The sequence below is a fragment of the Arachis hypogaea genome, chromosome 3 (assembly GCF_003086295.3).
Source record: "Arachis hypogaea cultivar Tifrunner chromosome 3, arahy.Tifrunner.gnm2.J5K5, whole genome shotgun sequence".
Lineage (NCBI taxonomy): Eukaryota > Viridiplantae > Streptophyta > Magnoliopsida > Fabales > Fabaceae > Arachis > Arachis hypogaea.
This window is the reverse complement of record NC_092038.1, coordinates 129,323,280-129,384,715: the sequence shown is the minus strand read 5'-3', so window position 1 is coordinate 129,384,715 and position 61,436 is coordinate 129,323,280. Positions and strand designations below refer to the sequence as shown.

The 61,436-nt window shown below is 28.4% G+C and overlaps 2 protein-coding genes and 1 pseudogene across 5 annotated transcripts; 2 read left to right on the top strand and 1 right to left on the bottom strand.

The window, feature by feature from the left end:
* Positions 1 to 9,879: 9,879 nt before the first annotated feature.
* Positions 9,880 to 10,089, bottom strand: LOC112793605 (small nucleolar RNA U3; annotated as a pseudogene).
* Positions 10,090 to 13,491: 3,402 nt separating this feature from the next.
* LOC112791565 (guanylyl cyclase 1) lies at positions 13,492 to 19,476 on the top strand. 4 transcript variants are annotated; one of them, XM_025834445.3, is made up of 10 exons: positions 13,492 to 13,746; positions 14,085 to 14,408; positions 14,493 to 14,617; positions 15,141 to 15,252; positions 15,751 to 15,825; positions 16,185 to 16,273; positions 16,553 to 16,614; positions 17,698 to 17,770; positions 18,261 to 18,336; positions 19,088 to 19,476. In XM_025834445.3, the coding sequence occupies exons 2-10, from the start codon at positions 14,241 to 14,243 to the stop codon at positions 19,181 to 19,183; spliced, it is 876 nt and encodes a 291-aa protein (XP_025690230.1). In that variant the 5' UTR covers positions 13,492 to 13,746; positions 14,085 to 14,240; the 3' UTR covers positions 19,184 to 19,476. The 4 variants fall into 4 exon arrangements, with proteins under 4 accessions (XP_025690230.1, XP_025690231.1, XP_025690232.1 ...); XM_025834446.3 differs by having other exon boundaries at positions 13,597 to 13,746; positions 14,094 to 14,408; XM_025834447.3 differs by lacking the exon at positions 15,751 to 15,825 and having other exon boundaries at positions 13,601 to 13,746.
* Positions 19,477 to 51,787: 32,311 nt separating this feature from the next.
* On the top strand, positions 51,788 to 54,080 carry LOC112791564 (uncharacterized). Its single transcript, XM_025834444.3, has 5 exons — positions 51,788 to 52,342; positions 52,430 to 52,753; positions 52,831 to 53,152; positions 53,242 to 53,358; positions 53,439 to 54,080. Exons 1-5 carry the CDS (start codon positions 51,980 to 51,982, stop codon positions 53,546 to 53,548), a joined length of 1,236 nt encoding a protein of 411 aa, XP_025690229.1. The 5' UTR covers positions 51,788 to 51,979; the 3' UTR covers positions 53,549 to 54,080.
* The last annotated feature ends 7,356 nt before the right edge of the window (positions 54,081 to 61,436 follow it).

Genomic DNA, 61,436 nt, shown 5'->3' with positions numbered 1-61,436 from the left:
ATGATTATACAAATATTATTAAAATTAAAGTGATATATTTTTATATTTTAAATTAAAAATATAATTAAATAATAAAAAATATTATTTTTGTTATGACGAAGATTGATAAGAATAGATGTTCATTGACTCATTTTTTTATATTGAAAAAAACAAGTTTTTAGAATGAAGCAAATTTAATGACGTTTGAAAAGCACATTTTATACGTCTATAACAACATGAACTAAGACAAAAGGACTGCACACAATCAATAATAATTCTCTCCCTCTTTTTTATACTGTCAAACACTCTTCCATTTTTTTATATATACATTACTACATATATTAATAATGTATATATGACTTATTTTTATTATATTGAGATATTAATTGTGGTGAATATTAATATTAGAGTTATTTATTTATACCTCTTTATTTTATATTTATTTTCTCTTCCTTATTTATTTATTTACAATACGTTATCAACACGAGACTCTGATAAAAAATTAGGAGGACTCGGGTAATAAATTGTTAATATGTCAAAGTTATCTTATCTTAAATTTAATGCTCTTGATATATCTGGAAACAACTACTTATCATGGATAATAGATGCTGAAATTCATCGTGATTCAATGGATCTTGAAAATACCATTAAAGCTGAAAATAATACATTCCAAAAGGATAAAGCCAAAGTCATGATCTTCTTTCGTCGTCATCTTGACAAAGGATTGAAAGATGAATATCTCACACTAAAAGATCCTACATATCTGTGGAAAAATTAACCTTATAGAAATGTATAATCATCAAAAGACAGTGATACTTCTTCAGGCCCGATATGAGTGGATGCACTTGCGTCTACAACATTTTAAATCCATAAATGAATACAATTCAGCAATGTTCTGAATTACCTCATGAATAAAATTATGTGAGAAAAAGATAACTGATAATGACATGTTAGAGAAAATTTTTCGACCTTCCATGCCTCAAATGTGCTCCTGCAGCAGCGGTATCGAGAAGAAGAATTTAAAAAATATTATTATGAGCTAACTTCTTGCCTTCTTTTTGCTGAACGCAACAATGAGTTGCTTTTAAAAAAATCATAAAGCACGCCCAACCGGTGCCGCCCCATTTTCTGAAACAAATGTGACAAATCATTACGTCAAAAGAGATAAATGACAAGATTTTGGTAACAAGAAAATTTATAGAAAGAAGAAAAATTATGTTCACAAGAAAGGATCTCATCAGAAGTGGGATAAAGAAAAAAATAATGGACAAAATAAATCAACATAGGATAAATATTTTTGTTGTGGTGGAAAGGGTCATTGGTTGCGTACCTATCGTTCTCCAAGGCACCTAGTCGATTTTTATCAAGCATCCTTAAAAAAGAATGATTAAAGAAAGGAGACGAATTTTGTTTCGAAGGATGTTGCTGAAAATTACACTACTCATTATGAAGTATCTGATTTCTTTGAAGATCCTGAAGGAAATGTTGGTAATTTGATCAATGATGAAAAATTTTGATATTTGAGTTCAGTATTTATTTAAGAGAAAAACTTTTAAGTTTTATTCTTTATGTATTTAAATTTCAAGTGTGATGTATATAAATAATATTTATAAAATATTTATGTTTATCAATTTTAAAATTACTAAATATGTCAAGTTCTAAAATAATAATAATAAAATTTGTACTATATTATACTATGTATATTTTTTAGAAAAATATTTTCAATCAAGAAAATAATTTTACTGGGCAAATACTTTTACTCATTCTATTATTATTTGTCTTTGAAAAAAATGGTAAGAACATATAGTAAAGATGTTTGCCTTGCGAATAGTGCAAGTTCACATACCATTCTCAAAAGTAAAATATATTTTACACATCTTGTACCAAAAGAAGAATATGTTAATACTATTATTGGTTCAAGCAATGTGATAGAAGACTCCGGAAGAGCTATAATTTTATTTTTCGGAGGAACAACATTCATAATAAATAATGTACTATTGTTTACCAAGTCTCTAAGAAACTTATTGAATTTTAAAGATATTCGGCGAAATAGATATCATATTGAAACAATGAATGAGGAAAATCATGAGTACTTATGTATCACAACTCATGATTCGAATAAAAGGGTTATATCAGAAAAGTTACCCTCACTTTCATCTGGGTTATATTATACTAAAATTAGTACAATTGAATCACATGCCATTGTAAACTTAAAGTTTACCAGCCCAAATGAATTTATAATTTGCCATGGCGAAAATTATTGAAAACTCCCATGGATATTTACTAAAGAACCAGAAAATTTTTAAATCTAGTGAATTATGTTGTATTGCATGTTCTCAAGGAAATCTAATTTTAACGCCGTCACCAGTAAAGATTGGATTTGAGTCTCCTGAATTTCTAAAAAGGATTCAAGGCGATATATCTAGACCTGTTCATCCACCATGTGGATCTTTTAGATATTTTATGGTTCTAATAGACGCATCTTCGATATGGTCACATGTGTGATTGTTGTCTTCTCGCAACCTGACGTTTGTGAGATTACTTGCTCAAATTATTCGATTAAAAGCACAGTTTTCAAAAAATCCAATCAAAGTAATTCGTCTTAATAATGCTGGTGAATTCACTTCCCAAGCCTTTTATGCTTATTGTATGGCTAATGGAATAAACGTTGAACATCCAGTAGCTCATGTTCACACACAAAATGGATTAGCAGAATCACTTATTGAACGCCTCCAATTAATTGCTAGACCTTTAGTTATGAGAACAAATCTCTCAACCTTAACTTAGGAGCATGCTATTTTACATGTCGTAGCACTTATTCATTTGAGACCAACAAGTTACCATCAGTTCTCTCCTATGCAATTAGCTTTTGGCCAGCAGCCAAATATTTTCCATTTAAGAATATTCAGTTGTGCGATATATATATTCCCATTGCACCACCTTTTCGCACCAAAATGAGACCCCAAAGAAAATTGGGAATATATGTTGGATATGATTAACCATATATAGTGAGGTATCTTGAGATACAAACTAGAGATGTATTTAAAGCCTGATTTGCAGATTGCTGTTTTGATGAATCAAAATTTCTAATATTATGGGAAGAGAATAAGTTTCCTGAAAAGGAACTTAATTGAAATGCATCATCCTTAATGCATTTAGATTCTCGATCAGGGCAATATGAACTAGAAGTTTAAAAGATTACACATTTGTAAAGAATAACAAATGAATTGCCTGATGCATTTTCTGATATGAAAAGGATTACTAAATCCCATATACTAGCTGAAAATGCTCCAATCCGAATTGATGTCTCAGTCGGACAAATTGCCACCGAAATAAATTCACGTTAGAAGCGTGATAGACCTGTTGGTTCCAAAGACAAAAATCCTCGAAAAAAAAAGGTAAATACAATTCCCATTGAAAAAGATAAAGACATAGTAAAGACACCTGCAATTATTCAAAATTCTAATATAGTTTTGACGCCAGAAGACGTTCAAGTACCTGAAAATTTTGAAAATGACGAGATATCAATAAATTATGTCTTTACAGGAGAAAAATGAGACTAAAATAAGACAATTGTAAATAAAATATTTGCATATAATGTGGCACTAAATATTATAGACTTCGAGTAATTAGTAAATAATTAACTAATAAATTAATTATTATTTAAAAAAATTATAAATTCAAATTCTATAGTTTTATGAAGTAGAAATAACTAAAATATGAATTTTAACGCTAATTTTAAAGATTTTGGCCCAAAAATAGACCAACGGATCGAATCGGTTGAACTGGGCCCAAACCGGACCGAGGCCCATAGTATAAATGAGGCATTCAGCCTCCGTCCTTTCGCAAACGGGTTTCACGGCGAGGAAGAAGGAGAAAAGAAACGAAACCCTCCTCAAAAAATTCAATTCCACGTAACTTTTAATTTGGAGCTCCAATTGACAAGCCGTCAGCGGCTACGCGTTCGTCTTGAAATTCTCTACAAAACCTATCGAGCAATTCGGTTAAAAAATCACGTTTTCTCACCCAATTCTCTCCTTTTAAATTCGTGATTTTTGGTTTTGGTAACTAAGAAATTTTGTGATTTTGATGGTTTAAGGGTACTCTAGCAGTGGATAATCTCTGGATTTTGTCTATTTGACTTGTGGATAACGTTAAGAAAGCTCTAACTCTTGTGAATTGGTGATTTGGTGAGCTCAATATTGATTATTGTGATATTGTATGAATTAGATCATGTATTTTGTTGAATTAGAGTTAAATTGATGGATATTAAGAGCTTTAAATTGAATCCTAGGAGCTGAAATTCAATTGGTGAGGAGTTGAAGTTTTGGAGCTTGAGGAGCGGTGGATAATTGAGGTGTTCCAGGCTTAGGGAGGAATTGGCCAAGGTATGATTTTGGTTTCTCATAGTTAATGTTTAATGTCACGTGAAAACCTAGGATAGGAGACCTTCAAATAGGAATGAACTGAATGAATTATTGATGGATTATGTATATGGTATACAATGTGTGTATTAAGGATGAATGAATTTGTATGATTTGGATTATGATTCTGATGAGTATAAATTAATGATGATTGTTGATGTGTTGAGGGTTGATGGTAGGTTTGTGAAATTGAATTGAACTGTTTGGTTGAGAAATATGTAGTTTAATTTTATAAAAGAATTAATATTGGAACTCGTTTGATTTTGAAATTATTTGATATTAGGAATGATTTGAATGATCGAGAGGTATTTGGTTTGGTGATCAGGACCCTTGAAGGGTGGTAGAAGTCCAAGTTTTAGAGGAGATGCAGCCAAAAGTTTTATGAAAATAAGAGGCTTTGTTTGAAGTGATTATTTAGAAAGATTTAGATTTTTAAGAATTTTATAATTTGATTTAAGTTATTTAAAAAAAGGAATTAAGTTTTGAATTTGATTTATTTAAAAAAGAATGAATTATATTTTAAGTTTGAATTATTGATGAACAGAATGGGAGGAATGATGATGATTGAAAAAGAATGACGAACGATGAGATTATGATTTAAAGTATAATTTCTGAATGAAACTGAATGATAAATGAGTGAGAGATTGAGTTTGAATGAAGGGTGAGGATGATTGATATTGAAGTATGATATTTTAATGAATTGAATGATTATGAAATGTATGTGACCGGGCAAGAAGCGGTGGCGTTGTCCATTCGCTTTGGATCAGTGATAAAGTTGTATGAGATATGATTGAGGACGAGGTTGGCTTTGAGGAAGAGGAGGGTTGAGGACTGAGTTTGATTATGAATTTGAATGAATATGAATAAATTGTAATGATAATGAGAATGAATTTCTGAATGTGACTCTAGATAAGATGCAGTGGTGTTATCCAGTTGCTTCGGAAAAGTTCGAGGCTTCGAGTAAGAAGCAAGGGTTGAGTTCTGTTGCTACTTGCTTCGAGTTGAGAACTATAACGCGACCTAGGTAAGAGGCAGGGTGAAGTTATCCCTTGTTCTGGGTACGCGAATAAGATGCAAGGGTTGCAGCGTTGCCCCACTTGCTCTGTATTTAGTGTTCTGTCTAGGGTTAGCTACCAGACATGTCGGGTTTGACTTTATAATCGACAGATGAGACTCATCGGTCATAGGGCAGGCATACATCATATGCATATGTGTGTTTTGTTTGATCGTTTATTAATTGGGTTTGCCTATGTGATTATTATGCTTACCTGATATAATTGCTACCTGCTGTATCTGTATCCTACTTGTGTTTGCTTTATTTGTATTGTTTGTCTATGCACCAAAGTTTTTGAGGAATGGGGGAAACAAAAAATAAAGGATTGGATAACAATTAGATTGGAGGAGACAGAGAGTGAATTGTAGGGTTAGCGTTTAATGAGACAAAAAGTGAATTGTAGAATTAGAGTTAGATTGAGACTTGGATATTTTAGAGAGTTTTACCAAATTTATGATTTAGTTTATTCCTTTAAGTTTATATCTGAGTGACGAAGTTTTAGGATTGCCTTTGACTTTTTTGGGACCTTCTATATTAATTATGTGGGCACATTTATCATGTTGAGAACTTCTGGTTCTAATTCCATACATGTTGTTGTTTTTCAGATACAGGTCAGGAGGTACCTCACTGAACATTCTGGAGACTATGTGGAAGTGAAGAACTATGGAAACTTAGGGTTGTATTTTATTTATGTTTGTCTCTCTTAAAAGTTGACTTGGAGAAATAGGTTGTCAGTTTTATGAGTCTAGGATATTTTGGGTTATATGTATGTATATATGTATACTCTGGCCGGTCTTTGCTTCGGAGGTCAAGTTCGGAGCTTGATATTTTTATTTTGGAATTCTAATATATGTTCATGGTATTTTAGCTTTCCTTTTGATTTTGCTTATCCGTCTACGCTTATCTTTCGTGAGCGACGTAATTTCTGTTTCGATTTTGCTTAACTTCTTTTTCAAGACTCCTAGTTATAATTTCTTTCAACTATATATATGTATTTATCTTATTTTTAGAGGTTGTAGCATCTTACCACCCTAATTTATGTCCTCGGCGTAAAGCTCTGTGTGGTAGGGTGTTACAAATATCATGCATAAAAGTAAGGATCTTGAGCTAAGAACAGTCGAAGAATATCGACAAAGGAATAATTGGCCAAAATGAGAAGAAGCTATGAAGGCTGAGTTAGGCTCACTTACAAACCGTGAAATCTTTGGATCTGCAGTTCGTACACCAAGAGATATAAAACCTGTTGGATACAAACGTGTATTTATGAGAAAACGTAATGAGAAAAATAAAGTTGTATGTTACAAAACTCAACTTATGGCACAAAGTTTTTCACAAAGGCCCATAATAGATTATGAAAAAATATATTTTCCTGTAGTTGATGCAATAATATTGTATTATTTGGTCAGTTTATCCACATATCATAAACTACATATGCATCTAACAGATGTGGTCAATTTATACGGATCATTAGATCGTGATATCTATATGAAAGTCTCTGAATGACTAAACATATCTAAACCATCCAATGAATATTCGCAGGAGTTATACTCAGTCAAATTGCAAAGATCTTTATGGTCTAAAGCAATCTGGACGAATGTGGTATAATCGTTTTACTGAGTATCTGGCCAAAAACGGATTCAAGAATGATGATATCTACCCATGTGTTTTCATAAAGAAATCTGTATCTGGATAATTATAATTGTTGTGTACGTTGATGATTTAAATATCATTGGAATCCCTGAAGAGATTCCAACAATTATAAAAGCTCTAAAAGAATAGTTTGTTATGAAAGATCTTTGAAAGATTAAATTTTGTCTCGACTTACAGATCGAACATACAAAAAATGGGATCTTTATTCATCAAACAACATATATAGAAAAAATCTTTTCAAGATTTTATATGGATAAGTCACATCCATTAAGTACCCCAATGATCGTAAGGTCTTTACATATGAAAAAGGATCAATTTCGTCCTAAAAAAGAAAATGAAGATATCATTGGTCTTGAAGTACCACATCTTAGTGTCATTAGATCGCTAATGTAACTTGCTAATAATACATGATCTGACATATCATTTGCGGTGAATTTACTAGTAAGGTATATTACCTCTCCAACCAGAAGACATTGGAATGGAATCAAACAAATCTTTCGATATTTTTATGGAACGGTTGATATGGGATTGTTTTATCCATATGGATCTAAGTCACAATTAGCTGGCTATGCAGATGCAGGATACCTGTCTAATTCACACAATGAAATATCTTAAACAGGATACCTATTCATCAGGGATGATTCCAAGTATATTGGTGTGGGGGCAAGCGCCCCCACTACAATTTGGAATTTTTTGAGTAGTATATGATAATAATATTTATTTGTCCCCATTAGATTATTAAATTTGACTCCACAATAATTTTTTACTCAACGTTTGGTACTTAATCGTCAATTTAAAAATTTTATATTAGATATTCGTTAGAATAATCAATTCTCAGATTTAAACGAAATTAGTGTTCTTTTTTAAAAATTAACTCAAAATAATATTATTTATCTTCTTTTCAAATTAGGTTTAATTTTTGCGTAACAACTATATTAATTGAAAGAACTTTTTTAACTATAAATATCAATAAGAGTCGGCTTTTAATTGTGTTGGGAAGTGAATTTTTAAATAATTGTTTAGTAATATATATGAAAAGAAAGAAAGTTTGATGGTAGTGTTAAGAGAAAAAATACTTAATTTTTAAAAATATAAAACCTAAAAGAATAGAATTTTAAATTATATATTATTATTATTTAAATTACTATTTTAGTGTTTTAATTTGTATATTAGATATTTTGAAGGCTAATCATATTTTACAATAACAAAATATAATCATAACAATAATCATGCTATATGTACATAAAAAATAATTATCTGTATAAAATATATATTAAACTATAAAATACACATTAAAAATAAGTTAAACAATATATGTATTTATACACAGATATATAGTGGTTAATAGATAATTTAATATTTAATTTTTTATATACATATATTATTTTTATTATAAAAATTATTATCATGTTATATCAATTTTACCCCCACTATCAAAATTTTCTGGATCCGTCACTGCTATTCATATATGGTGGTATAGCTATATCATGGAGGTCCACGAAACAGACGATTGCACCAACATCCTCTAATCATGCTGAAATACTAGCGATACATGAAACAAGTCGCGAGTGTTTTTGGCTCAAGAGTTTGATTCAATATATTCTGTCATCATGTGGACTGATTGATCATAAGATAGCTCCAACTGTTCTGTTTGAAAATAATACAACATGCATTATCAACTTAAAGGTGGATATACCAAAGGTGGTAGAACAAAACATATTTCTCCCAAATTCTTCTTCACCCATGATCTTTAAAATCAAAGGTCAATTGATGTCCAACAGATCCATTCAAGTGATAATCTGACAGATTTATTTATAAAGTCACTCTCAAAATTCTCATTTGAAAGATTGGTACATCAGATTGGGATGTGCCGATTTTGAGATACTAAATAATGTTGACAAGAGGAAGAGATTGTATTTTTTTTTTCTTGGTCAGACTTTTTTTCCATTGGATTTTTCTTGATAAGATTTTTAATGAAACAGTTCTCATTACAAAGGATTTTGTACTATTTTTCTTTACCAAAATTTTTTTTATTGAATTTTTCTTTAGTAAGATTTTAATAAACCTAATCCTAAATGGACATTTAAGAAGAGTGTTGTGACAAGAATAAATAAGAATAAATACTCATTTATGAATGGCTCATTCTTCTATGTTAAAAGAAACAAATTCTTAGAATGAAGCAAGTTTAATGAAGTTTGAAAAGCATATTTTATACACCTATACAAGTATGAAGTAAGGCAAAACAAAAAATTACACACAATCGATAACAATTCTCTCCCTGTCTGTCTTTTATACTCTCAAACACTATCTTTTCTCTCTTTTATATACATTACTACATATATTAAGAATATATATATATATATATATATATATATATATATATATATATATATATATATATATATGTGTGGTGAGTTTTACCCAATTTCCTCTATTTCAACATGTAAATTACCCCTCGTAACGTGATATGGTTTAATTGGATGCTTAGTTTTAGTTTGAGTTAATTTAACTCAATAAGAGTTAATATGTTAACTAAAGTAGGGTAATTTTGTAATTAAATATTTTTATAAGAGGGATAAATATATAATTTCTATAAACATTAAAAAATAAAGTTATATTTTTATTATTGTGTAGAAATTCAATTTACCCGGTTCCATTTCTCTCTGAAATTGAAAGAAAAAATCAACTCATTGGGTGTTACATATTTTGATGAACCAGGAAATAAGTATTTAGAGAAAATAGCTAATTAAATGGCTAGGGAAAAAAGATTTGAGTCTGTCAGAACACCGTGAGACCATCTCGACCACAAGGTTGTAGCGCGAACGATCCTCCACCGTTCAGATGGCATGCGCTTTGGAACAATTAATCACACTTTGACCTCACGGTCATAGTTGATCCGCCAGACTTTTGTTCCTGTCTTCTTATAACTCAAGGATACAGATGTACGAGCCTATAGAACAGATCCTGTTCAAGTAAGGTCGTGTTCTGTGTTTTGTGTTTTTTGTGTTTAGTTATAAAAACTGCTTTTGTTTTGTGAACCTAGCCCAGGTGAGACTAAGTTTAGCGTTTGCGAAATTTAGAAAATCTTAAAATTTAAGAACGTGAAATCGATTATGATGGCTTTTTATGATGATAGTGTAGAAGGGGAAGACGAAAAAGAAGATGAAAATAATGATGATGATGATGATAATGATAGTGATGGTGATGATGAGATGGGATTTCTAGATGGCATTGAAATTAAATTTGGAGGTATTTAATTACATAATCACCCACTTTGGGCTATAATTTAATTACTAATAATTTAACCATAGTTAACATAGCAATCAATTAAAAGATGACATGTCACAGAGAGTAAATTACATGTTATTATAGGAAGGGTAGACTAGAATTTACCTATATATATATATATATATATATATATATATATATATATATATATATATGAATTATTTCTATTATATTGAGATATTAATTATAGTGAATATTAATATTAGTATTATTTATTTATACTTTTTTATTTTATATTTATTTTTTTATTTATTTTATAACAATTTTAATTTTAACAATAATTGTTAAAATTTTGTATATATTATAATAATATAAACACCATATCATGCATCATAATAAAAATCCTTATCCATACCTAGTCAGACTGTCAGAAGGTGGTAGAAACTTGCAGCAACAACAAGAAGTCGTACCAAATTATCTTCCACAGCCTGTCAGGACGATTTTAGAAAATAAATAAAAAAGTTAAATATTGACTTACTTTCAATCCGAAACAAAACAATCAATTGCATTCAAATATTCACAGTTTTTCTAAAATAATTAATTGGTATAAAAATAGAATTATATTGACGTAATATTTTATAACTGAATATATGAAACGATTTTCTGAGGGGCTTTTACACTATTAAGCTCTGATTTTGAAAAGCTTTTGTTTTCTAAAATTAGTTTATTAAAGTTAATCTTTTAAAAAGATATAGTGATAATATTTGATAAATTAATATATAAGTAACATTTAGTAAGTATAAGATAAGATACAAAAATAATTATATTTAGTAAATTTGTTTTCAAAACATTTAAAATAATTTTGACAAATATAAATATAATAAAAAGTAAAAATAAATATAGATATCTATTAATATATTAGATTATATTTTACCTTAAAAAAATATATATTCATAAAATATTTTTATTTTTAATTTAACAAATATGGAGTAAAATATTTATATTTTAAAAAGTGTAAATATTTCTCAAAAAAAAAAATTATATTGACCTAAATCGATTCATACAAAATTTGATAAATTTTATCTTGCTTCATATCAGATAAATAGAAATTCCATAATTTATGAAGTACTGATATTTTGTATAGATATGTTTTGAATACGATATTTATTGATATTTGTTTGATATATATTATGTCTAATCGTATTTTAATAAAAAATAAAAGATTTTTTAAATATAATTAGACACACTTAAATATTATTACGTTTTAGCGTTTCCAATCTTATTCTTAATATATATTTTTAAATAAATTTAAAAATAATATTATAGTATATATTATTATTTATTAAAATAAAAAAATATTTTAAATATTTTATAAAAATAAAATAAGATATTAAAAATAATTAAAAAATTAATTTATATTTTAATATCAATAAAATATCAAAATATCATTATAACTTATTTAAAAAATACTTTACATTTTATATGTATACATATTTTCGTATCTTATAAGATTTTAAAATTCGCATGTCAACGTATTTTGTATGGCATCATATTCCAAATCTGCATCAGGATTCGTAAATCATAGACCAAAATAAAATATTAAAAAAGAACCATTATTATTGAATTGAATATTTTTATTTTGAATCTGAATACATGTAAATGGACTTATGCATTACGTGGTTAAACTAATATTTTTTTTAAAGTTAAGAGTGAAATTTAAATTTAAAATCTCTTAACAAAAATAAAAGAACTATATTATTTACATTATAATTTATTGGATGATTAAACCAACATCTTATTTTAGGTACACATAATAATGTTACTAATTTAATCAGCCAGTGGCGGAACCAGAAATTCTATAAGAGGGGGCCAATTAAATATAAAATATAACAAAAAATTAACAAAATATGATTTGTAGCATATATATCAAAAAAGTAATTATATTATATAAAAGTCAATGTTCAACTACATACTAAAACTTTATGGTCCAAACTTTATGTATGCTCTACGAATTTCATCTTGTTGATTGATAGGATAATTCCAAATTTGTGGACGCTTTCCGGGATCACGCATCAATGTATCAATATTAACTTGATCTATTTCAGTCCTTGCTATTTTGGAAGCAGGGGTTGAATATCTTGCTCAACAAGTTGTGTCACAGGTTGTTCAATAATATTTTGAACATTACTCAAAGAATCTGAAGCTGAATTTTGTTCATCATATATTCTCTCTTTTCTCTTGAAAAATGAGTGAATTGTTTTCATCTTTGACATTTTTAACTTAACTTGAACTATCTAACAAAAAAAAAAAACAAAAATAATTGCATATATATTATTTTCTTAAAAAAAATATTAAACCTATTGAGCAATAACAAATAATTTTAGAAACACAAATATATAATAACCAAAAATAAAGTTATTGATTTACCTGATTATTTTTTGTTCCAAGTCTCACAAAAAAATAATTCTATTGAGTTTTGTCCTCACTTCAATCTTTGAACACTGTCCATTATAAAAAAAATAAATTAATTATTTTAAATAAATAATGTAAATAATACTTGACATTGTCATTAACTTAAAAAAAATTGAAATATACCTCTTTGAATCTTTGTTGTGCATTGAATGGTTAATATTTTGTTGTTCACTTCTCTTCAATGGTTTTTCTTCATATGTCTTGTTTTGGTATGGAAAGAAAATTAAAATGAGAAGAGTAGAAGACCAAAAGTTTGGGAATCACTAAAAGAGAGAGAAAAGTGACGTTATGCCTATGATAGTTTGAAATAAATATTTGAAAAATGTACTAGGATTACTTTAATTAATAGTATGGGCTTGGGCTAGTATAATAGAACCATTTTTATTAATTATTAGAATGAGCTATTTGTTAACAAGAACAACAATAATTCAAATATCCAATACATAGTGCAGTTTTTAGTTATTTTAATTTATAAAATTTTGTAACTTATATTTTTTTTAATATTATATATAAAAAAATTTAATATTATTAATTATTACTATTTACTATTTTTTTTAAAAAAATTTGGGAGGGACCATGGCCACCTTAGGTCCCCGTGGATCCGCCACTGTAATCAGCTACAGTATGATTTAACACCGAAAAAAAGAAGAATCAATTTTAACTTTCCGAACTTAAAATATTACCAAAATATTTGCAACTCAATTGAATTGGATTGCAATTTCTAAACGTGTAATAAAATTTAAAAATAAAATTGGTTACATAGTGTAAAATTAATGAAATGTAGAAGAGAAAGGGATATATACGAAGAAATGATAAAAAAAAGGATTGATTGAGAGAGACGAAGAAGCATTCAAATAGCTGGAGCTGCTTTACCTGTACCTTCACCAACACGCGCCTTCTTCAACGCTCCAGCACCTTTTTCCTTTTTCTCTTTCTCCTGTACGTTCATCTTCTTTCGTTGATCGTGTTTTGAATCATTTTCCTTTATTTTATGCGATTCGCATTGGAGATAGTTAGGTTTTTAATCTATAAATTTGAAGAATGATATAGGATAAATAATGAATAATGTTTGGAAATTTACATTGATCTCTGAATTTGTGAAAAAGGAGAATGTTTACTTAATGAAAAGTCAAACCTTCTATTGTCCAAATCCAGCATTGTTAGGTGTTGCGGTTTGGAACTTTGGATTGACTTTGGAAAAGTTTAGATCCTAAGTACTAGCTAGAAGGAAATTGAAGAATTCTGTGCTTGCCTTCTAATCAGTTTTATGTCAAAAGCTGATGTAGGTGGCATATATATTGCATTTCTTTTGGTTTGGTTGAGAGTGAACACACGCAACAAGGATCCCCGAAATTCCCTTTGAACTCTGTTTCTGTTCATGTCCTGAACTTCTGTTTCACAGTAAACATTCTACCCAATCAATTTGGTCACTGATGTGGCCCTTATACCTGTTATTCAACAAGATTCTTAAGACAGAAGATGAAAGAGAATTGAAAGGAGATAATTTGAGTGCCATAGATCCCTACTTGTTTCAGCATTCATCAAGTAACAATAACATAGAGTCCCATCTTCCCTCCTTACGCCGCTCGCTCTTTGTTGATGTAAGTGCATGTGATTCTGGCTGATATCTTTTTCTTTGTCTATCAGACTGCTATTATTTTACCGTTGATTTTGTCTGCTTATAGGTACCACATGTAAACCAAATATATACATGGGATTGTGGCCTTGCTTGTGTCTCGATGGTTTTGAAAACTATTGGTGTTAACGACCGTGATATTCAAGCACTGGCTGAGCTATGCTGCACTAATAGGTCTTTCCCACTCTAAGAAGCTTGAAACTCCTAGTTGCTATGTTATGTGAAATGCTTGTAGTCCTAGATGATGTATAAACATGAGTATGTCTACTGAAGGAAGTAAAATTGTGATTTTTTAACAGGGTAAACTGTCTATAGTAGGCACACACAACTATATGTTGGACTCACTGCATATTAAACACAAAGTTGAGAGTGTGCACCATAGGATTATGCCTATAGAAGTACCTTTCTAGTCTTCCTCTCCTTCCCTTTGCTCTGTCCAATTGAAAACCATTGAAAATCTTAGAATGTTTATCAGGTGCAGGATTTCTTAGTATATTCACATTACCTTTTGGACCAACCTGTGAGTCTGTGACCAAATGGTCTATGCCTAGATACATACATTTTCTAGACTAGTTACATAGAAATATAAAAATTGTACTTCATTTTTGTGTCGGGTTCTGTTATTCAAAATTGAAGTTTCCATTTGCTGATGATCATACTAAACTAAATGCCTTTCCTTTGAACATTGTTTCTGCAGTATCTGGACAGTTGATTTGGCATATTTGTTGCAGAGATTTTCTGTTGCATTTTCCTATTTCACTGTAACATTTGGTGCAAACCCAAACTATTCTGTTGAATCCTTTTACAAGGTGATTCTCTGGCTCCATAAAGTAGTTTCATGCTCTTTATTTTGAATAAATCCCAGCTTATGAATAGTTTTCCAAATATCAGTTTAATTTTCCAGAGATTCACTTGATCCTAGAGTGATTTTTTTTTTTTACCGTCCTGCAGTAACTCCTGGACTAATTACTTCTATTTGAGGACCACTTGTTATAATCTTTCCAAGAGCATGTTGATATTCCAAAAATTTCAGGGACAAATAATGAGCTTTTATCCTAATTTTATCTTTGTGCACTTAAGTCTTTGTAGTAAGATGAATTTAAGAGATGAGCTTTTCTTTGATAGTGACTGGGATATGAGTTAAAATATACCAGTACTACAATAAATTTATCAAAGCTTACATTGTCTTGAAGTACACCATTGAATGCTATATAGTTAAGTTTGACAGCAAGGTGGACTTGTTTTGCCTAAAATGTTTCCACGCTTGGCTAAATGCCTCTTTGAAACTTGTGATAAATGTTGTGTAGGAGGAATTGCCTAATGATCTAGTCAGAGTAGATATGTTATTTCAAAAAGCAGTGGAGTCTGGAATTGACATACAGGTCTGTTGTCCTTGTTTTTACTGGATCCCTTCAGTTTCGGTTTTAAGAGAATTTCTGTGATTCACTCCTATTGGAGAAGAAAAGAAGTTTAGGATCATTTATTTTCTATTAATGGTTTATTGTTATACTTAGATTTTAATAAGAACTAATTAAATGGTGGAAAATTAGTTGCACTTTTAATAAGAATAGGAAAATTGAAGTGGTGTTTTTATCACAAAAACAGGGATAAAAGATAAAGTTGTGTGTTCTGCCAGATTTGTTGGACTAGAGGAAACTAACAACTAGATACATTTTATTCACTAGCAACTTTGTCATTTATTTATAATATTTAGTCAGCAAACCTTTCCATCGTTTTGCAGTGTAGATCAATTAGTGGAAGAGAGATTTCCATTCTCATATTGTCAGGGAAATATATTGCTATTGCATTAGTTGACCAAAGCAAATTGAGGTACAGGTTTTCTTCTTATCTGTTCTGTTCTTTTTTGGCCTCAATACTTAATTGATGATAGCTTTTCAACATTGACATACTCCACGTTCTTACCAACTTTTTACGTAGTGTCCGTGGTAAACAAAGTTTATTCATTTGATACCATCCTTTTTAGAAGAAATTTGTCACTCCAATTGCATTATAACACATGTTTTTTGTTTATAACTTCTTCCTTGATCATGTCATTATTCTCGCTGGAGAAGTGCAATTCAATCTGCTTCTGAAAAGTTTCTGTTTTAGTCATGTATTGCAAGATGATGTTCATGTTCCTGAAGTTTCCAGCAATAACCCTGGCTATACTGGTGAGCACTGAAATTCCAGCTTTGCATTACTTGTGTGCATTTTCAATGTATTGTTTCTGTTGAAGTTGCCAGCATACGTGTCTCCTACACATGTAACTAGCATTTATTTTATGTAAATATTTAACATCTTCAGTGTTTAGTTATCTTCTAGATGGTTTTTTACCATCTAAAATTCAGTCCTCGAAATATCAATGTTGCTACATTTAAAGCTTACTGTCAGATATAAAGCTTGAAGAACTTCTCAATATTTCTTCCACCTATGTTGAATCCTATGGTTTACATCTTTTCTCATTTTCCCATCATTTTGATGATGAACCCCAGGAGCTTAAACTGTATGCCCGGGAGTATGGTATAATCCTCAATTTTCACTGCTAAGCTAGAATTAGGATGCCTCTTGTTGAACCTACATTTTAATGTGCTTCTAAAACTTGTCTCTGCTAGAGCTTTTAATTCATTACCCCTCCCGACTTCTCAACTAGGACTATATTATTTGCAAAACGGAATGCTTCATGTCATAGGTTCTTGGATACTAAAGTGCACCCAATATCAAAGTCTGATTTGAATGGCGAGATTCCCTTTACTATTTCTTTCATACAATATATAGGTAAAAGTACAGGTATCTAGGACAGATTTTTTTATCTAATTCGGTGGTTTAAATACCAAGTTACAGATATTGTAGTGTGATATCTACCCTAATTTTACTCACTATAATAGCTATATATTCTATATATGGAAATATAATACATACACCTAGTGTGTTCTTAAGGCTCATCTATAGGTATAGAGAAGACTCCTATAGTATGTGTAAGACTAGTTTGTACTTAAGCAGGGTAGCTGATGTATTATGTATATATTTTACGCATTATTATGCTATGTTAGGCGCTTATATTAGAAACAGCTGTATCTGCAGATCTTCTAAAGTTCTAATCAGTAAATTTCAAGGTTCTACTTGCTTAAAATCATGAATGAGAGTTGACATTATTTTAGTATTATGTGAAAGCAGTATATTTCATCATCACAATATCCTATTTCTATTATTCAATTTGTTAAGTTAATTACTGAATTAAAAAATTCCATCCACAGGTCACTATGTTTTGATATGTGGCTATGATGCTGGAGCAGATATGTTTGAGATTAGAGATCCTGCCAGCTCTAAGTAACCCCCCTTTTTTCTCACGATTATCTGCAGAATATCTTGTATTATATTAATGGCTTTTATTTTTTCTCTGCACAATAATATTTTATGCTTATTAAGATCCCTGTACTATCAACAGTTATTATTTGGATCCCTAACTCATGTCATTTAATGCATAAACTTAGATGAGAAAAACCATCCATGTAAAATATTCATAGTGAATTTGTGTGCTCATAGATCTAAGCTACAACTTGAAGATTATATTCATGAATCATGATACTGTGGCTGAATTGGCCGAATTAGCAAGGGGCAACAAAAACAAATGACACTGATCTTCATGAAAAGTAGAAATTCTTGAACAACTTGCACTGATAAGACAAGCCCCTTTTTTTGCATGTTGTTTGACGGGATTAACTTATTGCCGTGAAATTTTTATGATTTTGATTCTAAAATAAGAGTTTGTTGTTCACTTTATAAATCACAAATTTAAAATTCGCTAAAAATTATGCAGGAAGCATAAAAGGATATCTTCAAAGTCCTTAGAAGAAGCTCGCAAAGCCTTTGGGACAGATGAGGATCTTCTCTTGGTAAGTTAACGGGCCACAAAATTACCTCAAGTCATGCTCAATCAACCATGTTCCTTTTATTCATTTTTGAGTAACCGATGTTTTAAAATAAGTTCAATTGCATGTTCTATTGACATCATTTAAACCTCTAATAAACAATTTGGTTTTTTCTTATGGTCAAATTTTGAGCAAGAATGGTGTCGATAGATGTATTTTGTTTTGAATAATTATTGTTACTTGTTCTCGGTTCCAGGGACATCGTCAAGGTTTGAATTTTAAAATGTTTGCTGATGATTTAGGATTCTATTAGAATTGGATGGATGCTGATAAACATTCACTCTATATGTATCTACAGCTAAGCTATAGGTTCCCTGTAACATAACAAAGTTTTATGATTTTCCTCTTTATTTTGCTACATAAGTTGTGTGATTCTTGAGTGGATGTCACTGTCAAAATCAACTGCTTTCTTTTGTGCTGCTAAATGCTTAACAAGCTTCTTTAGCTGGTTAGTTGTCTCTGTATATGATGGTTAATGGGATATTAGAACATTTCCAGTACCATCATCTTCATTTTTGGATCTAGTGGAAGTTTTTATCATCTTCATTTCGAACCTATAGTGGAAGTTTTGATGATCAATCCATTTTTATTCTTATAACCTTGTTTTTATCATAATTTTCTCATTTATTCGGAGTATTCCTACTAATTACTCAACTCAAGTTGATAACTTGATGCTATTGTGTGAAGTGATTATTTTTCTTGTATGACCAACCAGATATCTTTGGAGAAGAGCAAGAACCACCATCAACTTTCAAACCAACTTTCCACTGATGTCAATATGGATTCTTCAATTTCTTCTCCTCTGCAATAATTTGCCATTTTTTTTCTATTTTGCATATATTACATATTCCTTTTATGTTAATTTAGTTGCTAAAAGAGAATCATAGCTTCTCTTATATTTATATTCCCAGTAAAATCCCGTTAAAATGGTAATATTCCGGCCTGTATGCATTGTGTAGATACGTAAGATGCATTACTGAAAATTGTATAGTAGCAATCAATTCATTGTAATGTTATGTAAAGATCATGTATACCTTCTCGGAAAGATGTGAAACAGACAACTAAATTATCATGAATGGATTCAGAGTTTAATGGACAGAAAAACTTTTTGCCTGAAAATTATTAAAATAAAAATGTCATTTAGTTCTGGAAACTATCCATTTTGTAATGTGTCGGCTGCTTCCATTAATCTTGTATCACGTGAGATTGTGATTATTTATTAATTGTTTTTCTCCTTTATGGCCGATTGTTATTCAGCTGATGTATCTTTTTGAAATAAATTCAATATGTTTAGTGATTACAGATGAATTCTACTATCTGGGCAGTTCCAGCTATTTGCTTCAGGTATTCTCTATTCAACAAATGCATGTGATGTGATACATTTATATCAGTGAACCACATATGCATTCATGACCTGCTTGGACCATTAAATGCATCCTTCTTTCTATGCATCTGATACACCTAATTTTTTCTAAAGGAGCGTGTTGGCTCTAAATGCATGAATGGATGTGTTATATATATATTTTATGCTATAATTACTTATACAATCTTATTCTTGTGTCACTCCCACATGCAAAGAAGTGGGATACAACCCGGGTTTTGGGGCTTTTCACCATTTGGCACTGCTTTTAATATTATTTTATCTACTAAACTTTGGATTTAGCTGTGTTTCTTATCTTAAAAAATTCAGAATAGACTACTAATTTGATGAGTAAGCATGGTTAAGGTTCAATAATTATATTCTCTGTGACTATGCCATTGCTGTGTTTCACTCAAACAATTGTCATCATTGTGATTGTCGTTTTGTGAATGACGGTGGTGGAGAACATGGTAATGGAAGAAGGGAAGTGAGTTGGTCAAAACGGTGATAGATTCTGTAAGGGGATGTGGAACTCACTTTCCCAAGAATCTTCTAAAACAGAGTTCCCCGACACAGCGTCTCTCTCCCGCAGAACAACCAGACATGTTCTCCATAACTAGCTTGTACTAGTACTATTAATATATAATTATCACCATCATCATCATTATCCATATTTTTTTAGGACGTGATCATCAACACCACCATCATTATCATCATCATCATCAATTCTTCGTATATTATTATAATGTCATTCTATACCTGCAAGTCCACAATATATAATTGTTATATTTTACTGGTTGAACTTTACATCTTTTGTGTTTGCCACTCAGCCCACTCGTGCATGTTCTTTGGAAGTTACTTTCCTGCTATTGCGATGTGCGAGATTATTGTAGTTTTCCGGGTATTTATAGTTACATTTTATTGATCAAACACCTCAATAATTAGTATTTTCCTCCGATTGTTATCCTTTCAATTATCAACTATCTTTCAGATTTTTTGAATTATTTATTATATAGGAGGAGGAATGTGCAAGTGCGATTTCTGTTTCCTTCCCCGATTGTATTTCCCACATTCTTAATCATATAATAAATTTTCTGACCAATACAAATTCTCCTTTGGTTAATCGGCCTAATATAATAGACACATGCACCATGGTTTTGAGAACCGAATAGAACCAATTGGTTTAACTGAATTAATCAGAATTTAGTTATTAAAACCGAATTGGTTGACAATGAATCAGACAAAAAACTAGAAAAATTGTCAAAATTCAGTTCACCGGTTGAGCTAGTGTAATTTTTAAGTGGTTAATCGGTTAAAAATAATAGAACACAAAAAAATATATTTATATATATAAATATATTATTTCATTATATCTGATTTAGTTTTGGTTGTCAACAATCAGTTTTCAGAACCTTGAGATGCACTTACCAACCCCCACCCTAAATACCCAAAAACAAAAACGAATGAGAAAACTGAATAAAAAAGGTTCAGGCCCAATTCCCTAACTCCCTAGAAGTTGGCTCTTTGTAAAATAAGAATCTATATCAAAAGTGGACAAAGGCAAAGGCAACAATCTCCTAATTTTCTTGTAATCACTTTGCTGATTTAGAACTTAGAAGAGTCCAAGTTGCTGAGTGAGAAATATAAAATAGTCAATTATAAAAATATAAAGAGAATTTCAAGTTACTAAGTAGCCAGTGGTACTCAACTCGAGTTTAATTTTTTTTTGTGACTGAAATAAATTAAACAAAGAAAAACAAAACAAATAAAATAAGGAACTGCTTAAATAGTGGGGCAGTCCCGTTTAAGACTACTTTTAAACTCCTCTTAAGGTGAAAGAAGCTCCACATGCAACAATGTATGTTTCAACTTAAAATAGAGTTCACCGGTTCACCCATCCCTATTTGGATGAATGTCAGAATGTGATAGCTATTGCCGTATTGTACACACTTTATTTGAAAAAACACTTACATGTTTGATTAAAAACAAAAAAAACAAAAATACTATTTGCATATTAAAATTAGTTATTAAAATATAAAATCAGTTATTATGTATTTATATATAAACATATTTATAATTTAATTTATTTTTAGTATGTATTTTATATTTTTGTATATTTTTATATTGATAATTGATTTTAGTATATATTTAATATAGTTAAAAAAATAAATACAATATATATTTTTATAATATTTACAATTACATTTCTTTATGAGTAACTTCTAATTATTATAGATTAGAAGTGTATAAATATGTTTTCCATATCTGAGGATAATGCTCTTTTTTATATAAAATTTAATTAAAATATATTAATAGCATAACAAGAGTTAAGTACGATTTTGGTCTTTAAAATATATATCAAAAAAAATTTTGTTTCCAATCTTTTTTTTCATACAAAATCGTTCTTTTTATTTAAATATTAAAAAAATAAGAGAAAGAGTATTTTTTTCCCTCCAAAGGGAGACGGAAAGAAGAAGAAGGGAGAAGAAAAAAAGAAGAAGAGGCTATCACTATCCACCTCTGTCTCCATTTTCGCCGTCACCTTCGTACGATTTTGGTCCCTAAAATAAGAACGATTTTAAAATTAAGTTAAACCTTAAGAGCGATTTTGTATCTAAGAAAAGGTTGAGGACGAAAAAAATTTTCAGCCTTTAAAGACCAAAATTAAACTTAACCCAGCATAACAATATCTACAATATAATAAAATAACATTGGTATATTATATTAACTAATTTAATTGGAGAAGAAAATTTTGGCCCCAGAAAGAATATGTACATTGACATGAACATAAACAGTCCTCAACAAAAATGTGCATTGTCTTTAATGAAATCGGATCAAATGTTGATCATACCACATTACCACCTCCTAAAAGAAATTGGTATGGAAAGTGATCTTAGAGGATAAGACCCTATGATATGGATTGGTGAAAGTTAAATTGACTCATGGTCACTATTAACCTACCTTTCTTGTTGACCATCAACCTATTTTCACATTTTGCATTGCCTAAGTTGATATGGATGGCACCTTCTGCTTACAATAAGTTATCCTATAACCAACTTAGGTTAATCGAATTGTTAGCCCACTTATCCGCTTAAACAAGTGTTGATAATGAGAGATATTGTAAAAAAAATTATCCTATTAAGAATGAGTAGACATATATAAAAACCATTGTGAGTAAAGAATTAAGCCATGGATGACTTATTCATTTATGTATTTGAAAGGTGATAGTGAAGTGGGAGGCATGTGGAGGATGAACAGGCGTAGGTGCTGGCCATGACTGTAGAGAGAGTACGACATTTTCATTGAAAAAGTAAAAGTGAGAGGCACAGTAGCCCATGTTATACAAAAAGTTTCAGACCAGGACACACCCCCCTCCCCCTTCCCTAACACGAATCATTGTCCTCTTCCTCCAATTCCATAAATATCTTAAATAATAATAACCTTAATTACAATTTAGCTAGAGAGAGATGGTCCAAATTCACCTAATTCTAATCGAAAAATAAAATACATATTTTATATTTTGAAAAAGAAAATGCAAATTGGTTCGTGGTTAAAAGGAATGAAGCTAAGGAGAGGAACCGTTGGTTGGATGGGAGTAACACTTAATAATGCCAAATCCAACGTATCCATTATTCGGCGGATCTCTGATACTACCCTCTTGCATCTGCATGCTATGCTCTATGCTATGTTGGTGTCTTATTCGTACAATAACCAAATTGGAATGAAAGCGACGGTGAAAAGAATATCTCCCTCTCTGCTTTTTCTACTTTTTCTTTTATTTTGTCTTCTCATCCCATACAAATTTGTCATGTCTTCCACCAACACAACTTCAACCTCAACTTGATCACAACATTCAATTTTAATTTAGCCCTCTTATTAAATGAGATAGTGTTCAAAGGGCATGGAGATACATTTGATCATTGCAAGTTTATGTGAATTATACAAAGACATTGATATCAATCAATCTACATATGCTAATCACTGTTAACAAAAAATATGTTTCATTATAAAATTTGTAATTTTAATTTTTATGCCTTCTTCCCCTTGTTCTTATGACTTATATTCTATATAATAAAAGTAGAATATAAAATAATTTTATATATATTTAATTATATAATATTATATTAACAAAATAATTTATTTTTATGTTGATTATATAAATAATTATCTAAAAAATAAATATAATTAAATAACTATGTAAAATATTTTATAATATTAATACATTAAAATTAAATTCATAAAAATAATAGATAAAAAGTAAACTTGAGCACATAAAATTACAAATAATATAATTATTAATTAGTTTGGTGATTATGCTAAATTTTTATAAAAAAAATTTGTGAATTTAATCCTTATTTTTTTCACTACATACATAACTTTTATATATATATTATATAATATATTAGGGATGCGAATAGAATAGAGTAAGATATATTATGAACTCATACTTTATCCTATTCGCAGACAAATTTACACTGTACTCTATCCTTAGTATCCTATCCGCAGCAAATAAGATAAACAAACCTATCTAAACAGATCGGTCCAAATTGAATAACCGCGCCATTAGAATATAGGTTCTCAGGCTCTCAGCCCTATTAAGAACTCACCGGCATGGCATGCAGTCCAGTTCTGGCACAAGTTGAGCCCTGACTTGCCATTTGGAATTGCTCCTTTCTCTACCTCAGAAATGAATCAAGTGGGCAACAGGTAACCAACTGGCTTTGTGAGAAGGTAATTTATTTGTCCATTTAAATAAATATTAGAATTTAAATACTGTAAATAATAAAAAAAATGTGCAATATCAATTTTTTCATCTTTTATTTTTCGGAAGAACATCACTTTGGGTAAAGAATAATATTACATTATTTGAATTTTGAGTTTAATATTTTCTCTCTCTTTGAAAGTTATTTTACTTATTTTATTTAAGGACACTCTACTATATAGATTGGGGTGGTATAAAAAGAAAATATAAATTCTTTTTATAATTATTTTTTATTATCTTATTGTTATTCAAAATGTGAATCCTATTTTTATCAATTTTTCTTTCATCCTATTAAAAAAAATATCTATAAATTTATATGTTTACCTTATAATTCACCTTTTATTTAAGTCTTAAAAGATATAGATATTATTTCCACAAATGTGCAAAAGTGAATTTACGTTCAAAAGTACACACACAATACTAAAATAGCCATTTCGTATAACCGAAACGGGTTTTTGACTTTTGGCCCACTTTACAGCCCCTTATGGGAAACGAATGCTAAAAAAATAATTTTATTTAAAATTAAATTAACGTTTTTATTAGTTAAATTAAATTAAATAAAAAATGACGAAAATGTTATTTAAACAAATAATTTTGAAGTATTTTATAATATTTATATTTCAAGTAGTGATGTGGTATGGCCTACGATGTTGGTATGTTACTTGATTATGAGTTTGTGGGTGTCCCACATCCACCCTCTTGAAGATTTTGAATTCGCTGGCTTATACAAAATTTTGGAAATTATTGGAGGGAATGGAAGATTGACGGTTACTCAAGGATATAATTTCTTATGGTATGGTAGGTACTTGTCATCATATGAGATATAATGTTAACTCATCACGGACACGTCACTCACCTCCCCACTTTCTAGGTTTAAATTCAATTCACAACTTTTACATTTTTTTACATTTTAAATACGGAGTTTCACTTTAGAGAATATTTAAGGTTTTTAATTTTTTTTAAAAAGCAATGTAGAAATGAGTTTAGGGGTGGAAATGGACAGGGTAGAGTATAGTTTGAAGCCAACCCTAATTCTATCCGCGGATTGAGAATATTCCAACTCTAATCGTATCCGTTCTCAACTTGCGGGTATCCAACCCTACATGTGGGTTACAAAAAAGATACAAAATTTTTATATAACTTCATGATAATTTAAAATAGAACTAATTTTTATGTTTAAAAAAGTATTAAATTATCAATTAATGATCTTCTTTTAGTGGCTAAAGATTTTTTACATTTAGTGAGAGGTTTTTGGTTCAACATCAACTTAAAACATATTTTTATATAAATATATAACATATACATATAGAGCAATGCTAGGGGCCAGCAACATTTGTGATTGATAGCCATCAACTAGCCATCAATGATGATTTAATGGTGTGAGATTGGTGTGAGATTTCATCCAATGACTCACCTTTCTCTGCTGGTTACATGCAGGCCAAAATGCAATAAAATTGCTGGGCCCCTAAACTTTTCCATACATATATAGGGTGTGAGTTGGTCGGATAAGATTGAGACTCAACTCGCACTCTACCCGACTTAACACGAGAACCCAATCCACACCCAACTCTACCCGCTGCAGATTGAGTTGACAACCCTACCCAATCGGGTGGGATCGAGTTAAGTACTTGCGGGTAGAATACATATTGCCACCTCTAAATGAGTTGAATTAAATTAAGTTTAAATTATTTAAACTTAATGGATTCATAACTCAACTCATTCATAATTGAATTTAATTTTAAAATTAATTTTAATTCATACAAAAATAATAATACACATTTAATTTTTTTTATAAACTAAATCTAACTAAATTAAATAATAATATATAGAATAATATTAGATATAACTGATTTTATTATGTTAGACAAATTTAATTAATAAAAAACTTAAATATTAGTATTATTGTTCATAAAATACAAGAATAAACTCACATAATAATGATATGAATAAAAAATTTAAATTAGTGAAGATTTAAACAAAAAGTGTTTTTAGGCTATGAGATTTTAAAATTCAAAATAACCTGCCATATTTAAAACTCGACCAACTTGATTTGGACCAAATCAAATTAAAATAGTCCTTTTATTAGTGTAATTTATATGCTTTACAAGAAAATAATATTTAAAATGGTCTTTGAATATTTATAAATGAATCAAAATAGTTTTTTATTTTTTAAATGTCCAAATAAATTCTTAAAATTGACTCTCATAAATTTACAATTCTCAAGAACTGAATTTATCTATCAACCATTACTATAGAACTGAATTAGACTATGAAGTACTAAGATGACATCCTAACAAAAAAAATAACGTAGACACCATTTGAATATAATTAAAATAGTGTTTTAAATTGGTTGACTAAACTTATTTAGTCCATCTTATTATTATAAATTCCCAAGTCCAAAATGAACATAACACATTTGCGCTCTATTGATGTAATGCTTCTCACTTGAATTGTTCCTACCTTCACTTTCTTCTCTTCTCTCCCCAACGCCTATCATTAAGACATTAATCATCAAGCATAAGGAGCAAAACACTAAAAGAGATAGAGGAGAAGATGAAACTTTAGATGTTATCTTCCATAGGATTTAGGAATTTATAATTAATTAATTATATGGAAGGAACCAAATTTCGGGATACCATTTTGATCATCTTTGTGTAATATTCACATCACTTTAGAGTAAATAGCCAAAATCATCTCTGAAAAATACTCAGATTTTTATTTTGGTCCTCAAAAAATAAAGTTAATCAAAAGCATCCCCAAAAGATACATGATTAGTCACGTTAGTTTTTCTGTCGGTTAGATGATAATGTGTCATGTTAAGTGCCATATGGCATATGATGACGTGAAGGACTAATGCCACGTGTCACAAGATGATTGGTAGATGTGTCAGATCAATAACACCTGGCATGCCACATGTCAGATCAGTAACACGTGGCATGCCACGTGACACTTGAGATATAAAAAAGTTATTTATAATCAAAATAGTTCTTAAAAGTTCAGACATAAATTATTTTCATCCCTAAAATTTTAAAAATTAATCAAATTAGTCCTTATATAATTTTTATTTTTTCTTGATAATATTATTTAAAATATTTTTTGATACTACTAACTTTAATAAAAATGTAATTGACAATTAAAAAATTAGTAATTATATCTTTTCTTCTTAAAAATTTTTTCAATAAAAATATTTCTCTTTTAATTCTTGTCAAAATTTCTCTTATTCTTTTCTATTCTAAAACATTTTTTTTACATTATTACATTTTGCTAGAATATATATATATATATATATATATATATATATATATATACAAAATTGAAATGTAGGTATTTATTAACCTAAACAAAGTTATCTGCTCAAAATCAAAATTTATGTATGTTAACCTAAATGAAAGTAATACCATAATAAAAAAATATATAAATTTTTATTAACTTTGTTTATATTATTAGTATATTTAATTAATTGATAAAATTATAGAAAGTAACACCAAATTATGAATATACATTAAAAAAATTTTAAATATATCTATATATTAATATTTTAATAAATTTTAATCGTTAATTTTAATTATTAAAAAATATATAATATATAACTAAAATTAACTAATAAAATTCACTAAAATAGTAATGTACCGACTTAAAAACTTTGTATTACATTAAGTTCCTCATATTAGTTGTAACACAAAATCAAAATTCCATTATACCAAAAAAAAAAGGAAATTAGATTTGCGAGGCAAAAAATGGTGTGTTGTCTCATCATGTGTCATCGAAAGCATTGGTTAAGGCAACGAAGGAAGCTATGAATGAATGTCTGCAAAGCAGATATTGTATTTCGATTTTTGATCTTTCTCTTTCACACGTCACTCCTCTCTTCTTTTTAGGCGCCAAACTCAATACATGTTTCGCGGCAATTTTCACCACTTTTTCTTTTTCTTTTTATACCTATATATTCAAATAAATTTTTTAAAAAATTTGTATCCAATATTTTTGTTTTCAAAAAATAAATTATTATATTAAAATTTTTAAACTTTATATTTTTTAAAAAAATAAAATTATTTGATATAAAATTTTTAAAATTTTATTTAGGATATATTTTTTTATTTCTACTTTCAAATTGAATCAATAGACAATAAAGTTAAACCAAACTATCACAGTCACAGAATCGATCTGAACCGTTGGTTTCTGTCAGCAAAAACAAGGAGAAAAAATAAAATAATCAACGGTGAATAATTAAAAGGAAAAAAAACACTGTAAGCATACTTTCAATTTTAGATTTCTTCGGTTGGGATGAAATTGTGTCCGAGTTTAACTTTTCGATAGTCACTTACTTTATAAATTTTTTCACTATACTTCCATTCTGTTACAAAATTCTTTCAATTTTGTACGAGTACTTATTTAAATAACAAACTAAGAGAAATATCAAAGATTAATATTTTTAAATTAATGTTTTATTTTTTAATATTTATAATTGATTAAATATTAATTAAAAATAATAAATTTTATTAATTATGTAACGTTATTCATAAACAAAAAAGTCAACTATAACTATGATAAGAGAATATAATTACATGTTAACGAATAAAAAAGGTATGAATTAAATTTGTTGATGTAATTATATTTATATTTGTGTAACATTAACCTTTTTATTAGATAACATTAACACGCTTTGTATTATTTTTAACCGTTGGAAATTTCTATAAATATGATAATTGAAAACGATATAAACGAAGATTATTTCCCGCCATGAGTAGCGGTGTTGTCATTTTCCAATTTCCACACATCATTTATTTACTAAGGTTTCCCGCCATGCCCATCACCATGCCATGAAAACGATGTCTCCTCATTTTTTCATTACTTTTTTCTCAAACTCTATTTTGGCGGGAATCCTAATACTTCATAGCAATTAGTCATCAATCAATTTTTATAAGTTGATTTTAAGGGAAAAAAAATTAATGCATTTACAAAATACGTATACCTACTAAAATTACTGACCAATATAAATAAATGTTACTAGTCTCTAAACACTTTTTAATAATAAATAGAGGGATGCTATTTAAATTACTCAAATTAAATTCAAATATCAAAAAGTAATTTTTCACGCTATTTTCTAACTCGACATGTTAAGAACTAATCTATTGCAGATTGGAGCTTTATTTAAGGATTTGTTGCTAGCCAATAGGTTGTACAAGGAGGGTTTCAAATTCCCGACACTTGTTTAAGTGAACTAGTGAGTTAACCTCTAGATCAACTAACTTAGTTAAATAGTAAGAATCCCGCTAGGGATCCAATAGAGTATTTGTTCAATGTGTACAATAGACTATTTATTTAGTCCAATATGAGTTAAAAAATGAACATCCAGGATAAAATACTACTAATTTCTCAAACATAATACACTCATACTATCCAAAATAACCATCTGAATACCACGGATAATAAACATCTGATATTCTAATGAACCGAACATCCATATACCCCCATTGTACATATTATATATATATTTCATTGGCTCTCTATACTTCCTCAAATAGTAATAGTAAAATTTAGGGTTTTAAATTTGTTATCCAACCAAATAAAAGAACTAGAGGTACAATGCAAAGGGCATACAAAGGTGTAAAATTTTCATATTCGTAAGTAATAAAGTTCGTGAGAATAACCATCACCACAAAAATCAACTTATACTGAGAAAGTCCAAAATTTTATAAAATTCTATCGTCGGATGTTGATCCTTTGACATAGAGCTTTTTCAAATGTTGGTCCCGGAAGACTTATAATAATTTGTATACAAATTTATCTTTTGTTTTGGGATGTTATAAAAAATAATTGATATGCGAACAAAAGAAAGGTTTGTAATGGGATCCATGGGTTGTGGCTGAAATCTCGAAATGGTGCATGAGACTATGAGTGATTGTACTGTATGTAGAAGGAACATTTAATAAGTTGCATGCAATCAATGAAATGCGTGTGCTCTCTCTTCTCTTCTTTAATCACTCACGGGACTTCTGTGGAATCTGGATACTATACCCACACATAGAATTTCTCACAATAAATGCCATTTCTCCATACCTTTTTTCGCTACTTTTATTTTATAGTATATATATGCCTTCCAAGAATAATAATTATTTATCGGCACATAAAAAATAAAAAATCTTCAACTACATCTGTCTGAACTTTTATGTTTCCTTATTCTTCTAATATTTAGTGTCCCAACATGCTTATTGTAAGGTCACTTTCTTAATTTTTGTATATTAATAAAATTTACTAGAAATTAAATTCATACTTTAAACAAGTCATCAATTAGTGAAGAGACATGAACAAATTATTAGTTAAAAGAATATTTATCCCTTTATTATAGGTATATAGAAAATCTTTTAATTATTATTTGATGAAAATATTGAAAGTGTTTGTTAAAAAATAACAAAGGATAAAATAATATAACATAACATGACGTAAAATAAAATTAGAAATATTTAATAACAAAAAAAAAGCCAAAAACAAATTAGAACTTATTTTATTTAATATTTATTAATTTTTATAATAATTAATAAATGTTAAATAAAATATTTTTTTTTATCTCTCTAGTGTTGCTGAAATAAAATAAAGGTTGAAAGTAGAAAGAGAGTCAAGATTAAACACTAACGAATAAAATAGGGGGTGGATACAGTAGAACTAGAACTCTAGAAGTGATGGACAGGTAGCAAACATCTTTTGACTTTGATCCAAATATCCAATTATATGAATAATTTCGTATGTCACTATATATATGCAGTCCAAGAATAATTTACCAGCATCACCAACTAACACACTACTTTAAGCCAATTAGGCCTTTAAGATATGAAAGTGGGGTTAAATTAAAACTAAAAAAATTGAAGAAATAATTCCCATTTCCACATTCTTTGCGGCGTGTGAAATGGTTGACATATATATAATTATATGTATATATATGTTCATGAGCATGCGCTCCACAAAACAAAAGTAGTGAATCTAGATAGCAACGAAGTATGAAATAAAAATATGATCACCACGCAAATTAATGAAGATCGATCAAGTTATTAACCCCCATGAAGCTTTGCATGACAAGAATAGAATTTGTTACTTTTGACATTGTGATAGAATAGACACGAAAAAGAAAAGGAAATCGGTGCTGCTAATTATAAGGAGTAATAATAATGCAATGTTATGGGTCAAATGTCGTAATGATTATGTCCTTTGCTTTATATTAATGACGCATAGTTTGCTAATTAAAGCAACAATTTAAAGATCCCCCGGTCTGGTGGGCCTCCTACCAAAACCTCAACATCATATTTAGTTATCTACATGTGGGGTTTCATCTTTGATTTATGTCCCAACAATGAGAACAAATCTTAGTGCTATTGTTATTGTTATTGTTATTGGTTTTAAGGAGGTTATCTATTTTGGATAGGTTTTAAATTTTTATATATTTTATAAATTTAAAATTTATAGTTTTCTAACAAATAAATTATCAAAATAGTTTTCCAAATCTTACCCGTCAATTAATTTTGTCTTTCAATTTTTTACTTAATTAAATTGGCTTTTCAAAACTTTCAACATCAATCAAACTTATTCATACTTGACTTTTCGTCTAAATTATATTATTTTCACTCATTGGTGGAGGTTTACTTTTGGATTGTGTTAGTTTCAAACCTACTAAGCTTTTTATGGCTTACAATTATTGACACATTTTTTTTCATTTGTTATTTTAGTTGGTTCCTTCACTACTCTTATCGTCAAGTTTTTTCCTCTTATTGTATTTTGGTTTATAAATTTTTGCTTTTCGTTTAAATTTTGGAAAAGTTAAGCTCATTTTTAAAGGTTTTGATATATTTTAAAATTATATTTCAAATTTATGAGCTATGAATTGTACAATAAATTTAAAATGAAACCATAGTTTTGTAGAGGTTTAAAAAACCTACAAAATAATAAAAATAACAGTTTCAATGAACAATCAAATAGAAACGAATTTAATTGGTGATGAAAAAGTTAATAGACTAAAATTTAATTGAGTGAAAATTTAGAAAACTTAAATTTGAGAGTTTATTTTAATTATTTACTAATTTAGTATCTTAATTTATTATCATAAATTGAATCCTTTAGTATAGTTAAATGTTAAAGCGATTACTTTTTTATTGTGTCAATATGGGATCTCATTCATATAACGTAATTAGTATCTATCAACTTTAATTTAATTAAATATCATACTTATCTTAGATATTATGTTGATCATGAATTCACAATCCACATCTATTGTATTAATGTGAAGACAAATGTTTGTCAAATGACTAATTAATATATGAGTTATGAATCAAATCTATTTAAAATGGAGAATTTTGTCTGTTATTTTAAGTACTAAAATGAATATTCTCTCATTATATAAATATCTCTTATTAAGAAAAATGACTAAGATATTACCATCAACCATAGAGAAATACATGTTAACTATATTTTTTTTTAAAGTACAACTATATTTATATTTATTTTTTATATTTTTACTTGTATAGTTAATATTTTAGCCATTAAACAATTAGTCGTTAATCAATTATTTGTTTTGAATTTATCCCTACCATCATCAACTATTTAAACCTTAAATCATTTGTATCACCACGCTCCCAGCAATGCAATCAACTCACTCCACAATTACTTTTTTCTCAATGTGTACGTTTTTTAATTTAGTATATTTTATCCTGTGTTAATCATGAATTTAGAACTCTGAACAATTTCTATTTTTTTATTGAATATTTTGTTTAGAGTCTATTATTCATATTATTCACAAAATCTTTTATCTACGTAATAAAATTATAATAATAATCTTATCTATGTGTAGAAATGACAATGAGTATTTATAAAGGTGAAGACATTTTTTGCTCATCGCCCGTTTAAAAAGAGAAATTATAGGGGCATCATTTTTATTAAAATCTTATCAGTATTTAACCATAAAAAAATGAGTAATCTCACACCATTAATTAATAGCTACAAATCATAAAATCTGCTGGTCTAAGCACTCCTTTTTAAAAAATTGCTTTCCATGTTGTTCTATATTTCGGTCACGGTCCTTATTTATTTTTTTTACGATAAAGACAACATTCGTAAATATTAAATTTAAAAAAATCTCAATTATGATAAAATTTTAAATAATTCAACTAAAATATATCAAATCATACGTAATTTAAATACATTTGATATTATTAAATTCAATTCAATATTATTCAACTAAATTTTTAACATACAAATTCAAATAAAATAAAATAATTTTTTTTTTAAGATAACAAAATAACAAATATTGATCGACAATTATAACTTAATAGTACTCTTTTTTTAGTAATCAGTGAAGATTTTAAAATTATAAAATATAAATAATTAGATCATAAATAACTATGTACTCAATATTTAGTATTTAAAATAAGATTTATTATTTTCGCTGAAGTCATTAGATTACGATGTAAATTTCATTATAAATTTAAGCCAAATCCAATATAATTTTTTTTTACTATTTATGGTTCTGTCAACGTTAAAATATAGTTAGTATCTTATTATTTGAAAGGGTACCTTTTCATACACGTTCCAAATAAAAAAATCTTTGTGTTGTAATTCAAAACTATACTCACTAATTGGCTAAATATTGGATGAGTCATAATGTCTGTATCCACATTCTGCCGTGCCTGGACCATATTACTATGTCTTCTAGGTCAAAATTTTTTATTCTCTTCTCCTTGAATCTTATTGGCTATCCTTCAATACTCATTTGTCAATCAAAATAACAATAAATTGAAATAAATTAGCAGCAATAATAACGTTCAATCCATATTCTGTATATTCAGATATACAACTCATTTGATAACTAAAACAACAATGCACTGCAACATGTTAACAGCAGTAATGACACCCAATCTACTTTCTGTATATTCAATTATTCACAAATCACAATACCTGTTATATATTTGACACATTTGCTTTCTATTTTTATCATTCATTCTCTTGTATAGTTGTATATATTATATTTATTCCATCATCTAAAATTGTTTTTTGTCCATTTATTTTTATTATACATCTTATTTTTAGAAGTTGTATATAAAATTAGAACTTAGAAGGATAAATGGTCATGATTAATTTTATTTATAATGTTAATATTTTTTTAGCATGAAATAAATATGTTTAGGAATTACATCATTTTTATTTTTGCAATTTTAATTTCAAAAATTATAATCATACTTCAATTTATGTTTTATTAAAAATGTCATTTTAATTTAAAAACAAATGATCAACCATGAGTAAATTATTAATTTATTACTATTAATTGTACCAAAATGTGTTGATTTATAAAATTGTTACTAACTAATTACACACACATACACACACACACACACACACATATATATATATATATATATATATATATATATATATATATATATATATATATATTTGCCAATGGTCTTCTAATCATGACACTATAACAAATAATAATGTTGGAAAAAATAAAGAAACAATAAAAATGATTAACAATTCAAGGTTAAAGTAATATACAAAATGTAATTAAATTGATACTTTTAGTTTTTAATAATTTTTTTATTTCTAATTAAGATGGATAGTTTGTGTGTGGCGCAAACTATAGCCTATACATCACAATAGAATTAATTTTTGGAAATTATAACAGCAATTATTTCGAGATGCATACTTATTCTTATCCTTATTTATGTTTCAAATGATATGTGTGAATTTTACAAAAAAAAAAAATTAAAACAATCAAAATGTCAAAATATTTGGTATTACTAATTGATTTTGATTTTGATGTATTACCACTTAACAATATAAATAATTAGGATGGTGCTGGCTCATGACATAGAGTGAGTCAAGAGCGTATGGAGAAGTCTTTATTTTTTCTCTAAGTAACTAAAAAAAGGAAATAGGAATTCAAACCCAACAAAAAAAGTGTTCATAGGTTATACAAGTTTATAGACTCACACTACTACTCCACTATGGTAGATCATTTTGCAAGTTACTAAACCACAAAGACATGTACTACGGTTAGCATAGTGCAAAGAGAGGCTACATTTTTTCAATGTAAAAAAGATTTGTTGTAACAAGTTGAAATAGATCTTTGTAAAGTAACTCTGTTCATGTATTGTTAGAGAGAGCAATGAAGGCTATGATTTGCATTTTATTTTATTTTTTCAATAATGTTAGGAAACTAAGAGGGTATCAGTCAAAAGTTAACAAAATGTCTCTAGGTGAATTCAAAACCTCTACGTGAATGATGTTTATGCTAGGTATTAGGATGTTTCTTTTACTAAATATTAGAATATTTTTTTTCATACTAAATGGATGTTCTTTTATATATTTTTTGAATTTTTTTTGTATTAGCGTAACACCCAAAGGGCTTGGAGTGTGATGTGTGAAGAAACGAGCTTGATTCTGCACCGTGATCCTAGGAGCAGTTTTGAAAAGATATTACTCAAAAGTTGATTTTAATTAAACAGCAATTAATAACAAATATTGTAAATTAAAAAATTAAATTAATTAAGAATAAAATATAAATTAATGTGATTTTATTTAATTTTTGGCTCATAACTTTTTGATTCTATATACTTTTCCTTTTTTTTAATACCGGTAAAACACAGGTTATATTTGATTGTTTTTTATTATTTTTATGCAATCTTCAAAATGGAGATTGCATTTTATATTTTGTATTTTTTTTAAATTATAAAACGTTTGTATTTTTAAAAGTGTAAATTATGTTTTGATCAATTTAAATATTTTAATCCAAAAATTTTGTCTATAAATTCTATTGTTGTTTTTTTATGTTTTTAAATTTTTTGTGACAAGCATTGGTGTCAAAAAAATTAAGTTAAGATTATAGAAGATATTACAAATTTATAAATATATTATAACGGTGAAATCACATCTCACACAGACTAAGAAGTAACTTTTGTATGTGAATCTCTAGTTTTTTTTTTTTTGTGATCATTCTATGCATCATGAATTTTGTGGAGTTATAAAACGATCTCTATATCATATTTCAAAGTGAGCAGCATTTTATACATGAATTCAGTTGTCGTATTTGGTAGGCTAATATAGTTTCAAAAAATGCCCATCACAAACGGGCATATATGCAATATATGTTTTATATTTATTAACAAATCCGATTTCACGTGCCAATAATAGAGTTGTACGTTGAGTTTGAACAACATATGTGAGTGAATGCAATTGATGACAAGTTGAATATGAATGAAATCAGGGACATAACTTAGGAAGAATATAAAAATGATAATGAAAAAGAATTCGAAACCATCTAAAAAGTCAATGACAAAAATAACGATGGAAACGAGACAGACAATTAAGCGATGCAAAATGAAGTAGATACAGTTGTCAAGCAGCATTCTTTCTGTGTTCTATCTCAAAGCCATGCATGCTTTGAATTTTCCTGAGTATGCGAGTATGATTATGTTATGTTTTTTCAATAAAGTTACTATTACCATTTCTTACTTAGCCTTAATTGACTAACGATTATTCGCATTTGATTTATATAGGCAATGCATAGACAAATACTTATACATTGAGGATTATGTAGATATTCAATAATATACTTTTTGTCAGTTAATGTAAAATCACAAACCATTTTAATAAAATTTAATTTACACAAAAATAAAATATTTCACAAACCTCTCACTCACTCCACTTATATATTTCTCCTCTTGTCTCTATTTCAAACTTGTTTTTCTTCTCTATTCTTTTCACTTGCACAAAATTTAGATGGAGTGGACAATATATAAAGAACCTTATTTATACGTGTCAAACATGTATATCTCGACTCACTTGTAAAAACATAAGTTTCATTTTCTTTGTAATATGCAAAACACAACTTATGTTTTAGTGGTTCTAAAAAAAAGTCAAAATAATAAAATTTGTCCCCTATATCATGAAGCTGAGTTTTTTAAATATTGTAAAAAGATGTGTAATTTTTTTCATATTTGTGTATATGTGAATTTGACACTACTATGAAAAAAGATTTTTTTTGTCAGAACACAGAAAACGGTGGAGACGTTTTGTATGTGGTTAAAATTTTTTAATGGTCAAAACAAAAAAGGCGTTGCCGTTTTATGTAGAAATAAATGATAAAACAACAATGCTAAAGAACCAAAAGGGTATTAGCCAAAAACCAACCAAATATTTCTGGGTGAATCCAAAATCTCTACGAGTTGATATATATGGATGTTTCTTTTGCTAAATATTAGAATGTTTCTTTTTCATACTAAATGGATGTTCTTTTATATATTTTTCGATTTTTTTGTATTACAAATGTGAATGTCTCTATTTGTTTAAGAATTTTATAATTTTTTTTAATTTTATAAATATTTAATTATTTTTACTAAAATATAATTGGATATTTTTTTGTTAAATATTAGAATATTTTTTTCATATTAAATGAATATTTTTTTATATTTCTATAATTGTTCAAGGACTCTTTTTGACTAAGAGCAAGTATATAGTTTACAATCTCTTTAATCATCAAAACGACACCTAATATCCCAAAACGCATAGAGTAACATTGACATAAAATAGTAAACTCTTTTATTAATAACATAATTGATACAACTGTACAACAAATTAAGGTACATATATAAACAAAATAAAAAGAAAAAGAAACCACCAAATTCGTACAATAATGATTATTGATTCAACAAGGATTGAACGGAAAAAAAAACGAGTAAACAATTATTATTCTTTCATAAGTTTATTGAGAGAGTGGTGATGGAGCAATATACACATGCATGGATTTAATTAAGTAATTGGTTGGAATTAAGGGCACTTGCGCTTGCCACCGTGGGTGGTCAAGCTAGCATAGCAAGGGCACATTTCTTGGTTGTCGGCGGTGCTCGGCGGCATACAATTGCAGTGTTGGCAGCAAGTTTCATAGGCTCTGCAGCAGAGGTTTGGACGAGATGATAACCGATATTTTGCAGCACATGCTTCACTACAGAAGAGTGGATCGCGGTGGGGAGGCGGAGAGAGTCTAACGGCGAGAGAGAGGAGTCTATGTGTGTGTATGATTGTTAGAGGTGGGTAGGTTAATGTGAACGAGAAGAGGAAGATTTTTATAGGTTTTAATTAGGTTTTTGAATTTAAAAAATTTAAAATTAATTAATTATTAATATAAATTAATGTAGTTTTGTTTAGTTTTTGTCTGGTAATCTCTTGATTCCATATACTTTTCCATAATAAAAAAATAGATGAAAGTGGAAAACGACGCTGCCTTTTTGTGATGGAGTAATATTTTTTTAATTTAAAAAATAGAAAACGGCGGTGTCCGGTGCTAACATTTTGCAGAAAAGTGAAAACATCGTCGACGTTTAGTACTATTATGAATCAAAAATATAAAATTAACTATAAAAGGTACATTTGTGTTATGCTGTAAACACTTTGAGCTAAGTAGAAAGTGAGTAATACATAGTTCTTCGTCTTTAAATTTTGAGAGAGCTCAGAGCTCTTAGTTCTTTAACATTTGAAGTTGTTCTTCATTTGTTGAGTGAAATAAGTTGAAAGTAAATGTAGTAAGTATATAAAATGGAGAGTTATGTTAGTTTAAGAATATATTTCAATGGTCATATTTTGTATCATACACATGAGGGTGTGAGTTTTTTGTGTGGAGAATCCATGTGTTATTATTGTTCCTCTTTCAATAACATATGAAGGATTTAAGAGTGTACTTTGTGAGAGTGTAGATCATCAAGGCATGAAGAGAGTGACAAATATTTTAACAGATAGCCTTTATTAGTATTTGGTGGTTTCGTTTAATTTCAAATGATGCAAGTGACTGATGAAGTTGATATACAAGGAATGTTTTCGACCTACCATCAAACTAGAGCACGGGCCTCACTTATCGAGTTATACGTTGAGTTTGAAGAAATTGAATATGTTAATTTTTCAGAACCCAATATAGACTGGATGGGTTATAATATCGAAAGTGATGAAAAGTTTGAAGGTAATTACCAAATTATTAGTCCAACCATAGATGTGAAAGAAGATGATATATCAGTTAAAGAAGATGTGACAGATATTGTTAATGCATTAATGAATCAACATCCATCTAGAGAGCTATAATTTATGTATATTTTGAATCTTGATATCATGCATATACTAAAATTTTTTAAATATGTTAATACATATAATTTTATTATTATTATTATTATTGTTGTTATTTGAATTATTATAGTATTGTATTGTTATGTTATTATTATTATTATTACTAATTATTATTAGTCTTGTTATGCCACTGTGATTATTATTATTATTATTATTATTATTATTATTATTATTATTATTATTATTATTATTATTATTATTATTTGAATTATTATTATTACTAATTATTATATATATTATTATTAGTCTTGTTATGCAACTGTGGTTATAATAATAATAATAATAATAATAATAATAATAATAATTATTATTATTATTATTATTATTATTATTATTATTATTATTATTATTATTATTATTGTTTTTGTTGTTGTATTATGTATTATTAGGATTATTTGAATTATTATTAGTATTGTTATGTTATTATTATTATTATCATTGCTAATTATTATATATATTATTATTAGTCTTGTTATGCAATCGGCGGTTATAAAAATTATTATTATTATTATTATTATATATATATATATATAATTAGTCTTGTTATGCAACGGTGGTTATTATTATTATTATTATTATTATTATTATTATTATTATTATTATTATTATTATTATTATTATTATTTTTTTTATTATTATTATTTGTGTAATTCTTGTTGTCGTAGACAGTGAATTTGTCATCAGAATAGAGTTTAACTCTAAAATAACTGTGATTACTAAGGTAGACAGAATCGCGAATTGATTCGCGGAAACGTACGAGTTTACGTTTTTATTCTCTCTTTCCGTCGCGCTTCTACTACTCGAGTCACTGAAGTTGGTTATGAATAGAAACGCCGAAAAAAATCGCAGAGTCGTCAGAATTGCGGTTTTACAGGCAATCTACGGTTGGAGAAAAAAGTTGGACCAAAACTTGGTTTTGATGTGCAATACAGAACCCACTTGAATCCCAAGCATAATGTGCTGAGAAGGTGTTAGAACCTTCGATTTTCCTCCATTTTTTCCTCTCAATTGCTTCTGATGTGTGTAACCCACTATGCCTTTTTTTTTCTATTTCATTATTTTAATAGGGGTTATTCTATTAGAAGAGAGATAAGGATATGTCTGGAAAAAAAATTATTATTTTGAACAAAAACAATAAAAAGAAGTAAAGAGTTGAAATGGTGGTGTGAGAAATGAAAATTTTGAAGAAAAGTAAAGATGACAGAGGGCAATCGAGAAGAGAGTGGCGATGGACCTGAAATGATTAATAAATCTGGTTTATTTTTATTTTATTTTTCTTTTGAAAACTTTAAACTTTTTTCCTTATTCTTTTCTTTTTGAAGTCGGTTTTTTTTAATGAATATCTCTTATTGATTTTTTTTATATCCTTTATTTATTATTTGCTTTATTGCTTTTAGTTAGACGAGCTTAGCCAATTTTTTTTTTGTCCAAATGGTGTTTTGGGCTTATGGCATATACATATGATATAATTATGAATTACTAAATTATTTTTTGTTAAAATTAATTTGAGAATTAGTTATAAAATTTATTTTATTCGTTAATCTTTTTTATATTTTTTTTTATAATTTATGAGTTATGTTTACGTTTCGTTTTACGATTTTACGAATTACGATTTTATCATAGTTGACCGAGTTAAAGTAAAAACTACGAGTTTACTACCTTGGTGATTACAGCAATTAAAGAGTATACCATTATTAATATTATTAGAGCAATGCTAGGGAACTAAAAGGGTATTAGCTAAAAATCAGCCAAATACTTTTGGGTGAATCCAAAATCTCTACGAGTTAATATATATGGATGTTTCTTCTGCTAAGTATCAGAATGTTTCTTTTTCATACTAAATAGATGTTCTTTTATATATTTTTCGAATTTTTTTGTATTGCAAATGTAAATGTCTCTATTTCTTTAAGAATTTCATATTTATTTTTTAAATTTTATAAATATTTAATTATTTTTGCTAAAATATAATTGGATGTTTCTTTTTGTTAAGTATTAGGATGTTTTTTTATATTAAATAAATATTTTTTTATAATTTTGTAATTGTATAGTTTGCGGTCTCTTTAATCATCAAAATAGCACATAATAGCTCAAAACACAGAGCAACATCTTCATATAAATAATAAAATCAGCTTTCTCCCAAATATTGCAAACAAAATTATCAATCCTCTCCTGACCCAAGTAGTTAGCACCGTCCAACCAATTGGACCTCAGGATCCCAACCTCCAGCTGGAACACGTCGCAAATATTTTTAAACCATACGGTGGTCTTCAAGATAAAGTTTTTAATCCTTTTAAATTGCTACAACGAAGAGAAAAAATGTTTCTAAACCATACGGTGGTCTCCAAATAAAAACAAAGTAAATGAAGCATGCTGTACTTTTTCAAGTTGATCAAATCCATCTAGTTGATTAAGCAACTCCATCAGTGTTTTCTGAATCTTACGATCAGCAGTGCACCCGCATTGGTGAGAGAGAAGTCGGTGTGTATGATTGTTGGAGGTGGTAGGTTAATGTAAGAGAAAAGAGGAAGGTTTTTATAGATTTTAATTAGATTTACTTAATTAATTTTAAATTTTTTAAATTTTGAATTTCTTAAATTTAAAATTAATTATTAATATAAATTAATGTAGTTTTGTTTAATTTTTGGCTGGTAATCTTTTAGTTTCAAATACTTATTATTATTATTATTATTATTATTATTATTATTATTATTATTATTATTATTATTATTATTATTATTATTATTATTATTATTATTATTATTATTATTATTATTATTATTATTATTATTATTATTATTATCGTATGTGTTATTAGGATTATTTGAATTATTATAGTATTGTATTGTTAGGCTTTTTTATTGAAATGCGCATGGAAAATTCTTTAATTTTCAATATACGCACGGTTTGATCTTCCTCCTCAAATACGCATGGCCATTTTGATTGGGTCAGCCACGAAATAGTTCTAGACAGCAAGTTAAGAATGGTGAGCACGAAATGGTGCATTGGGTCTGACACAGGCCACATCTTCTGCAGCAGACACGAAATGAGAGACCTCGCCTATGGCACACACGAAATGGGCAAAGCAGTGGAATACTTTGCTGTAATCGTAATCATGTTTTTAATTTTTATGTATTATTCAAGTGCTTTTAACAATACAAATTGTAATCTTGTTTTACGTTGCCAATAGTTTAACATGGATTCTATTTTCTCTCAGAATTTAAAAGTATCATTCTTTTGATTTTGATCAACATTTATTTTTGTATTAGCTTACATGTTTTTTTTTTCTTGATGCACTAGTTGATATCTACTATAAAACATGTTTAACTGGCCAATATTTATGATTATGACTGTGCATGTTATGACTGTGCATGTTATGTAGTCTTTGACAATGAGGCAAAACAAGTTTTGGAAGAGAGCTGTGTAGAGATACTTGATCCACTCCTATTGGTAAGATCTAACCAATATTTATTTCTAAAAGCATTAGTGAAGATATTTTTATTGGTACTTTTTATATTATTTATTATTAATATATTACGTAATATCCTGTAGAAATGAGATCTATCAGATACACCTACACTTTTACTCAACCTAATTGATAAGATCTTTCTCTTCATCATTGAAGTTCAAATATATGATATTTCATATTTTTCACCTTCTTATAAAGTTAAGAAGATGACTAATAATGTGGATCTCATAAATAAATTCAAAGAGACTCACCCTATTCAAATTGTGAGTATATATAAGTGTACTTCTATTAAAAATTAATTTATTTTTTGCTTTCTTGGTCATTAGTAGTATCTAATTTATAAATAATAATTAATTATAATTTTAGGATGTTGACTACACCGGTGCTTTGTTTCTAATTTCAAAGACATCCTCAATCATTGAAGGGGAGAAAGTAGAAGGTACTAAGGTATTTGTTCAAAAAATATTTTTTTTGTTTATTCTCTCAAAATTAGATCTTAATTTTATTCAAAAATATTAGTGAGATAAAATCAAAGGTTAGAAAGAAGTCTTTAATTTAACGTGGTTTTTTGTACAGAATTTGTTGCTTGAATTCTCCATTGAAGTTGCGGCCAATGATGAATCTGAATTGTTGGAAAGTGTTATTACACCAACTAAGTGACTATCCTCGGAGTCGGAAGATTCGAAGGTGGAAGGAGATACCTCAACTTGCAAAAAGATCAAGATTGAGAAAGAAACTTGAGAATTTGGATGCACATGTTTTGGAATCTCTTTTAGAGTCTATCTAATAGAATAATGCCAAACATATGTTTGTTTTGGTGAAACATTGTCTTTTATTGAGTTATTATTTTTTTTTGGTTCTTTTCGATTTTTATGTTTGGAATTTAGAATTTTTTTAAATATAAATAGAAGTTATTTAGTTATTACTTGTGATTTTATTTTTAATTTGATTCTCACCGTTAATATTCTGATAATTTTTAATTTAATATTTAATGTCATAAAGTTATAAATTTTTTCTTTGAATTATTGTTGATACAATTAAGTTAGTTATTAATTTTTAATGTGTATTTATTTAAAAAAATCTAATTATAATTTTTAATTAAAGTATTATGTTTATAATTTTAAATTTAAATTCAAATATACTTTTTTTTGAATTTTTACGTAAGCAATTGGGTTTGAGAATATTTTTTTAAAATTTATATAATTTATAAGTTACTATATTAATTACAAAGAATTATAATAAAATAAATAGAATTATCAATCTTATTAAAATGTGAAATTATTTATACTATTTAAAAAAATGTAATACTGTTTAAATTTTAGAAAAAGTATAATAAAGTTAATATTGTTTATGATGAAACTAAAAAAATTATTTTTAAATTAACAAATTTCTATATTCCTAATGGATAACGGATGTTTGATTAGAAAATTTTATTTAAAAATTTAAAATTTATACTAGCTATAAATTGTTTTACTTGCCACATTTATAAATTGTTATTATTATCTTTCTAGATTGTCTCTCCACAGTAGAAATACTTTCATCTTTTTTTCTCTTTTTAAGTATTTTTTCTAAATTTACGTAATTTATAAGGTTATTAATTTTTAGATTGTATTTAATTTTATTTATTTTTATCGATAAATAATAGGATTGATACTATTTATGACGAAACTAATAAAAATTATTTTTAAATTAACAAATTCCTATATTCTTAATGAATAACAAACGTTTAATTAAAAAAAGTTTATTTAAAAATTTTAAATTTACACTAGCTAATTAAAAAATTCTATTTAAAAATTTGAAATTTAAAACTCTAATACTAATTCCTAATTAAGTGGCTTCTTAGCCGTTTTGATTTTTAAATTTAAATTTTTTTTATTTGTCACATTTATAATTTTTTTTCTATTTACTTCGTTTACATTGTTATTTTTTAGATTATAACAATAGAGGTACTTTTATCTTTTTCTCTCCTTTTACTTATAAGTTGTTCATTTTCAATCTCTTTAACTATAAGTTGAATTTATTGATCGTGAGATTAAAGTTATATTTATTTGAAAAAAGATACTTTTATAAAAAAATATATATTATTTTTTGTAAAATATGTTTACGTAACTAAATAAACGAGAATAAAAAAGAAATTAAAGCAGTCATCGAAAATAAAATCTGTGCAATTTTACATAGACATAAGAAGGCATTAATTTCATATTCTATTTGGTAAGTTAGACATGAAAAAAAATTGTAAAAAAATTAGTGTCTCAAGTTAAAAATTAGTGTTTTCGCATTTTAGAGAGACACAAAATACATGTTTTTAATGGGTGTTTGTGTACGACTATGTCTTTCATATTTTTGTCTTAGTAAACAAACAACATACATGTATTTCTGTGTCTATATTTTGATGGACATGTATACCAAAAACAGACGCTGTCATATGTGTACTGCTTTATTTTTTTTAATAATATAAAAAATTTGATAATAAAAATGTATTATGTATAATGTATATATATTTTTAATTAGTTAAAAAATTTATTTATTTGATATTTTTAGGTATATATTGAAAGATACAAGAAGTCCAAAGAGAAGTAAGATTATATTGAAGAGAAGATTGATATTAAAAGACAAAGAAAATACAAAGCAAAGCACAATTCAAGGTAGATTTCATATAAAAAAATAAATTAATTATTTTATCATTTTTGTTTTTAGGTTAGAATAATATATTTTTTATTTGGTATTTTTAAGTATGTCAGTTCTATATATTTAGTTTTTATTGGGTATACAAAATAACTAACATGTCATGAGTATTTTGCCCAAATGAAAGCCCATAAAATACAATATTTTCTATATATTATTTAGCTATTGACAAGTAATAAATTATTAATTTACATTGTCTTCGTAATATGTTACTAAATTTGTTTATGAAAAATTACAGGAAATTCGAGTGATAGTTCTAATGGTGTGCATTTTCAATCGGTGTTGTCGAACATTACAAATAGCATTAATACAGATTTATTTTTGGATGATTTTTTTTTAGAACTTGCTTATGGGAATGTACATGCACTTTATATATTTTGATTTTCCTATTATTTATTCAATTATAAACTTTAACAGAAAATATGTTCAAAACTAATATCTCGAGTTATCTTATTGGTAATAACCCAACACCACATTGATCAAGGTCTCCAATTACTAATCTACACTCTGTAGATAAAAAAATAATGTTCCAATATTAGTGATATTAGTAATTCGGATATCACACATGAAGCATATGATAGTTCATGTCATCAGACAAGTCAACAACATCTTCAACAAACATCAAATAATATCTACCAGTTACTATGTTAATATGTTTTTATTATTTAAAGACCAAACATTTAACTTTTTAATTGGTCTATTAAAAATAATCATTGGTATATGCTAAATAATTATTATAGATTCATTGGAGTACACAAATCAAATTAGATTGCAAAGGGATGTAAGACTGAACAGGAAGACTATGCTACTTCAAAAGAGACATGGTAAGATAAACATGATAGATTGTAATTATCACAAAGCTAAAATTTTACTTTTTTATCTTTAATACTACCTTCATAATATATATTCATAATTCAGCTGATTCAAACATTTAACATATATTCATTTTTCTTTTTTTATAATATAAAATACTTGATGTATTATCTCTAATGATTACATGAGCAAGTACATTTAATTCAAATTTAGATACTAAAAAAAGAATTAGAAGAAGTGTGCATAGCTGAAAAAAAGACACCTGATACAAAGAGAAACATTTTTGAAGGAATTGACTACAAATCTTTCAAAAAGTTTTCAAGAAGTTGAGAATATTATTGAAAATACGACTATTTTAGATGATTTTGTGCAAATTTAATACCCAGCCATATTCGATGTTGCTGAGAATACAGGTAATTTAAGAGGTAGCAATATCAGCACTTTATTATTTACTATTGTTATGCTTTTTATAAACAAAAAATTATCGTTTAGTGTTCAAGTTTTAAATTTCAAACTAAGATATGGTTATATATTATAATTTTTGTATTTGAACATTGATTTATTGTAAAACTTAAATCTTGAGGTTGGCACAATGAAATTGTATTATATGATCTCATCTTTTTAATCTATAAATTGTATTTTTTGGTAATCTTTTATAAATATTATTTTTATACTTAACATGGTGAAAGAAAGGTATATTTTTATATAAATTATTTGTTGCAGATATAACTAAAACAATTTATTATCTTGGTGATTATTAGATGTGATAGATATTGATGACCCAGAATTTTTTGTCGGCATTGCGACGCCATGATATGGTATGAGGAGAGATCAGAGAAGTCCAAAACAGGATCCAATTTTGAGTTCTCAATATGTTGTATGCGAGGAAAGGTACAACTGCCGTTTTGAAGCACTTGATCGGACGCTCGGGAATCTTATGTCAGTTACCGATCAACATAAGACACATAAACCATTTGGTGGTAAGATTGTTGTTCTAGGAAGTGATTTCAGACAGATACTTCCGGTGATTCCGAAAGGAAGTAGACACGATATATTAGCATCCGCTATTAACTTATCCCAGTTTTGGTCATTTTGTAAGGTTCTGAAACTGCATACGAATATGAGGCTTCTAATGTCTTCTTTGAATCAAGATGAAGGTGAAATGAAGATATTTGCTAATTAGATACTTGATGTTGGAAATGGAAATATTATCTCTGTTGTTGGTGATGAATCAGAAGTTAAAATTTCAGATGATCTATTGATTACAACTACTGATGATCCTCTCTCTCATTTGGTAGACTTTGCATATCCAAATTTGTTGCAAAACATGTCAGATTACATATATTTTCAGAGTAGAGCAATTCTTGCACCCACGCTTAAGAGTGTCGAGAAGGTAAACGATTTTGTCTTGACAATCTTTCTAGGGATGGAAAAGGAGTATTTGAGCTCTGACACAACATGTCAAGCTGATGAGAATGAAGATGTAAAACAAGAGTGGTTCACATCAGAGTTTCTAAATGATATCAAATATTCGGGACTACTCAATCACAAGTTGACTTTGAAGTCAGGAGTCGCTGTAATGCTACTGCGAAACATAGACCAGACTTCAGGTTTATGCAACGGGACAAGATTAATAGTTAACAAACTTGGCAGCAACGTAATTGGAGCGACGGTAGTGAGCGGTAGAAATATTAGAGATAAAGTGTACATTCCAAGAATGAACTTGATCCCTTCAGATTCAGGATTGCCATTTAAGTTCCAACGGAGACAATTTTCATTAACAGTATGCTTTGCAATGACCATTAACATGAGTCAGGATCAATCATTATCACATGTACGGCTTTATTTGCCAAAATCAATGTTCATCTATGGACAACTTTATGTTGCTTTGTCAAGAGTTAAGAGTCGCAGTGGTCTCAGGGTTTTAATTCTAAACGAAGACGGCAATCCAAAGTCATCAACAACAAATGTCGTGTTCAAAGAGGTTTTTAATAATATTTAGGTAAGAATAATATTATTTTCATTTTAATAGCATGTTATGATTTACACTTTTGTACAAATCTTTACTATAGATATAACTAATTTATCTATAACTCTTTTTTCAAATATGAAATGAAATGTGTAACAAGGAGCACAACATCCAATGATTTTCTAATGAAGTTAGTAAGATATTAGGTTGTTGATAAATTTTTATTAGCTTTTTGATATAAAATTTAGGGTAAAATTAACATGCTATTATTATAGTTATATATGTTCTTTTTTTTTTATCTCCCTCCTTATGGTTCAAGAATATTATAAACTTCGAACTCTTCTATTCATATTTTACTTTGAATAAAGATAAAATAACATATTTAACACGTTTATTATATAACGATGATGATAGTGTTATACTAAATTTAAAAAATATATGATTATAAAATATTATTTTTAATTTAATTTATCAAATTTAAATATAAGCCTGTGCATCGCACGGATTTAACACTAGTTAAGTACAATAGTAAACACAAAAGTTACTTACATATACAAAATGTTAAAGATATTTTAATATATACTTGTCAGTATATATGATGTCACGTTTTTTCATTTTTCTCTTTAACTTTACAATAAAAAAATATGTGAACGTTACTTATATTTTTTTATTTTTTACTGAAAACATTAATAATAATAACTCTTAATCTATTTACTAAATACATCTCCTAAATAGTCACAAAAAAAAACATATATCCTAAGTATTAATAATTATTCGATCTAAATCTGTTTCCATTATTATTTCCCATTATATATTGCAAAAATGCCTGAAATTAGTAAACATAGTTAAAATTTAATAACAATAATCTTGTTTTTCAATAAATAATTAAAATAATAAAACCTAACAGTATATATATTAATAATTAATAATAATTCAGTTTTATTATTAAAAACTAAACACACTACTACACATATAAATTAACTTAAAATTTAAACTAATAAAAAACTGAAACATCTAACATTTTATATAAAAAATTCTAAAAATAACCCATACTCATTAAATAATAATCAAAGCTACTATATTTTAGTCAACTTTTAACCTAAAAACCTAAATCATTAAAAAATATATACTAACGTCCAATTAATACTATACACTAAGTCATTAACGACAATTTATCAACACTAACAACTAATACTATTATTATAACTATAATGAAAAGAATATATTTTTTAACTATTCCTAATAACTAACAATTAATTTATTTATCTACTTAACAAAAAATTAATTCTAAAAACCAACTAATACTATTATTATAACTATAATGAAAATAATATATTTTTTAACTATTCCTAATAACTAACAATTAATTTATTTATCTACTTAACAAAAAATTAATTTAAAAAAAATTATATACTGTTTGTTTTTAAAATTTTTAGCTCAAAAAAATAGAATTAATCCTGAGTAACTACTAATAAAATGTATAAAATACTAATCTTTGTCTGTGTATTACTATAGCTGCCGTTTTCTTTGGTGTGGGGTAAGAAAAATTCAATTTTCAGCTTTGTTCTTCAAAGCATAACCTACATTTTGCATGTCTATTACCAGCGGTGTTTGCGGTGCGGTTTGGATCGGTTTTGAATAAAAAATTTATCCGATCCGAACACTAATTTTGCTTGCGGTGCAGTTTAAAAAAAAAAAAAAAAAAACTGATTCGATCCAATTTCAAGCGGTTTAAATTGGATTGGATTTGCGGTTTTATAAATTAAAAAAATTAAATACATATAACAAGTCTTAACATCAAATTTTAAATAATAAAAAATAACATAACAAGTCTCAACAATATTTTTAAAAGCCAACGATAACATAACAATAAAAATAAAATTATAGGTTAGTTAAAATAAATAAATAAATAATATTTTAAACATAAAATATTTATTAAATGATAATAATACTGAATAATATAAAAATGTATAACAAATTAAACATGTTACAAGTATACTTGTAAATATAATAATAAAATAATAATATTATAGTACATTGTGCGGTTTGGATTGGATTGGATCGGCTATGAAAAGTAGATAAAAAATCCGATACCATCTAACGGATTGTAAAAAATAGAATCCAATCAAATCCGAATTAATGCGGTTTTAATCAATTTTCGGTTTGAATTGAATTGGATAGACGATTTAATTTAGATTGGTTTGGATTTACACACCCATATCTATTGCATAATAGATCAACATTTTTGCATAATAGCACAGTAAAGATGGATTATACCATTTTTTTATCCATTCTTAAATTAATTTATGACAAAGAGAATATATGTAAATATGTACAAATTAGGGAAGTTAAAATTTAAACTAATTCAAATAACACTGTTAAAATTTAAATTAATTTTTATCTTATTTATGTATTATTATTATTATTATTATTATTATTATTATTATTATTATTTATTAAGTATTTTATTATTTTGTGAATATAAAATAAGATTTATTTATTTATTGGGCTTATCAATTTAAAGTTATTTTTATTTTAAAAAATAATAAAACCTTAAAATTTTATTAATAAAAATAAAATAAACCAAACCAATTTAAAATCGTAATAAATTATATATTGGATCAAATTAATTTTATTTTTTCAAAATCAAACAAAATCAGTGCAAACACCCTTAGGAAAAACTTACTTCTAGATTGTAATATGTACCAAAGTGCCTTAGGTAATGGTTAGGACACATTAAAATTTCAATAAATATATAACAAGTACATTAAAGATTTCTTTATTTGTTGTCTTTCATAAATACTTTTATAATTAACAACCTTAACATATATGAGTACCCATAAGCTAAATCCTACTAAAAAGAAAAGAGAGTAGTAGTGGCAAAGAAAAAGAGAGAAGACTTTGAAAAACAATTATTGAGACGTATGGTAATAGAATAGTAAACCCTTGGTTAGTGTAGAAGTGTAAGAAATTTGAAATTTGAAATTTAATTTTAAGGTATATAAAAGTAAAAAAAAAAAACCCAGAAAGTTGTGATTTGTGAAGATTAAAATTAAGGCATGTGGAATATAAAAAGAGAAACTAAAAAGAAAAAGAATGCGGGGTATGGTAAGTTGGTAACGATGCATGTTCCAATGAAAACGGTGGTGTTTAATTAATTTGAATTAATTTGAAAGAGATTATTAAGGGGTGGAGTGGACAAATGGCAGGTGAGTTGCATACAAAAACAAGGACAAATGTCTCCAACCACTGGGCCCTTCTTCCAGTTGTTTGCAAATTGCGCACCTCTCTCTCCCCCCTCATTTTCTTTTTATTTTTTAATACAATAAAATAAGAATTTGAAGTGTGTGAAAGGAGACCCTGAAACCTTAATAAAAGCAACATTGTCTTCAACATTCTATGATCCACCACCCTACTTCTACTTCTACTTCCTACTTTCTCTCTTCATTCCTATTTTCAACTTCTACCACTTTCCGACCAACCATGGCGAACCTTCTTGACGACGCGCCTCTCTGGCTTCCGCCGCCGCAGTTCCTCGACGGACCTAAGGGCTCTCCAAAACCCGACCCGGACGCCGTTTTCGCCTTTCCTTCCGAGTTCCCCTATGAGTTTGGTGTCTCCTCTCCGGTGGAGTCCGTTGCTGGCTCCACCGAGACGGAGAGCAGCGACGAGGAAGAAGACTTCTTCGCCGGCTTGACTCGCCGCCTCAGTCAGGCGACGATTCACGACTCACGCAAACAACTCGCCACTGAGAAACCTGAGGTACAGAATATTCTGAAAGCCACAATAACACACTTTCTCTTTCTTCCTTCTGAAGCTAACGCTCTATTTTCGTTTTGCTTCTCACAGGCATGCAAAACTCGCGGTATGGCCGGCTCGCCTCAGTCTACCCTTAGCGGAATCGGAAGCTGGTCCGGCCGTAGCTTAGTTTCCGGTGAAGGAACACCGAACGGATCTTCCCGTGTTCCTTCCCCTTCGACGACGCCGTTCGCCGACCAAAACGACCCTTGGGAGGTTATATACCAAGCCGCAGGACAAGTGGCCAGGATGAAGCTGAACGACCACGTGTCTCAGAGCAACAGAGGGTTTCTTAACTCTGCACGCGCCACCGCAGCAGCACCGAAGGACCTCCACACCACCGTATGCCGCTCGTTCTGTAACCACGCTCCTCAGGTAACAACACCGTCTTTAATTTGGGAAGAAGGCATTTCTGAAAAACTTGAATCTAAATCTTTTCCCATTGTGTTCAGGTTTCTCAAGAGCAGGTGTTGAATCAACAGTGTGGTTCTACCTGGGGAAGGCAGGGGGCTGGTAATAAAGCATACTGGCTCCTCCAACAGCAGAACAGAGCGCGTGAAGTTTGTTACGAGAGTGTAAAATGTGGTAACCGTCTCCAATCTGCATGGCCCCAACCTCACCAGAATCAGAACAACTTGCAGTATGTCGGATCCGGGCATCGGGTTCCGGTTCCGGTTCCGGTTGGATCTGCCGCCAAAAGAGCCAGCTCTGGCGGAACAGGGGTGTTCTTGCCTCGCCATTATGGGAACACCGCTGAGCCTCGAAAGAAGACTGGTAAAAGCGCTAAACCCCTCTCTTGGCTCGTTTAATTTCTTATACGGTTGGTCCGCTTGTATCTAATTTTAATGGGTTTATTCCATCAGGTTCTGCACCTGTTGTGGTTCCGGCTAAGGTAGTTCATGCTTTGAACTTAAACATGGAGGGTTTTAATGGTCCATCACTTCAGCCGTGCTTCTCCGACGCCTTTGCCACTGATTATGGTATGCCTAATCCCTGTTTCTCATGTCTGTAACATTTTATTTAAGGGTTTCCGTATTCAGATATTTCTTTTCTGTTTTAGATGCATTGGTTGCAAGAAGAAACGCTGTTCTGATGCAGAACAGATTAAGGGCACGGCGGGAAGAGGCAGCCAGCTACGAAGTTCGCCTCCCGCAGGAGTGGACTTACTGACTCTGACTTGAAAACAAAAATTGTTCTATTCTAGTTTTAAAAGGCATGGAGATGAAAAATAGTGGAAATTGGCCACTGGTTTGTGCTAGTAAACTTGGTGTTTTGTTTAGTTTTTTTTTTTGGCCCATGAATGATGGGATTCAAGGAATGTGTTTTGGGTAGTTAGTTGCAATAAAACATCCAGGTTTAGGTTAACGGATTGTAGCTTCTGGGATCTCTGTTTTCTAGTTTGAAGCAATAGTTAAAGAAATAGTTTAGGGAAGAAGGTTATTCTATATTTTTTGGTACTTGTTAGTATTATTAATTAGTTGTAATAAGTTACGCGGTTCATTTTCATATGGGCAACAATATACTAAGGGGCAAGGTATGGTATGCTGTTTGGAATTGGAAAAAGTGTTCCAAGTCAAGCTAACAAGGAATTGATGAAAGGTTTTACCCATACCTTTTGTACAATCCCTCTCTTTTGCTTGTTATAGTATATAGTATATGTAATAATTTATAGTATGTAATAATATCTTGTGTAATTCTTGAATTCTCCTGTTATCCACCTTGGAACTTTTGCCTAATTTCCCTTGGTGGAATCAAGGCAAAATAATTAGTTTTTATTTCTCTATATTCTATGTTATTATGTCCGAAGAATTAAAGTGATGGGAAATAAGGGTAACACATGGTTCTTGAGAAGGTGATAGACGTTGATGGTTTGCCTATTTAGGTATTATGTTTTGAAGCAAAGTTGCAAGAAAGATGAGAGATGGAATTAGGTGTACGTATTTGGTTGGAATTTTGATGGGTACAATTTTGGCCCCATATTATCCTGAGGCCTAGTTGGTGCGGGGCCCATTTATCTCTCTCTTCCAACTGTATCCTCACCCGCCTTTATTTTTTTCCTTAAAGAAGCAACTAACAAAGGACTCTTCGAAAGTCGTGATTTGATTTTGGAGTTTGGATGGAGGGAACCATTTCTGGTTTTGACCCGGTCAAACTTCTCTTCTACTGCTACTTTATACGAGTACCACCACTATTCCCTTCCCTCTTCTTTTTTAATCCGTCAACAAGTAAAGTAAAGAAAATAAATATTTACTCATTTTTTAAATTAAAATAATAAGAATTGTAATTTTTCAATTCTAATATTTCTGAATGTGTCTTGACTTGTATAAACCAGGGTACATGAGGTTGGTCCCTCATTGTTTATGAGTCTGTAGAGATTTTTATGTAATCGAGACGTCCACCCAGTATACTTTTCCTGGTTTTACTGCTTCCCTGCTTCTACCAATGTTTTCACTATCGAATCCAATGTTTTGACCTTAGGATTAAAAACCGAGCCACTCAGATCTCATTTTCTATTGAACCGTCATCAAATTTAAAAAGCTATTGCCCATTCAAGGGCTAAATAGATAATTTCAGGCTGTTTCTTAAAAGAATTAAACTAAGGAATTTCTTTTTTCAAATAATATCAATTAAATTTATTTCAAATTTTACATTCTAATTTTAAATCTCATCTTCTAAAATGAGAATTAAAAAACAATTTTATGATAAAAAAAGTTTAATATTAATTACTTTTTTTGTTATACTATTACTAATTATTTAAAATTTAGTTTTCTATATATTTTTAAAAAATATTAATTGCCCATGGGCCATGGCCCAGTCATTATTATTACAAAAAACGGAATGAGAGTATGTTTGGGAATCTATAAAGATTTTCTGCAAATATTTTAAGTATTCTTGTCTGAGTTATAATTGAAAATAACGAAACTAATGATTTTAAACTAAAAAATTTATCACCAAAAATAATATTATTTTACATCATTCTTTTAATTATACCAACTAAGGAATTTGATTTTAAATATTAATATTAAATAACGTAAATAATTATTTTATATCATTATTTTGATCACACCAATTAAAAAATAGTTTCTTTTTGCATGCATTCCAAACACAATAAGTTCTTTTTTAAAAATTACTTTTAACTAAATATATATAGTCGATTATTTAAAAAGGTAATTGAATTTCTAAGAGTTTCAAACACACCCTCAATTGAAGCATAAAAGCAGCGAGCGAGTGAAGTAGAAGTGTGTGAATGTTAAAATAAATATTTTGGTAGTAGTGAGTGAAAGTGGACTACAGCTATAAAGTAGTTTTGACGGCAGAGACGATGATTATTATGGTGGTGGTGCAGTGGTGGATTTATGGAACGTGTGCATGTGAGTCCACTGTACGGTCCCCCTTCATTCATTTTGTATGTTTTGCTAATGCAACCAAATCTACCCTTCGTCACGTGTGCCTCCTTCACATAACATCAATTACTCCCCCAACGATATCAAATCTACTACCTTAATTTCATTATCTATTTTGTTGAATTCACACTTGGATAGAAATTACAGCTGTTGGTTAAGGTTTTGGGCTCGGAATGTTGAATATATAAGAGAAAGACCACAATAATTATTAGGCTTTTCAGGATCCAAGAGAGTTTTGTCAGATTCAAGCAGTTCCATTATTATTTATTAGTACCTTGCTTACTTTACTTCACTTAATTGGCGCTCTTAATTTCTTTGAAAAAAGTTATTAAATAATATAATTTTAATATACTTAATTATTTATTTATACAAAAGATGGACAATCAAATCGGTCCAATTGGTCTAGGTTCTAGAAATTCTACATACTACACATTAATGAATGAATCATCTAGTAATGGAGTAGGAAACAGTTCGTCTGAAAGAGTGAAAGAACAAAATGGTATACGGTTGGGGGTAAGTGAATGCCATTAGTTTACTTTTCGTTTGTTTGGTTTATTGATTGCCTTCGTAATCAAAGCAAATAATAGATGGATGTTAAGCAACGAATTCCTGCCGCCGTTAAAAAACAATTATTGCATTGTATTTAATCTGTTAATTATTGTATTTTGGTTTCTCACGGTATTTTTCAGTCCGACAAGTTAATAACTAATTCGTTACAGATCGAAACTCTATTTAAGAGTTTATTATTGGTCAGTAAATAACACTTATTTAAACAAATTAATAAGTTAACCACTATACCAACCTAAATCTTGGTTTTACTGTTAATCAAACCAAGTATATACATATTGGTTGAAGTTAGGAATCTCAACTAATTTTATTAATTGCCTCTTTTATCTTGTACATTGGCCCATATATAGGCTTAGGAAGCTATCCATTTAGGGTTTCTTGGTTATGAAGATTGAAGGGCCACCATTTTTAAAAGAGAAGAAAGAAATAGATCGAAGCCTTCCTCCTTTGTGTTGATCACTCTGTCTATTATATGGATATGGATTTGCCTTTGCTAGTAAGGTACCAAGCATAGCTAGCAAAGACTGCAAAATAATTTCAAGTAACATGCAATAAGATATGTGCTGTCAACACGTGGAGGGTCACATTGCTGTTGTGACTTATTATGAGTAGCAGCTGTGACATTATCATGCCTTATTATTATTATTATTATTTTCTTTTTTAATATATGTTTTAAAGTTTAAGTGATTTTGGTATCGATCTGGATTAGGATCTACTTTAGAGATCAGCAGTCAATCAACTACACTCATGAGATCATTGATTAGAGAAACTCCCACAGTAACAGAGGAAATTTAAATCCGAGAAATATTAGAACACTATTAAAATTTATTATTTTTAGTCATTAATTATTACTTATTAGTTATCTATATTTAAAAATATGAAATAAAATATCTTATTAATTTAATAGACTAAAGAAATAAAATTAATAGCTAAATAATAAAAAAAACAACAAATTCCAATAATTCATTAACATTTTCTTTTAAATTTAACTTCTTGTGAGATTTACTTTCAAAGTTTAACATGCGATAACCCTATTTTATTCAAAAATATTATTTGTATATTAAAATTAACTACTATAATCTATTATTATATATTTGTATATAATTATATATATTATTTAACTTATTTTTAATTTATAATACTAATAATAATGATTGATTTTAATATACATCTATATCATAATTAATTTTATTTTCATAGGGAAATTTGTATTTTGATTTCAAAGGGAGTGTTTTGATAGGGTTTAGACTTTAGACCTCCTAATTTGATGGCCCATAGTTAGCCGTGAATTACGTTTCTTAGGAGGTCCGTTTTGGACCCTAGTCCATTTCCAAATCCATTAAACTTTTTGTACCTCATTTTTATTCATCTCTAGAAAATCTCATAAGAACAAAGAGGAGAAAACTACTATAAATATTTATATTGTTTAAATTAATTTGGGTTGGTTGAGTAGAGGGCTCACTCGTTCGTTTAACCAAGTATTGAAGGTTCGAATCTCGCCTTATACATGCTGCAAACAATTCATTGGTTAAACCATCTTGTTGAAAGTTCAAATTTTGATTTGTGTATGCAATAATTTATTGGCCAATTATATTACTTACTGCCAAAAAAAATTAGAAAAGGTATTATTTCCTTCAATAGTTTTGGACATTATTCTCTTATCTTAAAATATTGGTAACATGAGTACTAAATTTTTATCTGACGAGAAGATTTTTGTTGTGTTAATATTGCCATACCTTAGTTACTATAATCAAACTAAAATATTTGGTAATAAAAAAAATTAACCAAAAATAACTATAATTTACTTTATTTAATATTTATTATTGTAAAAATTAATAAATATTAAATAAAATAAGTTTTAACAGTTTTTTTTGTCTTCCTAATAATACGGTAACCAAATTACGTTACATTTCTTTGAACACTTTTATTTGGCATGTGGGGTTATTAAGCATGTGAGCAACATTGGAGTGCCTCCTGTTGAACTTGAAGTGCTATATTCTAAATAAAAATACCAAAATATTAATAGTATAAAAATGACGTGACTTTTTTTTTGTGAATAATCATTTTTTAATAAAAAAAATTAAAAAAGAGTTTTTGCGATCGAATTTTGCTTCACTTTTTTATATGCATCTTTTAAATATTTATAAGATTGTTCTACAAAAATTTAAAGTAAGTGTACAAGTTATTTGTCTGTTACCTTTTGAGACCTTATGTCTTTTGAAAATATTTTTGAGAGATATAAATTTTCGAAATTCGAATACTATTGTTTAGTTTAATTACCATTGTTTATTTAGATTAACAACGAACTGAAGATATACTATGAGCTATCAAATCGTAGGGATATTAATCTACGTATATAAGTTTGATGTATGCTTCATATGACTAATGACTATTATTTCAATTAATGGACATCATGTCACTTTTTCCCCTCCCTATCCAAATCCAACATTCCAACTAATGGTTGACCTGATGAGTTATTTGCCATAAGTCATAACCAATTATATGATATGTATAGATTGCATTATTGTATATATTTCTTTTTCTTTATTTATTTTTTATTTGGGGGTTAATGTTTATTTAGTGGCGTCTATTATGCATGCTGAACTGACCTTATCCGAGTGACTGGCATGCACCAACTTCATCATTTGCAGCTACCAATCTATGAATTAAAGTTACAAAAAGTAATCGCGCTTTCTTCTTTTGACAGAAACATCAATAAATGTTGAATAATTTATCCTTTTTTAATTAAGGAGAATTGCTAATGAGTTATCATTAAAGGCATATTGGAATTATACGCTGTATGTGAGCTGCGTTCTATTACTCATTGTATTAATTTGTGTTATTAATATTAATTTGTGTTTAAAATGTTAACAATGTTCTTCATGTTAGTGTTGCAAGTGTGAGAAGTGTTGAAATTAGTCCCATATCTAAGAAAGCATGGAAGAGTGAAAAGTTTAAAAGATGAGAGATCCATTAATTTGACACCTTAAGGTTTTGAGTTGAATGTGGTGTCTTCTTATCTTATATTCTCTCACTTGATTCCTCCCCGAAGTCTCCCCGGTACTCGAGAGCTCTCCACGGTTGGCCCAACAAAGTGCGGTGATAATTGGGAGATAATATTTAAAATTATTTTATATAACATGATATCTATAATTTTAAATATAATACATTCGTAATTATGTTTATTACATATATAATTTTAGTGTAATAAACATGTAATTACATATATACAATTATAAATATTAAGTTAAATAAGATAATTTTGAGTTATTATCTCTTTAAATATTATTCAATTTTTAAATACACCATTATTCTTTCATATTAATTAATCTTCACAAAATAATTAAAGAAATGAGACAAGTATAATACAAAAGATAAATCTAATTATCAGAAAAATCTTGAGTAAAAGTTTTATATTCTATACGGATAATAAGAAGATCTCTCCTCGAGTAAACCTTTTATAATGCCTTATCTAATAAAAGTAATTAAAATAAATAGTTAAATTAATTCTGGTCAATAATATGTACAGGAAGATAGTTTTTGGTTCGGCTATAAGATGTGTCGCAAACAAAGGCTTCATATTTTGTTCAGGTCTTGGTTTTACAGTTTTTGGGTTACAGCATAGCCCAATAATGTATGGGCTAACACATTCATCATTAATAGTTAATACTTAAGAGGGTAATGAATAAACCTCAATGAAAAGCCTTGTTCAAAAACCGAATTTGAATGAAAATGACTAGATTGGACTAATGTCCAAAGAAGACTGGAGTATACACATAGAGAAAGTTTCGAATTTGAGCTACTCCTACACCGCAAGGACTTCTTTAGTGGCAACTATGTTTACTTTGCTAGAAGATATACTGGATTAGTGGATTCAAATTCTAGCAATGACTAAGAAATTGATATATGGAATTCATGGAGAAAAGGAGTTGTGTGTGTGCAAGGGTGTATCTTAACAATAATAATAATAATAATAATATTTTTTATATAAAAATGATAATAGAAGAATGCGGACGCCATTCTCCATGGAAGCCTTCACCTGCTCAAAGCGCCTCATGAAGCTCCCGCTGCTCCTCTCCACCAGCATCCTCCTTCTCCCTGCTCCAGAAGGCGCTGCTGCCAGGGGCGGAGAGGGCGGTGCTTGTGAATGGAGGTCCAGGAAGGAATCTCATACGTCGAGGGAGATGCTTGGAATCAACCACATTCTCGATTCAAACACACAAAACGAAATTAAAGATTCTTTGTTTCTTGCTTGTGTTCATCATATAATTCCCTGCTGAGCCAGGAGACCATGCATGGAACTAAAACCAACTGCCTTTTTGTCATTCACCTATCACTAGGGTCTTTCATGACGCTTCATCATTAATTAAGATCACAGTTTTTCTTTTTTTACATGGCGAATTTTATGGTGTCTATTAATTGTTGTTTAATTTTTGTCTAACTTATTTTTTGTGGTAAGTTTTAAATTTTTAAAAATAATTTATTTTTATATCTTTTAAATTAGATATTAATTTTTAACATATTTTAGTAAATAAACACCACTTTTTAAGCATTATAGCATTCACCTTTTTTCATATATGTGTTATGTTGCTACTCATAAAGTTATAGAGTGAGCATGGATCGGTTTGGTTTGGATTTACATTTTTTGGGTATATGTATTTGAATCAAATCAAATCGATTAGAAATTGATTGATTACATTATAAAAAAATAAATTTTATCTTAAAAATCCAACAAGTACAATAAACATGTAGAAATAATCTAAATATGTTAAACACCAAATATATTTAAAACTAAACTCATTAAAATCCAAACATATTAATATTGAATAATCTTTGTCTAATGAAAATACAAAAGTGCAATAAAAATATTAGAAGTTAAATATAAAAATCTAGTGAATAATCTTTCAAAGAATTTAAAATAAAAACCCATTAAAATTCAAATATTAGAAACTAAATACAAAAGTGCAAAAAATTTTTTTGTCTAGTTTTCAAAGTCTTCATTCCATCAATTAAGCATGTTCAAGAGAGGGTACCGCTTGTGACACATTAGGGTTACGAGTTGCAAAACTCACTAAAAGTTATATATA

Bases quoted from the DNA above. Each gene is read 5' to 3' on its own strand.
- LOC112791565 (XM_025834445.3), top strand. From the start codon at position 14,241: ATGTGGCCCTTATACCTGTTATTCAACAAGATTCTTAAGACAGAAGAT. The intron at 16,274-16,552 runs GTACAGGTTTTC...TTTCTGTTTTAG, and splicing joins GTTGACCAAAGCAAATTGAG to TCATGTATTGCAAGATGATG. The intron at 16,615-17,697 runs GTGAGCACTGAA...TTCCATCCACAG, and splicing joins CAATAACCCTGGCTATACTG to GTCACTATGTTTTGATATGT.
- LOC112791564 (XM_025834444.3), top strand. From the start codon at position 51,980: ATGATCCACCACCCTACTTCTACTTCTACTTCCTACTTTCTCTCTTCA. The intron at 53,153-53,241 runs GTAAAAGCGCTA...TTATTCCATCAG, and splicing joins TGAGCCTCGAAAGAAGACTG to GTTCTGCACCTGTTGTGGTT. The intron at 53,359-53,438 runs GTATGCCTAATC...TTTCTGTTTTAG, and splicing joins CGCCTTTGCCACTGATTATG to ATGCATTGGTTGCAAGAAGA.